Source organism: Cibotium barometz, chromosome 36 (assembly GCF_041138505.1).
Source record: "Cibotium barometz isolate CiBa-2024 chromosome 36, ASM4113850v1, whole genome shotgun sequence".
Lineage (NCBI taxonomy): Eukaryota > Viridiplantae > Streptophyta > Polypodiopsida > Cyatheales > Cibotiaceae > Cibotium > Cibotium barometz.
The window spans coordinates 41,768,176-41,840,264 of record NC_141081.1 but is presented as its reverse complement, the minus strand read 5'-3'; the positions used below and the strand labels follow the sequence as shown (position 1 = coordinate 41,840,264).

At 39.4% G+C, this 72,089-nt stretch overlaps 1 protein-coding gene across 1 annotated transcript; it reads right to left on the bottom strand.

The window, feature by feature from the left end:
* Window positions 1-38,440: 38,440 nt before the first annotated feature.
* LOC147617908 (G-type lectin S-receptor-like serine/threonine-protein kinase At5g24080) lies at window positions 38,441-41,329 on the bottom strand. The gene is made up of 2 exons (XM_086776159.1): window positions 39,960-41,329; window positions 38,441-39,818 (listed from the first exon to the last, which is right to left on the bottom strand). The coding sequence occupies exons 1-2, from the start codon at window positions 41,297-41,299 to the stop codon at window positions 38,747-38,749; spliced, it is 2,412 nt and encodes an 803-aa protein (XP_086632285.1). The 5' UTR covers window positions 41,300-41,329; the 3' UTR covers window positions 38,441-38,746.
* Window positions 41,330-72,089: the final 30,760 nt, after the last annotated feature.

Sequence of the window (72,089 nt, the reverse complement as noted above, 5' to 3'; positions counted from 1 at the left end):
ACCCCAAATCAGCGAATTAGCTTGCGTAACCAAGCTACCTCACATGCTGCCACCACAGATCCTCTGTACTCGACAAGGCAATTGTGGGCTGCTTCATGTCACAGCAACACTCCCCAATGAAAACACAAATCCACTAGTAGATCTCCGGTCCGAGATGCTACCTACCTAATCTGCATGTGTGTACCCATATAGCTCCAATGGTACACCTGCTACATAAAATAATGCATAATCAACAGTGGCCCTCAAATACCGAAGTGTGCGTCGCACACTGTCAAGATGGGATTTGCACGAAACCTATATAAATTGGCTCTCTAAGCCAACAATGTAACACAAATCTGGGCTACTGATCATGACATAGATCAAACTTCCCAAAATCTTCTTGTACATAGTGGGATCCTCCCAACACATAACCTACATCTGCACTAAGCTTGCCAGTTTGATCTAATGACACCGAGATTGACTTACAATCAATCATCCCATATTTAGACATGTCCAATACATACTGTCTCTGTGAGACAGCCAAATACCATCAGGTGTGCGAATGCCCAAAATTCCCAAAAAGTAGTGCAGATCTCCCAAATCCTTCATCTCAAACTTCCTTTTGAGAAGACTTTTCACATGCTCAATCTCATCCAAGTTTTCACCCCTAAAAATAAGATCATCTACATAGATGATGATGATCACAATACCCTTATCACTCTTGCACACATACAGAGAGTGATATGCATCTGCCATCATATGAAAACCAATAGTGACAAGATACTCAGTAATCTTATCATGCTATGCTTGTGGTTTTTTCTTCAGCCCATACAAAGCCTTACGAAGCTTACATACATACTCCAGGTGACCTATATCCTCAAAACCAAATGGCTGATCCATATACATTTCTTCTTGCAAGTCACCATGTAAGAACACATTTTTTACATCCATCCGATGTAAAAAATAGCCTTTAGCTGTAGCCATTGCAATCATACCTCTCACAGTTGCCATCTTTGCAACCGGCGAAAATGTCTCCTCATAATCAATCCCATGTGTTTGCGTATATCCTTTGGCTACCAATCTAGGCCTTGTACCTGCTTATTCTACCATCACTATTGTGTTTCACCTTATACACCCACTTACAGCCAATAGCTTTCTTGCTTTCAAGCAATGGCACCAAATCCCAAGTCTCATTTTGATACAATGCATCTATCTCCTCATTCATAGCTTTCTCCCAACACACATTTCCAATAGCCTCATCAAAATATGTGGGTTCTACAGCCTGCATAACTTTTACCATATAAGCATAGTGATGTGCCACATAACCATCATAAGTCACTACAAGGGATTGGGCTCATACCCGCGTTCTTAGCCGCTAAAAATGACTTGTGAAAAAAAGTAGCGGGCCCGTGTATCAGCGCGTGTATAATCGCGGCCACAGACATGCGTGTAAAACCGCGTGTACAGTACCTCTCAGACGCGCGTATACACGGGTATATAGCCGCGTTTTTTTCCACAGACGCGTTAATGCACGCCCCTATACACGCTTCTTATTATATTAGACGCGCTTATACACGGGTGTATAGCCGCATCCTGCTCAGTTCCCATGTCCCAGACGCTTTTTTACTTGCGCTTATACACGCGTTACTGCCAGTTTATACGCGTTAATACACGCGTAATTTCCAGGGTATCCGCGTAGATACACGCGAGTTTTAGCAGTGTTGACGCGTGTATACACGCGAACAGAGAGCAAAAAAAAAATCCAGAGAGTGCTATTTGGTGCCTGAATACTGTTCCAGCATTCCAGCACCCAATAGCACTCTCTGGTTTAGGGTTTTTGGTGCATTAGACCATCCCATTAGACCATCCACGAAGAACATATGCACGAGGGAGATTAAGACAAGAACGACATGAATGCATACATTGTCATTACACGATTCAAGACAGCCATGAATGTAATACTATCGATCAATCAATTCAATATTACTATCAAAATTTCATACATGTATACAAGGGAGTCCATATCTCGAAGTAGCCCATGGCTTGAGTTTACAAAAAAATATATACAATCACATCCTAAATATGGAATGTGATACTACAAGTCTGAGTACTACTCAGACCCAGATGATGACTCGGTGCTCCCCCCATGCTCAGATGAGCTCGCATCGGTCGGAATGTCCGAGGAGTAGTGCTCACGTCCACCCTCTGCAGCCGGTGGATCATCAGCAGCTTGTGCCTGTTCAAGTAATATATAGTATATAAGTATATATATATGCAATTCAATAAACCAAAACCATTCGTTACGAATTTTCAAGTACCTGTCGACCGTATGGTCTCATGGCCAACTCAAACTGCGCGTCCGTAATACGTCCCTCGGCTCTGAAGATGGCCCACGTGTCACGTCTGCTATGCCGGCGAGCATACATAGTATCGTGGGTTGTGGGCTTCCTCCCCGTAACCCGTCGCTGTATCATAATGCGTCAAATTGGTAAGATTAAAACAATTCATAGAATCAATGAATTAAGTAAACAATCAAATAAAGTGGCAGGATACTTACGAACTCTGCCTCCCATGACTCGACGCCGCCAGATCCGAAATGCGAAGATCCAACGGTCTCCATCTGGATCCGTCGTGCCTCCACATGCTGCCTGCTCTTCACGCCACCCTCTGCTCGTTTCTTTGCCTCCTTCCACTCGCGTTTGTGCGCAGTGGCAGGTTTCTCGGCAGGATAGCCACCCGCAGCTACATTTAGCTGGTCATCATACGCGAGTTTTTTAAGGTGAGATCTTTTATTACTTAAGATCTCCCTTATTCGCGTCCTTCCCCATACATCCGAGAATGTAGCATGTGGGGGATTGGGGTACCGACTATGTACAGCCTCTATCACCTCCCCAACTAATCGGCTATTTTGATCTTTAAATTTAATAAAACAATTTCTATATGAGTTTGATACTACCCCACGCATGTACTCCATTACCTCCCTCCCCCTCGCATCCATCACTATCCCGCCCCTATCCGTCACATCATAGCAAACCACTCTCTCCATCTCTCTCATCTCCTCCTCTTCCGAACTGTCTCCTCTAACTCTTCTCCCTCTATCTCCTCTCTCACCCCGTGCCCTACTACCTCCCCCACCTCCCCCACCTCCCCCACCAAAGCACCCGCCGCATCCTCCACTCCCACTCTTCCTACTGCTGCGGGTGGAGTCACGACTGGGGGATTGTCTACGTGACGGTGGCTGTGAGCCCTGACGTGACGGTGGCTCTGAGGGAGCACGTGATGGTGGCTGTGAGGGTGTACGTGAGTGTGTCTGGGACGAGGTATGTCTCCTCGGTGGACGTGGAAGAGGAGAAGCTGCATGCCATCTCGTCGGACTCGGAGGAATAGACGGCACTGGAGTGCCCTGGATACTCGCGGTAGGGGTATAGACACCAGGCAGGGAAGGAGGGGGATGGGCATACATATACTCTGTAAGCTCAACCGGACCAGGTTGGCGCCCAAAGTGATTCATCATCTCCATCAACCAATTGCTGTACGCAAATGGATCGGATGAAGAACCTGGAATATCCATAAAGAACCTGCAACAAACATCATCATGTACATCATGGGCTGTCTCTTGACTCACACATTGTCATTACACAAGTCAATTGCCTACAAACCATGAAATCTGAAACGCCGCAGTTTTTTGTCTGCAGAAACGCGTGTATACACCCGTCAAAAAACGCGTGTATACACCCGGCCAAAAACGCGTGTATATGCGCGTGAAAAAACTCTGCAGACAGGTTACACGCGCTTCTACACGCGTTTGTACACGCGACCTGCGAAAAAACTTTCTCGAAAAGACCGACCCCCCGACAAAGACAGAATGTCCTGATAAAAGGACCAGCCATTGTCGCCCCTGTCAGGATGCAGCAACCCAATCGTGTGCAAAAAGACAAACCCAAAGAGCAAAGAGCAAAGTAAACAAATCTGACAAAAAGAGACAAGGCACAGGACAAAGTGACTCACCTCTGAAAAAGTGAGTCCTCTCTGCTCCTTCTCTGCTCCCTCCTTCTCCCGTGTGTGTGCTCCTTTCTCTGCTCCCTCCTTGCTGTTGGAAGAGGCGAAAACAGGCGAAAACGCATGTACTGTTGATTTCTAAGTTCAAAATCTATATTTGGAGAAGGCGAGCTATTTTTAGTTTAAATATGCCGCCGCGTTTATGTTCGCGTTTATGAACGCAGGTATATTCGCGTGTATATGCTTTTAGCTGCGTTGATACACGCGTTTTGCAGAAATTAGCTGCGTGAATACACGCGTTTTTTAGGAAGTAGCCGCGTTAATACACGCAAATTTTAGGAGATAGCCGCGTGAATACACGCGATTTTGTGCTTTCATTAAAAATATGTAATGAGTTTGTGTTTTCTGATTTGTACACAGGATGTCATCAACCTCTTCAAGCAGTTCTGGAGAAGATGAGACAATGCGTCATCGTAATCGCGATGTGTGGTTGGGACAACGGATCAAATGTATGTGTAATCGATGTCAAGGATGCATTGTACGAGCACGTCGAATCACATCTCCATGTATGGAGAATGGAATCAAACAGGTTTAGAGGTGAGTAGATGTAAATTGATGGTATTCAAATGACTCATGGTATCCAAATTAAATTAATAGAGTTGTAACATATAATTTGATAAATTGAAGCAGGATGCAGTACCACACCCTAACATGGTACCCTACGCGCGACGGGAGCACGTAAAGCGTCGACGAGATGATGCTGGAGCTTCGGGATCTATTGTCAGAGATGAGTGGGAAAGGGACGACAATAGCCCTGCACCCCACGAAGTTGTGGAAGAGGAGGTGCTTGATGATATGGTACGGAATCTTTTTAAGGATGATCCCAAAGGTATGGACGACGATGATATGGAACAAGAGCATCTTTATAAAGCTTCATCGACACCGGTGTTTGAAGGGTGCACATTCTCAGTTTTACGTGCTTCACTTGAACTACTTAATATACAAACAGTTTATGGATGGAGCAATGCAAGTCTTGACGCATTGTTGAAGTAAGCATTCTAACTTATAAATTTGAATTAGTGGTTTAAGGTTTAGGATTTAAGACTAATTATAATTGATGATATTGGATGCAGGCTATTGTCAAACATGCTTCCAAAGGAAAATAGACTACCCACCTCAAGAGACATAGCGAGGCGCTATGTGACATCTCTTGGAGGACTGGATTATGATAAAATACATGCATGCGTCAATGATTGCATTCTCTTTCGTGGGACGCATAAGGAGGCTCTGACATGTCCCACTTGTGGTGAAGCAAGGTACAGAACAGATATGAAGAGTTTTGATGTACCTCGTAAAGTCTTGCGACACTTTCCTATAGTTCCTCGCATCAAACACATGTTCAAGTGCAAATCCATAGCAGAGCTCATGTCATGGCATTCCTCACATCGATCGGGGATGATGGCATGTGGAGAATTCCCGCAGACACTCCTGCTTCTTGATCCCATGCACATCTTCAAGAATGTGGGATCTGGTATTTGGGAACATATTACTGGTAAACGAGACAATGTTAGCGTACGTGAGGACTTGCGGGTCGCAGGACGTATGCGTCAAGCTTGGCCACGAGAGGTGGGTGGGCACGTTCGTCTTCCGCCTGCACCATGGATGATATCAAAGAAAGAGGAGAAGCAGGTAAAGCAGGCCATCACCACTTTGCGTACTCCCACTGGATGCATGAGATCATTGAAGGGAGCCTTTACAACCACTAAGAAAAGAGGCGTTGAGCAACTATATGGGTTGAAGTCCCACGATTGGCACAAGATGCTTCAAGTAAGTGTTTTCCAAGTCTTGTACGTACGTTGAAATTAAATTTTGTAATGCCATAAACCATAAATGTGCTCTTATGTGCGCAGTTCATACTACCTACTAGCATCGACCATTGTGCGAATAAGAGTTTGAAAAAATGTATTTATAAGATGGGCGAGCTTGTGAGGTATGTAAAACCCATGCTCAGATCACCCTTCATTATACCTTGCAAAATGAACGTGCATGAGGTATAACGTACTATTTATTTATTTTTCAGATATGTTAGTTCCAAAGCAATTGATCCAGCCACGTTGGATGATGCGCGTGTTATGGCAGTGGAGGTGGTTTGTTTGGTAGAGGAGACTTTTCCGCGAACCATTCTCACAAGTCAACTACATCTCATTGTGCATTTAGTGGACGAAATTGCTTTATGTGGTACTGTGCATGCACGTTGGATGTTCTTCCTAGAGCGCTTCATGAAGACCTTAAAAGACTTTGTGAGGCAAAGTGCAAGGCCTGAAGGAAGCATGGCCGAGGGTTGGTTGATACAAGAGTCTCTTGTATATATTTCAGAATTTCTTGGTCAGGTGGACAGCTCTTTGCCACGACTATGGAGCAATGAAGAGGACTTGAGGATGACCTCTATTGTGCCTCAAGGAAAAGGACAGAGTAAAGTAATTGACAGAACATTGATTGATGATCTCAATTTCACTTGTATCCTTAATAGTGATGTGATGAGCAGATGGGTTACAAGATATGAGGATGCAAAGACAAAAAGGCAAGCAGAAAGAGCTCTCTTTCGGAGGCAACATGGCTCTCGGAAGGCGTACCCTAAGCATCTAGCAACACTTCCGAATGATATCCATGTTGATTGGTTGCATGAGGAAATGGAGAGAGCAGAGAGCGACGAGGGGCTGCATATCACGGCGGAAGAATGGGAGTATGCACGAGGATGCATGTCAAAGGTACATAGAACTAATGTTTTGCATTAGTTGTAAGTGATTTGCTTTTAATATTTATTCACATTGCTTACACAAATATTGCTTCTATTTTGGTCCAGTGCACTATGTTCAATGCTATATGGTGTGAAGGCAAGCATTTTCGAACACAAAGAATTGATGAAAAGAGAAATACACAAGATTGCGGTGTCATTAGTAGCTTTGAGGGAGCTAATGGAAAAATGGATGATTATTGTGGCATAATCCAAGACATATTTAGGCTTGACTTTCATCGCTTCTTTGTGTATGTTTTGGATGTCAAATGGCAAATGAACGTGGTGGAAAAAGGGCCTGATGCAACGATAAAACGCCATGCAAGTGGATATGTAACTATTGACTCTACAAAGTTCTGGCAAACAAAGAAAGATAGGCTCGTATTGCCACAACAATGTGAGCAGGTATGCATTTTTTTACTAATGTGTTTCATGTACATATATATCTAAGCTCGCGTACCCCTTGACTTTTGATATGCTAATTAATTACTGTACTGTGTGTATTTGAGTAGGTTATCTATCTACCAATGGTACATGACATCAAATGGTGGTACGTCATCCCTATTGCACCACGTTCCAAAGTGATGTATAATACATTCACTGATATGGAGCATATGGAGGATGTAACAAGCCGCAATGAAGATGATGACGTCGAACAATATGCCATTGAAGATGTTGTGATCGATGATCAAGAAATAAGAGATGATCGTGATAATGAGGATGAGCATGCCATTTCTCATGATCATGAGAATGACCCTACCATTGAGGATGATGGTGATGTTGATGAGGATGATCAGGACATCGATACCATTATCAATGGAGTACGGAATATCGATAGTGGAATAAATTTAATCGTAGCCTTACCAATTGATCAAATGGATATTGATGTTGATCGTTTGACAAGGATGGATCTTATTGAAGATGAGATCGAACCCTGACCAATCCGTCACTGTATGTTCTAAATTGATGACATTTCTATCATCTCATATGCATGATTTATTTTTGAATATATTTCATTGTTGTAAATGCATGTAGTGGGATTGTGTAATGATGTATACTGTAATGTACTATGAGATGGTTTAAGGAAAATAGTTTTTAATTTTGTTAAGGAATTCAGTTTTTTTTCAGTTTTCTCTGCCATGCGTGTATTAATCCGTGTATAGCGGCGTGTATTTATCCGTGTATAATAGCGAGTATCACCCCGTATATGCTATCGTGTATTTATGCGTGTATTACTGCGTGTATATAAACGCATTTATACACGCGTTGATAAATGCAAATATACACGCGAACTTAAATGCAAAAATACACGCGCTCGATTTTATTCAAATACAAGCGCGACCATACACGCGTTCGTAATTTATCGCGTGTATGAAACGCGTGTATGGCAGCATTGTCTTGTAGTGAGTTAACCTTTGCACATGGTTTTTGACTCTTCTAGATCTTTGTAACTTTGCATTCATGTTTCCATAGCCTTCTTCACACCAGGTGTCCTCATTGTCGGAATCCCAAGCTTCTCATCAAAGCTTATCTCCGAAGCCACTAGACTCTCCATCAACAAGAGAATGCCCCATAGAAATATCCGGTATACCAAGGGGCTCAACCACTTTCTCTTTGCCTTTATGTGATGTACCAACTACATTTCCAGGACTAGTATTATGACACAGCCTACCACTCCATGGTCTATCAACAGAACCGTTGGATGAGCTGGTCCACTCAATAATGACTGTGATTGCTAAGTTGCATTCTATGCAACCATGCTTTCACTTACATCATACTAGCTACAATATACTAGCTACTCATCTTTTGTAACAACATACTAGCTACTCATCTTTTTCAACAGCATACTAGCTACTCATCTTTTTCAACAACATACCAGCTACTCATCTCATCAAATACAACATCCCTACTTACCCTCAATTTATGTGTAGCAGGATTATAGCATCTATATCCCTTTTGCTCAAGGGAATGCAAAATAAACACACATTTTTATGCTTTTGGATCTAGCTTAGTACACAACTCATTTAGCACATGCACATATGCAATACATCCAAAAACTTTTAAGTGAGACAAATCAGGTTTCTTGCCAGTAAACTTATCATGTATGGCAGTACTAGGAGTCATGTTCATGATATAAACTGTTGTAGACATAGCCTCAGCCCAATAGCTATGTGGCATATTCTTCTATGCCATCAATGCTCATGTTATCTCTGCAATGTGCCTGGTTTTCTGCTCAGCAACTCCATTTTGTTGTGGAGTGTATCTACATGTAAATTGTCTCCGAATTCCATTCTTTCGTTAATAAGAATTCAGAGAACTCATTGGAGAAGTAATTTTCCCCTCCATTCTGACCTTAGGTACTTCACATGCTTTCCTCTTTGTTTTTCAGCCCCATCACTTTGAAATTCTAAAAATGAGTGAAAACTTCACTCTTCTCCTTCCTTTCGCTACCAATCTAGGCCTTGTACCTGCTTATGCTACCATCACTGTTATGTTTCACCTTATACACCCACTTACAGCCAATAGCTTACTAGCATGCTTTTGTGAGTGTGTGTGTGTGTGTGTGTGTCTCCTTTGCTTTTCTTTTTCCACCCAAGCTTTAGCTTCCCATTGGGCTCATCTCTTCATCTTAGCCTCCTATTTTCTCCTTTCTTCAGCCTTGTGAATGGCTTGAAGTTGTTCATAGTAGGGGACAATGGCCCATAGTGCATTTTAAGTTTACCATTGAGGAATCCCTCCATCCATCAAGGGTCTCCATGTATGTTATCCCTCCTATCGTGAGTTTGTAGATCTTAAAAGTAACCATCTCTCTAAACTTCAAATTTCTTTTGTTTTTCTTGAGGTTATAAAGTAGTCTCTTCATCTTAGCCTCTTGTTTTCTCCTATCTTAAGCCTTGTGAATTACTCAAAGCTTTTCATGGGACAACGGCCGATAGTACTTTCTAAGTTTAGTTCCATTGAGAAATCCCTCCATCTACAAGGCTCTCTAGGCATGCTCCTCCTCCTTTCAAAAGCAATGGCACCAAATCCCAAGTCTCATTTCCATACAATGCATCCATCTCCTCATTCATAGCTTTCTCCCAACACACGTTTCCAATAGCCTCATCAAAACATGTGGGTTCTACAGCCTGCATAACTTTTACCATATAAGCATAGTGATGTGTGCCACATAACCATCATACTCAACCTTTGCACATGGTTTTTGACTCTTCTAGATCTTCATAACTTTGCATTCATGTTTCCATAGCCTTCTTCACACCAGGTGCACTCATTGTTGGAATCCCAAGCTTCTCATCAAAGCTTATCTCTGAGCCACTAGACTCTCCATCAACAAGAGAATGCCCCACAGAAATATCCGGTATACCAAGGGGCTCAACCACTTTCTCTTTGCCTTTATGTGATGTACCAACTACATTTCGAGGACTAGTATTATGATGCAGCCTACCACTAACAGAACCACTGGATGAGGACTCTCCTGGTCCACTCAATGATGACTGTGATTGCTAACTTGCATTCTGTGCAACCATGCTTCCGCTTACATCAGCCCCGACAACATCTTTTTCAACAACATACCAGCTACTCATATCATCAAATACAACATCCCTACTTACCCTCAATTCATGTGTAGCAGGATTATAGCATCTATATCCCTTTTGCTCAAGGGAATGCAAAATAAACACACCTTTTTGTGCTTTTGGATCTAGCTTAGTACACAACTCATTTGGCACATGCACATATGCAATATATCCAAAAACTTTTAAGTGAGACAAATCAAGTTTCTTGCATGTATGGCAGTACTAGGAGTCATGTTCATGATATAAACTATTGTAGACATAGCCTCAGCCCAATAGCTATGTGGCATATTCTTCTATGCCATCAATGCTCATGCTATCTCTGCAATGTGCCTGGTTTTCTGCTCAGCAACTCCATTTTGTTGTGGAGTGTATCTACTTGTAAATTGTCTCTGAATTCCATTCTTTCGTTAATAAGAATTCAGAGAACTCATTGGAGAAGTAATTTTCCCCTCCATTCTGACCTTAGGTACTTCACATGCTTTCCTCTCTGTTTTTCAGCCCCATCACTTTGAAATTCTGAAAATGAGTGAAAACTTCACTCTTCTCCTTCCTTTAGCTACCAATCTAGGCCTTGTACCTGCTTATGCTACCATCACTGTTATGTTTCACCTTATACAACCACTTACAGCCAATAGCTTACTAGCATGCTTTTGTGTGTGTGTGTGTGTGTGTGTGTGTGTGTGTGTGTGTGTCTCCTTTGCTTTTCTTTTTCCACCCAAGCTTTAGCTTCCCATTGGGCTCGTCTCTTCATCTTAGCCTCCTATTTTCTCCTTTCTTCAGCCTTGTGAATGGCTTGAAGTTGTTCATAGTAGGGAACAATGGCCCATAGTGCATTCTAAGTTTACCATTGAGGAATCCCTCCATCCATCAAGGGTCTCCACGTATGTTATCCCTCCTATCGTGAGTTCGTAGATCTTAAAAGTAACCATCCCTCTAAACTTCAATTTTCTTTTGTTTTTCTTGAGGTTATAAAGTAGTCTCTTCATCTTAGCCTCTTGTTTTCTCCTATCTTAATCCTTGTGAATTACTCAAAGCTATTCATGGGACAACAACCCATAGTACTTTCTAAGTTTAGTTCCATTGAGAAATCCCTCCATCTACAAGGCTCTCTAGTGTTGAGATATCGAGCTCGTCTAGTGAGGCGGTGGCCACTGATGACCCGCCTGGGGGATAGGCCCCACACTTACACCACTGGCATGGTTGGTGAGATCCTGGGAGATATGCGGCCAGTGGGATGACAGGCTGTGTGACAGCCATTCTAGAGACTGGCATAGTTATAGCGCCAGCTCATTTAGTCGGGTTCACACTATAGAGAACCCGTGTATGTATTTGGTTGAGTACCTTTCATATTGTGTGTACTCTTATTCTTGTATATGGTGTGTTGAGTGTTGAGTAGAGAAGAAGAAGATTTTCAGCCTCTCACCTTGTGTGTTCTCTATTAGGGTTTGTGAGTGTGTGTGTGTGCTTGCAAGAGCTCAAGCTCTCTTCCCCCTGCATCTTTTCATCTAGGCATGCTCCTCCTCCTTTCAAAAGCAATGGCACCAAATATCAAGTCTCATTTCCATACAATGCATCCATCTCCTCATTCATAGCTTGCTCCCAACACACGTTTCCAATAGCCTCATCAAAAAATGTGGGTTCTATAGCCTGCATAACTTTTACCATATAAGCATAGTGACGTGTGCCACATAATCATCATACGTCAACCTTTGCACATGGTTTTTGACTCTTCTAGATCTTCATAACTTTGCATTCATGTTTCCATAGCCTTCTTCACACCAGGTGCACTCATTGTTGGAATCCCAAGCTTCTCATCAAAGCTTATCTCCGAGCCACTAGACTCTCCATCAACAAGAGAATGCCCCACAGAAATATCCAGTATACCAAGGGGCTCAACCACTTTCTCTTTGCCTTTATGTGATGTACCAACTACATTTCGAGGACTAATATTATGACGTAGCCTACCACTCCATGGTCTATCAACAAAACCGCTGGATGAGGACTCTCCTGGTTCACTCAATGATGACTGTGATTGCTAACTTGCATTCTGTGCAACTATGCTTCCACTTGCATCAGCCCCGACAACATCTTATTCAACAACATACCAACTACTCATCTCATCAAATACAACATCCCTACTTACCCTCAATTCATGTTTAGCAGGATTATAGCATCTATATCCCTTTTGCTCAAGGGAATGCAAAATAAACACACATTTTTGTGCTTTTGGATCTAGCTTAGTACACAACTCATTTGGCACATGCACATATGCAATACATCCAAAAACTTTTAACAGACCGCTGGATGAGGACTCTCCTGGTCCACTCAATGATGACTGTGATTGCGAACTTGCATTCTGTGCAACCATGCTTCCACTTACATCAGCCCCGATAACATCTTTTTCAACAACATACCAGCTACTCATCTCATCAAATACAACATCCCTACTTACCCTCAATTCATGTGTAGCAGGATTATAGCATCTATATCCCTTTTGCTCAAGGGAATGCAAAATCAACACACATTTTTGTGCTTTTGGATCTAGCTTAGTACACAACTCATTTGGCACATGCACATATGCAATACATCCAAAAACTTTTAAGTGAGACAAATCAGGTTTCTTGCCAGTAAACTTATCATGTATGGCAGTAGTAGGAGTCATGTTTATGATATAAACTGCTGTAGTAGACATAGCCTCAGCCCAATAGCTATGTGGCATATTCTTCTATGCCATCAATGCTCATGCTATCTCTGCAATGTGCCTGGTTTTCTGCAGCAACTCCATTTTGTTGTGGAGTGTATCTACATGTAAATTGTCTCTGAATTTCATTCTTTCGCAATCAGAATTCAGAGAACTCATTGGAGAAGTAATTTTTCCCTCCATTCTGACCTTAGGTACTTCACATGCTTTCCTCTCTGTCAACCATCACTTTGAAATTCTGAAAATGAGTGAAAACTTCACTATTCTGCTTCATGAAATACACCCACACTTTCCTCGTGAGGTCATTAATGAATGTTATGTAGTACCTGTAGCCACCCATAGACATAGTCTTTGCAGGACCCCATAAATCTGAATGCATAACATCTAGTACATTCTTGCTCACATTTCTGTCATGTGGAAATAGATGCTTTGTTTGCTTTCCAAATTGACATGCTTCACATAATTTTTGCATACCTTTAACCTTAAACTTAAGCATCCTTGTCACAATTTCTTTAGTCTACATACAAAATTTCTATATCTGCAACAACTCGTGAACCATTTGCAAACATTATAGCACTCACTTCAGACATATTTACATTCAATGTAAACATTCTACCCACTCTGTTACCTTTTGCAACCAATATGAACTTATCTTTAAAGTCTTCTACGTAATAGCCATTAGGGACATACAAACCCTGCTTAATCATTTGGCCAACTAAAACTAGATTCTTTGTGATGTTCGAAACATAAAGTACATCTTCAAGGTACTTCACATTACCATCCTTCATAGAAAATGGCACATCTCCAACATGGACAATCGGATGAGGAGTGTCATCCCCTGTTTCAACAAAACCTGGTCTTTCAAGACTCTTCATTTCCTTGAGCCACTCACCATGACTTGTCATGTCGTTTGAAGCACCTGAAATCAACATACCATACATCATCCTTACATTTTGCTACATCATTTCCAGAAACAACATTAACTACATGTTGCATAACAAATAACCTCTCATTATTTCTACTAGAGGACGCATAGTTATTTTGCTATACTTTTCATTTCGCATGTCATTGTATTTCTTATAGTAATCTTCCTGCACATGTCCAGGCTTACAACAATAAAAATAGCCTCTTGTATCATTATGCTACCTTTGCCAATTAACACAACCTCTTTGACTCCCCCTGCCTCTAAACTGGGCCTCTTCCACTTGTGTGTTGTTTTTGTGAATCGTGGGACTGTTGCTGCTATCTCTACTGACCATAATTTTGATTACTTGTTTGGCCACCCACCACCTTGGCCACATACACGATCTCTACCTCTTCCTCTACCTGCATTTGTGTAGAAGACCTACTCCTTTGAACAGTTTTGTATTGTGAAGACTATTGATCTTCACCCAAATTCTTCTCTTCAATGATCAGCATTGACACCAAATCTGTGAAGTGGGGAATGTTTTCCCGAGTCTGAATAGATGTCTTGAATGCCTTCTTGGATTGTGGCTTGAGACCACGTAGACACACTTCCACCTTATCATCATTATCTCAATAGAAACACCAATTGATGCTGCAAGGAATTCCACAATGCCCTTGATCTTGAAGGCATAATCATTCATAGACATATTTTTCTTCTCCACAGTATGAAGCTCATTCTTGAATTGAATCTTTCGTGCCTTGGTGTTAGTTTCATACATCTTCACCAAGGTGTCCCATGCCTCCTTAGGTGAGTTGGCATCTTGTATATGCCCAATCATGGTTTCCTATATACTAATATAAAGACAATACATGACTTTCCTTACTCCTTGATTCCAATCTTTGAATTCATTTACATCTGCAATAGTTGGATTAATCTCCGGTATCTTTGGTGCCTCCTCATGTTCACCTTCAATGTAGTCCCAGTAACCTTTTCCCATCAGGAAATTTGTCAATCTAAACCTCCAAGCATGGAATTTATTCTTGTCAAGATTCTTTGCAATAATCTAGTTTATTCCATCATTCGACATCTTGTCTATAACACATATTTACCAAAAACAGTACTCTTGTTTGACCTGCACAAACTGCTGTATCGGTACTATATTACACCCAAACTGTCCACAAGCAGTGTGACCTCAATTTGCATATATACACCCAATGGAAACTTTAGGACCTCTTTATAGTACACATAATGTCTACACAACCAATGTCCCTTCCTGTAGTTCCAAAAACAGAGTTCTACAAAGAATCAAAACGTAATTACCCTCGCTGTGCCCGTAAACGCCTACAGACTGAAAAACAGAGTTTCAGACGTGTTCAAAATGCGATTTCGGCCCAAAACATTTATTGAGCGGACATTATAGTTGCCTTGTATCTCTTCTCCCATGAAGAAAGATCCTCAATTGGAGTTCGTTTGCCGGTGCCTCTCGAAGACCTCCCGACAAGGGTGTAGTAGTAGCGAACAAAAAGGGAAAAGAGTAGATGAAGCTCTTACCCTCATATTGCTTCCTATTCTTCTTTTGCTTATTTCTCAGCCCTTAGCATGAACCAGGCTCTGATACCGTATGAAAAGATGTAGGGGAGAAGAGAGATTGAGCTCTTCCAAGCACACACACACTCACACAAACCTTACAAGAGAACACACATAATAGAGTATATATAAGCGGTCCATAATGTGAGCACGCTAAGTGGAGTGGGTAGGTGTGGACTAGTCAGTGTAGTTGAGCTGCTATAGAATCTTTGGAAGATATGTCGGTGCAAGCCTACCAAACCTTCCAGTGGTGTAAATGTCGAACGGTCATGTAGGTGCCTCGTGAGTGTCAGCTCATGTTGAGCTTCACATCTCAATAATTTGGTCACGGAGATCTTTGATTCTCATGATAGAAACACATCTACCATTTCACCTTTATTCAACTTCTCTTATTGAAGTTGATTTTTGAGATTTTGACTGCTTGAGCGATTAGTGGTCTTGTACTAACTCTATAACAAGGTCCATTATTCTACAATAGCTGTTAGTATCCTATCTTCTACACTTATGATGGCATAGAGAGCACATCTGAATCCCTTTCTCTCTAAGCTTGGACAAGGTCAACAACACATCAAGTGGTACAAGGTTTCCCTCTACATCCCTTGTTGGTGGGGCAGGTGAACATAAACACTAATTAGGGTGTCCCAAAGGTCATAGGAGGAAAGAATAGCCTTGACTGTGAACTTCCAGAGAGGATAATTTGTGTTGTTAAGCTTTCTATCAACACCGAAAGGTGGTGGGTGGAGTCTTGTGGAAGATGCCATTTTTATACCAAGCTAGACTAATACCATGTAAGAGAATACAATGAGTGGCGTATATAAGAGAACACTCACAAGAGTTAGGATCTTTTATAGCATAAAGCTTTAAAACTCAAATTGCACAAAATAGAGATATAGAAGAATATTATATTATGGAAGTGATACAATAGATGGAAAATACCCATAGTCATATGCTCCTGTGAAGGGAGCTTCAATGGCTGATTTGGAAGTGCTAAAATGGAGTCTATCCTGCCAATAGAAGCTAAGGAGTAAACTCACAGTGATGACCAATGAATTGTGTGGAGAAGTGGTTGGTTGTGTATCTATGTAAGCCTATATATGGGGGGTGGCCCTAACATGACCGCATAGGTCCACAATCATAATCATTGTATACTCAGCCCATAAAGTTGTACTAGAATCTACATAGCAACTTCCCCACCTCCCATGACCATCCAAACTCATCTTAGATGGCCCCATTCAGGTCCCACAATGCCAAGACATGGTAGATGAGTAAAGTCTACCTACTCCAATCATGTTTGGTGATTGTTTCTTGCTCATATCATCACCCCCTTTTCTCTAATCAATCAAGTGATGAAGTAAATGTTTGTTGCTGAGATTTCTCTTGGTTTTGAAGAGATTCCAACCACATGAGATATTCATAAATCTCATGCTCATCAAGCTTCAACATCAACATCAACTTTCAAGCTTTCAAAGCTTTCAAAGTGTGCTTTTAAGCACTAATTGTGTTGTTTAACACTAATTAATCTATTAATCCAGCAAAGGGAGGTTATTTTAAAGTGTTCTTAAACATAATAGTGTTATTAAACACTACAAAAGTGTTATTTTACACTAAAAATGTACTTTTTAGCACTAATTATATTTTATACACACTAATGATGATATTAATCATCAACCAAAGTGTTGCTTAACACTAAGGTGGTTTTAACCATCAAAGGAGGAGGTCATCTACATTAAGGAGGCTCTTCTTCATCAACATGGAGGCCGGGCACACACCATAAGTGCCACATTCAAGTCTTCATCATTTCGTCAAACCGTTTCCTCCAAAGAGAAATGGTGCAACCATGAACCAATTATCTTCACCTCATTAGTCAAAGAGGTTGAAGAATTCTGGTTTTTTTCATCATCAAACTCAGATTTTTGAGTGGTTTTAAAGTTGAACACATGTACACTAAGTGTTCATCTTCAATGTTTATGTGTTTTACCCTTGAGGCTCTTATTTGTAAAAGACATAGGCAAGTCATAAGCCATATGTTCTCGTTTCCCAAGCCTAAGGCACTTCATTCCGCTGCATATTCTGCATTTTCATCGTATAAGATGAGTTGTAAGGTTGAGCATAGAATCCCTAAATGCTCTATCTTGTTGGTTGTCATGATTTTAAGCATTTTTTGGCATTACTTTTGTAAGAGGCATTGGCAACATTATGAGCCATGTCCTCTCCTTCTTGAGCCAAAGATGATAAACCTTATTTGTTTGAGTATTTACCTCAACCAATTACTCATTAAGCTTGTAACTTCAAACCCTAAAGGGTATCATTTAACCAACATGCATAAAAGCTATTGTAATTGTGGAGTAGACACTGCCCTTGACCAATCCATAAGGCAAGTGGTAAGACCCTCCCTTTCCCTTCCCTATTTAAATCTACCTCATTACTCATGGAGGAGATATATTATTCAAGGAAGCATAAAGCATGTTGGAGGACCATCTAAAAGCAACCATTAAAGCAAGGGTGGCAGCCTGCTTTTGACCATTGTGTGAGAATGGTCAAGGTGGAAAGCATATGGTGGAAGCGATGGCATGTATGTCTCAACCATGTCATCTACAAGAAGTCAAGCAAACACAAAGAGTGGGGTGCACCATCATTGAGGTGTACATTTTCATCGACAACAAATAAAGACTTAGATGGCAACATTGTATTAGCCTCTACTAAGGCTCTAGGAACTCTTTTGTAAATCCTAGATAACCACACCTATATTCAAGCCTTGTACACCTAATGTTATAAAGGCATCCTATGGTCCAATAACACCTATTCCATCCTTCCATAGTTGGTATTGAGGGGGGGTATTAAGGGACTAAGGTTATGTAAAAGGGTGAGAGAAGGCTGTGAGTGTGAATGGACTTGAGGTCCACTTGTTCACCTATTTAAAGGTAAAGCCATGAGGCATTTTGTATGAGAGCAAGGCCTAGTTGTATGTATAAGCAACTTAATAAGCAAGAGTTTATTCTTGTACTTTTTGTATAAGCAACTTAATAAGCAAGAGTTTATGTATAAGCAACTTAATAAGCAAGAGTTTATTCTTGTACTTTTTGAGTCTCTCCTCTCCACACACTTGATCTATCATGAGCACCACATTTTCTCATCAGAAGACACACAAAATGAAAATCAAGCTCAAAGGCTTACGACCCTTCCTAGTCACTGAGATAACCCCACAAGGTGTTATGCGCATAGAGACACTTGACGGTGTCGAAATAGCTAGGTATGGTAGCAAATTAAAATGCTACTACGGACCACTCACCAAAGCCACCCTAAAAGCTATCCATGACAAGAAAAAAAAAACGAACCATGAAGATATGAAACAAACCACCCAACTAGAGGCTAAAGTGAGGCAAGCAAATCTTTGGCAAAAAAAAATCATGGTCAACATGGCCCAAGTGGTTGACCTCACAAAGGAAGAATGGGAGGTGAAGCCTGCTCAGTTGTGGTTTAGGAATGACCACTCCAATGAGCTTCGCTCAAAAATTAGTACTTGTGTAGATACACGGGCTAATTACAATTTTATGTCTCACAAAACATGGTGTTCCCTCGGGAAACCTTCACTGAAAAATACCCCTGCCACAATCACAACAATGGCATCTCAACATGTTCACTGCTTAGGCACAGTCACACTTTTGTTCCACATCAAAAATAATCCCTTGGAAAGGAAGTTTTTGGTGATGCCTGCAGGAACTATACACAAAGAAATTCTACTTGGAAGGAGTTGGATGGGATACAATAGGTGTAACATCGATTGTGATGCAAGGACAGCTACCTTACGGCTTTGGTCTCTGTCCAAGTTACTATCTTCATGACGGATGAAGAGCCTATACCCGTTGATACCCCATGCCAAGAAGTCATCCGTTCAGTACCCATTAATATTCCATCCTCAACTTCCCACAAATCCGTCCCACTCAAAGGCCACTCACCCTTCCAAACACATCATTGCCTCTCACACCCTCCTCACCACCCACCACACTCGAGAACATCCCACTCTCACATCTCAACAATCACACAGGCTACTGACCCACCATAGAAAACTAACCATACTAATACTTCTAACCAAATTAACACACGTACATAGGGTATACCTTCTCCCCATTGGGTGCCTAAGAAGCTCCTAACTGTTAAATTTGCAGCAATGTGATGAGCTATGGTGGATCAAATGCTAGAATCAACATCATTAGAAAAGAGACTAGATAATAATTAAGATGTGATTAGTGAGCAATTAATTGATAGCTTAATGCAAGCATGGATAATCAAAAACCAGCAAATTCTCATTAGGCCAATGCCTCAATTTATAGAGTTTACATCCAAGTATCTAATCCCACTGATCTCTCCTTGATTCACTCCACCTCTTTTGCTTGATTCTCTCCACCTCTTCCTAGAATATCTCCACACATCCTAAATCTTCTCATGCTACCCTTTAATCTCTCCCAGTAGATACTTCTCACCTTTTCACAGCTCCTCTCTCATTTACAGATTCTCTTTTACAGCCTGTTGCTAAGGGCTTGTTCCCGCACACACCCTATTCACTTGTATATTTCAACACCTCCCCTCCTCAAGTGAATAATCCTAGCACACCTGGACCCTATACCAAGTTTCCCTCTTACTTGGTAGTCCGTGACCAGTGCCTCAAGTCCCTAAACTCATAGTCCTTGACACTCTCTCTATAAGATTCCTCCCCAACCCTCAAGATGTCCAGTATCTTCCCCTGTAATCAATCCCCTCATAAAAGATCTTGTTTCTACCTATTTTGGCTTAGAGAGAGAAAATATTCTAGAGAGACGTTATTCAGTGTTTAGATATTTTTGGATGGAAAAATATCTCTTCTTATTGAAATAAATTTCCTTGAAATAGAAGTTTAAAAAGAAATTCAGAAGGTGCATTAGAAATAAATTATAATAAGGCCTTATCCTAAGGGTCCAGATTTTTTAAAAATTTTAGATTAAGGTTCTGACGGGCCAATCGGATTAATCCAAATGTAGAGAGGAGACAAATTGAAGAAATAAAGAACCACCCCCCAAAAATTAGTAAATACTCACATAAGATGAAGAGTGGACTAAGGACCAAAGGAAATACTAAAAAAATGAATTTTTGACACCTCAGAGGGGGGATTCCCCCTCATGAAGGAGGTGCCTATTTCACATGTGTGATGGAGTTTTAAACTCTCAAATATTGAGATACTTCATCGCTCCTCTCTCCTAATTCAAGTCTAGCTCCAAAAAGTAAGCTAAACTGACCCAAAAATGGTCAAAAATTGACCAAACTGATCTCGAAAATTCTAGAATCAGTTTGCTTGGTTAGAGGCTCACTTTTCCTATAAATAGAAGCCTTCTCCTTCGTAGAAGCTTAATAATGTTTTATGCACTGTTACTCTACTCCTCCCCAGAGCCCAAAACATTGAATTCATTAATAATTCACTTGCTTTCCTACAAAGAATTGGTGGCCACTCTTGATCCAAGCAAGAGTAGAACCCTCAATCCCTCAAGCCAAAGGATAGCTCACAAAACTCCATGTAAGTTAGAAATTCTACTTTTTTCTAATTCTATTCTATGGTTTTATGATTTCTTGCTTCTTTTAATTTGAAATTGGATGTTATGCCTTGATGGAAAGGCTTTCCCCTTCGCTTCATTCAATTCAGCCCTTTTTTATCCAAGATGTGTAATCAATTAAATAGAGTTAAACTTTTCGTATTGTTTACTCTTAAAAAAATGAAAATTGATTAGATTAGAGAGTTAAATTTATCTTGGGATAAATTCTAAGTAGATTTAGAATGATTTTTTTTTTGAAAAATGGTCACCCATACAAAGGAGGTTATGGCAAAATTTTCTTAAATTTTATGGAAATAAGTTTTATCTTTATGTTATTTAAAAAAAGAGTAATCCCCTCTGTTTGTGTATTCTTAAAGTGTTATTTTCAGTCTATGCATAGATGTTAACAATCCTAAAATGGGATTGATCATGGTGAAGGACATAGATTAAGCAACATAATTAAGGTGGATTAAACCACACTAAAAACTCCATGAGAGAGAGAGAGAGAGAGATTGCACACTCAACACTTGATCTCTTCTATTCCCTGCATATCACAATGAACCATACAATGATATAGGCTTTCTAGCCTTATCCCACTTTACACATCATCATCCATGTGGCATTCCCTTTTCCACTCTTTTGGTCAACTCTCAAACACCATGCAATATTACATGTGGCATTCTTATCTTGCCACAATATCTTTCACCTCTAGGGTGCTTTCCCACATAATCGAGGTGTTCCACAACTCACCCATCATCCATCACCCATATCAATGTAGCATTGCACAACCGCAATCGCTACCTTTCAACACTCCCCCTCAATGATACATTGGAGTGTCCATCAACCAAAACATGTGTGCGCGTGTCTACCATCTTAGACACCAAGTCCATTTTGAGCCGACTCGCTCACAGCGGAACCACTGAGTCCAATTAGAACATGGAAGTTCGGGTGGGAACCAACCCATGCGCATGCACCTCATACGTGCATCGCTCATGCACACATTACGCAACAACCATTTCGAGCTTCTTGGTGAGCTCGGGCAGGGCGACCCTCATACCAATGGGTGAGAGAAAATACAATCCTTTTTATGCGTGCAAGCAAGGGCAGGGTACCCATAAAATCCAAGTGGTCAAAACAATTTCCACAGTTTTACTTTTTAGAAGTCGATATTTGCCCACTATTTCAGGGGATACATTTTTGTAACCATGAGAAAATTTATCTTGGCCCAAGCAACTAAAAGGATGTTTGTGAACATTATCTAGTTTGGGGTAAGTGTGTGAATACATCGTTATAGCTAGCAAGGATAGACCTTATCTTTACAAAGAAAAAAATAAACAAAAGAAATAAATTCTGCAATCAATTTAAGCTGCACCGAATTTGCATTTTTTTAATTGAGCGCCAAACACTGACGGACCCATTGACACCCCTGGTCATCTTCCTCCTCACAGCTTCTTTCTCTGTGCATGTATGCCATATGTGGAGCTTGCTCTTATGAAATTTCTTTTGTTGTTCGCGCTGCTTCTACATCCTCAATGATTCTGCTGCTTGTGCTAATGCCTATAGCGCTGAGCATCCTTCAAATGTTGCCGTTGATGCCTGCTTTCTTCTTGGAGTGCATTGCATTAATTCTATCACGCTATGCACGACTCCTTGCTCGAGCATCCGTCTCTTGCTACCTCCGAACATTATCGCTTCCTTAGCACAACCTCCAAGTTTCACTCCGCACTTTGACTTTTTCTTGGAGTGGCCTCCTCATTGCCACAGCCAGATCTTGTTGAGAAAACATGGTGCTCATGCTAGATCAAGTGTGTGGAGAGGAGAGACTCACAAAATACAAGAAGAATATCTTGCTTATTAAGTTGTTTATGAATACAACTAGGCCTTGCTCACATACAAAATGCCTCATGGCTTCACCTTTAAATAGGTGAACAAGTGGACCTCAAGTCCATTCACACTCACACCCTTCTCTCACCCTTCTACATAACCTTAGTCCCTTAATATCTTCATGCTGAATAAGAGGACCATGTCGCCCTTGTTCATTTGTTTGTCTTTTAGCTGGTCCTCAAACCATTGTTTGTGCCTTAGCTTTTTGAAAATCATGTTGTATATAGCTAGAAGGCATGTTTCATCAAGCTTTTCAGGCTCAAAAAGGTGATAGCCTAAGACATTTCCCGTGAGCTTCTCTTGTACAATTATATGTAAGTTGGGTACCAAGAACTCCATTGGCATCACCACTTCAGGTACCATAAGTCAAACTGAAGGGGGTGGCATTGGTAGCTGCCTCATAGGACGTTCTATAGACCCAGAGTGTTGCCAAAAATGTTTGTTCCCAATCGTTGTGGCTAGCCTCCAAGGTCTTAGTTAGAATGGCACACAAAACCTTATTCATGCTCTTAACTTGGCCAGTCTCTTGGGGGTGATGTGGAGGACTTTCTATGAGTGACAAGGAACTCTTGTAAGAGAAATTGGAATGCCTCATTAATGAAATGCGTTCCATTTTCACTCACAAGCTCTAGGGGGCAACCAAAGCGTGTGATGATCGATTTATAAAGGAATTTTACAGTCCATCATGCATCAGCATTACAGGTAGCTTGAGCTTCATCTCATGATCTAGTGTCTTATGGCACAATTGACATAGATGGGCTGTAGTGGATCTAGTTGTTGTTTATTGAGTCCTCTGCAAAGGGTCTGCCACTCATTGGATTTACCTTCCACATGCATAGGTAAATGTTTACTATTTGATATTTTCTTCAAATATAAATGTGGTCGATATCCCAATCATGGATCATTTTGGATTCCCTCATGAATGGTCGCCCAAGGATGTCGTCATATGAAATGGGTTGATGTCCAAAGTTCATTATCACAAAGGTGTGGTGATAAGTAGTTCCAAGGATCTTTATTTCCAAATCCTTGAGTAGACCAATAGGTGACGAATGGGTCTAGTTGTGCCTTTGTCAACAAGTTTAACTACTAGCAATGTGGTGTCATCCATGGCAGGTCCCTATTTTTCCTAGCATTGTTTTGTAACAATGCTCACTCCTGCCCCCCCCATCCAGGATTGCTATGACTTGGACGACATTGAAGGTTATCTCAATAATGCCGCATTCAGTTCGTCACCTTCAAAGTACTGTCCCAAGTTATTTACTAGAATAGTGGGGTTGCCTATGATTTTGTGGGGTATAACAACTTCATCTTTCTCAGACTCATCAGAGCTATCTAGCCCATGGATTCTTGCATGCCTGCCCCTAGGCGTCCCTCCATCCAGTCCTTCAGATCTTTCCGTAAGATTGGGTGAAGCAAGGTGCCAGTAGGGATTTGGATTTCAGAAGAGAGAAAGGAAGAGAGACCAGCAATGTCTATATAGGAGCTGAGGTTGTTCCATGAGGAAGGTCGTTTTGGCTTAATCTTAAGCTCTTATGTGTATACAAAATGTGGATGGGGATTTCTATATCCGTTCTCTTAAGATGGTCATCCCCTAGGTCTTTGAGATATTCATCTACCCAGTTTTCGTGGTAGGGGGTAACTACTACAGTGGGTGTTGTTGCTTGTGTTGGCCTTTGTGGGTGTGACTGGCCTGGGAGCTCTCTAGAATATACCTAAACTTCTTGAGTGGGTCTCATGTTGGAGACCGATGGACATGGCTCATGTTAGGTGGTAGGAGGCTCGCCTTCTATTTTTGCTTGGCAATCCCTGACCAATTATTGGATTTCCAAGAGCCTTTATTTCTCTTCTATGGGGTTAGGATATTCGAAAAAAAAATTTGGGAGTTGGTTAGCATCACTTGGTTCCCGGGCTTAAGCGATAGAGCATAGTAGATCTTCCTCTTCTGACAAAGAGGTTGATACATGTGTTTTCGTGCCATCTTCCAAACCACTTTGGATAACTAACTGGCTGTCTCCCTTGCCAATATTCGTGGTTTTCTTTCTTGAGCATCTAATTGCTCGTGCTTTCTCAGGGACATTCTTTACAGAGGAAAGACCTTGGCTTGTCCCTGGTCTCGTGAGAGGTGGATGCCTCTATTGCGCATGAGCTGCAGCTCTTGCCTTTTTTGTTATCGGGTTACGGTGTTAAGAGGGACCGTATGGATGAAGCCATCTCTGACACTCAGCAGGTTAATGCTAGTGCTAGGATTAGCTTGCGGAGCCTTCCCTATTGTTTTAGGTCTCAGTGGGGACAATCTTTATACATATGGTCAATTCCACACCCAATGCATAAAGGGGCTAAGGCAGGAGCACCTAAAGAGGTAATTGCCATCCCTTTCTTGATAGGACACTCAGCCACTCGGTGAGGTCTTGCATAATGATAGCGTTGCAGAGGTGGTCGTTTTGCCATTGTATTCATGTCTCGACCCCGTGGCATTGGGGAGGCTAAGTACAATGGGTTCATTTGGTCACCCTTCATTACATAGTGGTTTAGAATTTGAGAGGGCTGACTTATTGGCTTAATGGTTTTGTAGTTAGGAGCTTTGGGAATGTCCTCCTCTTCCCCTTCTTCAAAGATCTCCGTCAGGGTTAGCTGACAAACTAGTGTGATTCGCAGCGGGGGTTGAGGTGGGAGAACCTAGGGTGGTGGTAAGAGAATTGCAGGTACCCTAAGAATTCCTCTTTGGGCCACTTTTGGCTTGGTTGAGGTGCATTTTGGAGAGAGGGTTCTGGCAAATCCAGCGGTTTTTTTAGGTTTGTAGGAAAGGCTTGAGGTGGGAGAACCAGGTGGTAAGGGAATTTTAGGTACCCTAAGAATTCCTCTTTGGGCCCCTTTTGGGTTGGTTGAGGTGCATTTTGGAGAAGGTGCTCGTGAATCTAGCGGTTGTCTTGGGTTTGCACGCAAGGCTTGAGGTAGAGCACGGGCATGAGCTGCCCTTTGTTGCTGATAGTAGTTTGTAACTTTGTGATTTCCCCATATTTGGCAATATGTGCAATAGAGGGTGGGACGAGGTCATAAATGTGGACACTCTGTGTTGGTATGGCTAGCTCAATAGATCGGGCACCATATAAGCTCCCTCTTTGGATAGAGATGGGGTTGGCCACCCGATATCCCGGTTCTCCAATGTTGGGTCATTTTCTATATTAATGTTGTTGAAAACTTCTCGACTTGCTGCCAGATGTGGACTCTTTGATCTTTCCATGAGATGTAGTGCTGGTGGTCTTGAATGAGGCTTTTAACGTACCCTCATGAAGTCCTTAGGAACATGTTCCCTTGAAATTGTCCTTAAAGTCCATAGCACTCCTACATCATTGCTTAAAGGAGGTATGGTCCAAGGCATACAATGAATTGTGCAAGGGTACATCATCTAGACCTTCCAAAAATCTCCCTATCATCAGAGAACTTGTCTCTGGCACTACATCGGGAGTGGAAATATCTGACTTTATTGATATAGTCTTAGATGGTTTTACCATCCTTTTGTCTGACATTGTGTAGCTGCTCTATTGGACTCCATCTACCTTGGTGTCAATATCCTACCTTGAAGGCCTCTTTCAAGGCTTCAAAGTTGGCCTTGTCCTCAACTTTCAAAGGAACTAAACCATTAGCCTACTTTACTATCTAGGGTGAGGCAAAAGGCACTCACCTTAACTTGATCTTCCACGTGGCCAAAGGATTCACAAATTTGGTTGAACATCTCCAAATGTGGGATGGGGTCTCCAGTCGCATCAAATTTAGTGATCAGCTTTGAGATGCTCATGGGTTTATTATGGTCTAATCTGGATCCTAGTGTAGGTTACACTGGCACTAGGAGCGTGATGCCTGCATCCACCCCCTCCCTATCTCCATGGCCAATCTTAACATTTCTAATGTTAGCCCTGGAGTAGGTGTCGCTTGAGGAATTATTGGAGGAGGAGAGGGGCCAGGAGGTTAAAAATCTTTGGAGGCCCTTTTCTTATAGGTTGGTTAGATTGTGCCCCTTGTGGTCCCATGTGGTACCCATGGTATGCTCCTTATGGTCGGTACTATTGACATACAAGAGAATTGGGCTAGTGAGACTGAGTTGGGTAGACCCTTTCTATCTAGTATAATGTTTTCAGTCCTTGAGAAGATGGACCTAGCCCTAGGTGTTGTACAGGTCTTTGTGACTTGTATGAGTCAGCCACTCATGGCTGTCCAGACTAGTGGTTGGGTCTTGGTTTGATGGCTTTCACTCAGCCCTATTTCTGCTCTAGGATCTAAAGATGGTGTGGGATCACTTTCTTGTGTATGGTCCATACCTCTCGCCTTGGGTTTCAAGTCTTTCGACTATGTGTTTCCCAAGATAAAGTTGCGGAGCCTCTATGAATGTGTGGAAGAGGTAGGATCTTGCTCTTCGATAGATGGTCTGTCCATACACTAAGGTTTGGGCTCTCGAGGTTAGGAGTTTCTTGTCCCGTGTTGGGATGGTCTTCTCTCTCACTAGTGCTGTGAAAGACGAGCACATTTTGGCTCCATGCGGTATTAATCGATGGCTTTGACCTTAGCGAGGGAGTTTCAAGAGAGTTTATATCATCGAAAAGAGGGTTGTTTTGCACCAATTTACCCAAACGTAGGTGCATGGAAGTGTGGAACTACTGCGTAGAATCCCCCTGTGAAGAGTAATTTATTTTTGGGAACTATACAGCCGTAAGCTTTGGGATGGTACGAGCATACGCTTCTAAAGGGAATGGGCGTACACTTATCAAGGAGAAAATGGCACGCGCGTACACTTTCGAAAGGACACAGGCATGGCAGGTGAATGGTACAGGCATGGCAAGTTTGCTAATGGGCGTACACTTTGAGATGGAACAATTGGTATGGGCGTGGCACAAGCGGAACGGTCGTATGCTTTCTAAAGATGGGGTAAAAGAGAATGGCATGGGCGTGGCAAAACTGACACGGACATGGAAAATGAATGCTTTGGAATGTGCGTACACTTTGGGAAGGAATGGCCATGGCAGCGCAGAAGGAACGGCCATGGAAAAAATGGAATGGCCGTGACACTGTCATATTTCAAAGATTGTTTAGATTTTTCAGGGAATTTAAGGCAGCAAGTCTCACTGCCACACCCACTATATTCCTTGATAGTGCAGTTGTACCTACTTGGTTGAACGCAATTTATTCCCACCTAATGTAATTATTCTATTTTTAATGCTAAATACCACATTCAAGGTTGGAGATCTTTCCAGATTTGGCCAGCTAGAGAGAAAAGAACGAGTGTGGTATAAATGCCACGGCCATGGCCTATGAAAGGAATGACTGATTGCTTCTCACAAAAGCTTCCAGATTATAATTTTAACCTTGATTTTCCCTCACACTCTTGAAATTTCAAGTATCTTCCCACTAATGTTTTGGATTTTTGATTTATTAGAGAGCTAGAGCTAGCCTCAAGCTATCTATTGATGTCTACAATGCTTAGAGAAACCTAACTAATGAAGATTAATTTGTTAATTAAGCTACGGTGCAAACTTGATAAAAGAAGAAAAAAAGATAAGACATTTGCATGAATGTCAAGGGCAATGTTTGAACACTTACTTGCTTCTCTTGGACTCGGTGAAGATATCAATGCTCCAATGCTCGATTGACCTCCATTGGTCCATGGAATCACCATCAACAAACAAAAACAAGCTCAAACTCAAGCAAACAGCCGATGGATTTGCACTCCAGTTGGGTCAAATAAGGACTCTAGAAAATCAACAACCGATGGATTTGCACTCCAGCTGGGTCAAATAAGGACTCTAGAAAATCAACAAAGTGGAGGACCCTAAGCTAAATGCAATCTCTAGCAATGGCGCACCAGAGATGTTAATCCGAAAATACTACCTTGCACACAAGAGAGAGGGAGAAAAGAAGAGAAACAACATGCAAGATTCAATTTTAGAGAGGTGCACTTAGCCAACCCTAATGAGGGTTAACACCTCGATGTGAAGAAGTAATGGAAATGTGAGAGAAGAGGGAGGAATTGCAAAGGGACAATAATAATCTAAATGCATGAGATGTAGACCCCCTAACTCCATATATTTTCAGTATGCTTTATTTTGTATATGACCTTTTTGGACTCATACACTTAAGTAATTTCACCAAGTATTGTGATAGAATTATGACATTTTTCAACCATGAATTGTAATTGTCCTCTTTTTCTATATTTGTAAAGTTTTACATTACATGTGTCCATGACGATGAGTAGGACATGAACTTGTGTTAGTTTTACTATATTTGTATTAAAAAAAAAGAACTGGGGGAGACTCGAGAGTCCTATGCAGACTCCCTAGTCTGCCTCAACTTTTTTTTTCACGCAGTTCTATCGATACTCATCAGAAGAGAAATATTGCTACTCAATTTCACTACTGAAATAGAAAATTTCACTGTTATTTTCGCTGCTAAGCAAGGATCCGAGTACAACAATAATAGCAGCTTCTTTGCAAAGCAAAATGGGCCCGACATCTCCCTAACCTTCTAGTTTTATAAAAGGGATGCTATTTTCACTGTAACACCCTCATTCTATTGTAGTGTACATGCTATGAGTGTGTGTGCCTTTATGTGCCAATAGTATGCGCACACGTGTCTATGTGACTGCACCATTAAGTACTAAATCCTTAATGAAGGCACCTCATGCTACCCTCACACTCAAACTTTGTGTGTGTTAGCTATGTGTGTGTCAACTATACATGTGTGATTGTGAGGCAACTCTGTGTACACGTGTATGTGTACACATGTACGGACACTTATGTGTGCATGCATACATGCACATGTGTTTGTGTGTTTGCACGCTCGAGTGTGTGCATCCACGTGCACATGTATGTGTATATCTATGTATGTTTTGTGTATCTGTGCAAGTGTGTGTGTGTGTGTGTGTGTGTGTGTGTGTGTGTGTGTGTGTGCGTGCGTGCGTGCAAGTGCATTTTTGTGTATACACATGGATGTACCTTCCACGTGCATGGGAAAATCTTTACTGTTTGATCTTTTCTTCAAATATAAATGTGGTCAGTGTCCCCTAATGAATGGTCACCTAATGATGCTGTCATATGAAACGCGTTGATGTCCAAAGTTCATCACGCGATAAGTAGTTCCAAGGATCTTTATTTCCAAATCCTTGAGTAGACCAATGGGTCTAGCTGTGCCTCTGTCAGCAAGTTTAACTAGCAATGTGGTGTCATCCATGGCAGGTGCTCCCTATTTTTCCCAGCATTGTTTTGTAACAATGCTCACTCCTGCCCCCCATCCAGGATTGTTGTGACCCGTAGGCCATTAAAGGTTATCGATAATGCCTCATTCAGTTCGTCGCCTTTCAAAATATTGTCCCAACTTATTTACTAGAACAATGGGGTTGCCAATGATTTCCTGGGGTATAACAAGTTTGTCTTCCTCAAACTCGTTTTAGAGCTATCTAGCTCCATGGATTCTTGCATGCCTGCCCCTAGGCATCCCTTCATCCAATCCTTCATATCTTTCCGTAAGATTGGGCTACCTTGAAGCAAGGTGCCAATAGGGATTTGGATCTGAGAAGAGAGAAAGGAAGAGAGACCAGTGCAATGACTCTAGGAGCGGAGGTTGTTCTGTGAGGAAGGTTGCTTTGGTTTAATATTAAGCTCTTATGTGTATACGGAATGTGGATGGGGATTTCTGTATCCATTCTTTTAAGATGGTCATCCCTTAGGTCTTTGAGATATTCAGCTACCTAGTTTCCCTAGTGGGGGGTAACTGCTGCAGTGGGTGCTGTTGCTTCTGTTGGCCTTTGTGGGTTTGACTAGTCTGGAGCTTTCTAGAATATACCTAAGCTTCTTGAGTGGGTCTCATGTTGGAGACCGACGGACATGGCTCAAGGTAAGAAGTAGGAGGCTCGTCTTATATTTTTGTTTGGCAATCCTCCCTGACCAATTATTGGGTTTCCAAGAGCCTTTCTCTTATATGGGGTTAGGATATTCCACAAGCTTTTTTGGGAGCCGGTTTAGTATCACTTGGTTCTCGGGCTCGAACAATAAAGCATAGTAGATCTTCCTCTTCTGACAAAGAGGTTGATGCATGTGTTGTTGTGCCATCTTCCAAACCATTTTGGATAACTACCCGATTGTCTCCCTTGCTACACGCACACACACACACATGCACACACACACACACACACACATACACACACATGCACACACACGTGGATGTGCACACAGACACACGTGCACCTGCATGCACACACACTCACACATAAAAATAAAACATACATTTAAACTCTAAGATTTCCAAAACAAGACATAAAAGTGTCCTAGGATATTTTTATGTCTAAATAACTCATAAACAATTATTGACACATCAAATGTGTGTTCTCGATTTAAACCTTTTTATTCTATGATTACACATTTAGAAAAACGTGATATTTCTTCCAAGGACAATTGAGATATCCATTGTGCCATATTCATTTGGCAAATCAAAATCATAATTTCACCTCACGTTTGATTTGAAAGAGTAATAAAAAGGAAGGTGTAACCATGTTGTATAAGTTTTTGTTTCCATGACAATAAATTTCATGTTATTGCTTAGTCTTTTAGAGTACGCATGATCAAGAAGAGCATCAAAGGAAATTTCAGAGTACGCATGATCAAGAAAAGCATCAAAGGAAATTTTCCTTCACAGAAGGTTTTTTTCTAAGCATTCACTTTTTTCAATCCTTGCTATATCACTTAGCATTGTGTAACCCCATGAGTTTGTAACCATGGTGTATGCTCCATATTTTCCATTCTAAAAAAATTCTACATAATGTAGATTATGCACAAATAACAAAACTATCAAATATTTTATGTATGTAAGATGGTTTATTTTTCTCAAAACTTTGAAAGGACACTTTTTATGTCTTATGGTGTTACCAAAGCAGTGTGAGAAAGTAGATGTAGAGGCTTGTAAAATAAAAAATGGAATTTTGTACACGTGTGTGTGTGTGAGGAGAGAGAGAGAGAGAGAGAGAGAGAGAGAGAGAGAGAGAGAGAGATTTTCATCCATCATGGTGTTGAAATGTTTAACTTAAGCATGACATTGCCTTTAAAGGAATAAAGTTGTACATATCTATCAAGGCTCTAAGATGAGGAGAAAATTACTTTTATATATATATAAATGAGGAGAGTATCTTTCTTACAAGACGAGTATCTTTCCTCCATTGAAGAGTGCTCCTCTATTAAATGCTGATTCGCATTATTACATGTTACAAATGCTAATTGTCAAAGATCCAAGTAGGTAGGAACCTAAAAAGTTTGATTTTACACTCTTCTTTTTGTTTTTTTCAAAGATTTTAAAGCAAGCAATGTTTCCCTTAATGAATCTTATTGACTTCATTAGTCCTGTACACCAAGGCTTGTTACACACTACCCTTGTAGTTTTATTTGTAAAGTTATAACTCCACTTAGCATCCTTTACACATTGTAAATTCTATTATGAATCTTGGATCCTCTTGTCAAAAGTGGAGCTTTGTGTTCTTTGTTTCTTTTTGCCTCTTTTTTGTAAAACTCCAAAAATGAATCTTTGCATGTGAGTGTGTGTATGCATAGTCATGTGCATGTGCCTAATAGGTCCATGCACATGCACATATGTACACTTATGTGCAATCTCATGTACATGTGTGTGGGTGGGGTGTGTGTGTGTGTGTGTGTGTGTGTGTGTGTGTGTGTGTGTGTGTGTGTGTGTGAGAGAGAGAGAGAGAGAGAGAGAGAAAACTTCATCCATCATGATGGTGAAATGTTTAACTTAAGTATGAGATTGCCTTTAAAGAAACCCAGTAACATATTTGTTAAGGCTCTAAGATGAGGAGAAAATTACTTTAAAAAATATATATAAATAAGGAGAGTCTCTTTCTTAGGAGTATCTTTCTTCCATTGAAGAGTTCTCCTCTATTAAATGTTGATTCACATTTTTACATGTTACCAATTCTAATTGTCAAAGATCTAAGTAGAAAGGAACTAAAAAAGTCAAATTTTACACCCTTCTCTTTTTTTTCAAAGATTTGAGAGGGAACATTGTTTACCAAGACGACTCTTATCGACTACATTAGTCTTATATACCAAAGCTTGTTTCACATTGCCCTTGTATTTTTATTTGTAACATTATAACTCAACTAAACATCCTTTACACATTGTAAATTTTATTATGAAAAAAATGGGACACTTGGATCCTCTTATCTAAAGTGGAGCTTTGTGTTCTTTGCTTCTTTTTCCCTCCTTCTTGGAAAACTCTAAATAACTGAAGCTTTGTGTGTGAGTATGTGTATGTGTAGGCATGCACATGCACATGTGCCTATGTTCATTCATATGCACATGCATGCACTTGTGTGATAGCACATGTACACGTGTGTGTGGGTGGGGTGTGCGTGTTTGTGGATGGCATCCTAGTCAACAATCAAAAAGACATTTCACCTTTCTCTACATTAGTAGCATGACCCCAGCACCTAAGTTTATAACTTTGGTTTACAAGATAATTTTCAGAATGCTAAAACTTTCTTATATATCTTGCCCCCAACCATCTCTCTCTCTCTCTCTCTCTCTCTCTCTCTCTCTCTCTCTCTCTCTCTCTCTCTCTTACACATGCACACATGTATGCACACGCACGTGCACGTGGATGTACCTTCCACATGCACACATGCATGCACACGCACGTGGATGTACCTTCCACATGCATGCACACGCACGTGGATGTACCTTCCACATGCATAGGTAAATCTTTACTATTTAATCTTTTCTTCAAATATAAATTTGGTCGGTATCCCAATCGTGGATCATTTTGGATTCTCTCATGAATGGTCACCCAAGGATGCTGTCAGAGCCTTTCTTTCTCTTCTATGGGGTTAGGATATTCGGCAAGCTTTTTTGGGAGCTGTTTAGCGTCACTTGGCTCCCGGGCTTGAGCGATAGAGAATAGTAGATCTTCCTCTTCTGAAAAAGAGACTGATGCATGTGTTGTCGTGCCACCTTCCAAACCACTTTGGATACTCGGGGGGTTCACTTCTAAAAAATCATATGTATCACGTGTGTTCAAGGGGCATTTACAAAACCCCTTGAATTAAAAATTTCCCCCAATAAAACCACCCCTCTCTACTTATGAACTAACGGATTTTTTTTTGAAGTTGAATTAAAATACCCCTCCTGTTCTTGTAATCTCGTTAAAACTTTTCCAAAATTTGAATTAAAATACCCCTCCTTTTGATCGCATGTGGTACACTAAAATTTTTTGAGGTGAACCCCTTGAGTTTGGATAACTACCCGGCTGTGTCCCTTTCCAATCTTCGTGGTTTTGTTTCTTGAGCGTCTAATTGCTCGTGCTTTCTCAAGGGGGACATTCTTTGAGGATAAGACCTTGGCTTGTCCTTGGTCTCGTGAGGTAGATGCCTCTGCTACAACATGAGCTGCGACTCTTTGTCTATTTTGTAATAATCGGGTTACGTTGTTGATGAGAGGGACCGTATGGATGAAGCCATCTCTAACACTTAGCAGGTTAACGCTGGTGCTGGGATTAGCTTGTGGAGCCTTCCCTATTGTTCGAGCTCTCAGTGGGGACAATCTTTATACATATGGTCAATTCCACACCCAATGCATAAGGGGGCTAAGGCAGGAGAACCTAAAGAGATAATCACCATCCCTTTCTTGATAGGACACTTAGCCACTCGGTGAGTTCCTAAATAATGATAGCATTCCATAGGTGGTCGTTTTGCCATTGTACTCATGTTTCGACCCCATGGCATTAGGGGCGGCTAAGTATAATGGGTACATTTGGTCACCCTTCTTCACATAGTGGCTTAGAGTTTGAGAGGGCCAACTCTTTGGCTCAAGGGATTTGTAGTTAGAAGCTTCGAGAATCTCCTCCTCTTCCCCTTCTTCAATGATCTTCGTCAGGGTTAGCTGACAAAATGGTGTGATTCACCAACAATGGGTGTTGAGGTGGGAGAACTGGGGGTGGTAAGAGAATTTTAGGTACCCTAAGAATTCCTCTTTGGGTCACTTTTGGCTTGGTTGAGGTGCATTTTGGAGAGAGTGTGCTAGCAAAGCCAGCGGTTGTCTCTTGGGAGGATCGCAAGAAAGGCTTGGGGTGGGGGAACCAGGGGTAGTAAGGGAATTTTAGGTACCCTAATAATTCCTCTTTAGGCCACTTTTGGCTTGGCTGAGGTGCATTTTGGAGAGAAGGTGTGGCAAAGACAGCGGTTCTCTTGGGTTTGTAGAGGCAAGGCTTGAGGTAGAGCACGGGCTTGAGCAGCCCTTTGCTGAGAGCAGTTCGTAGCTTTGTGATTGCCCCATCTTTGGCAATATGTGCAATAAAGGGTGGGAGGAGGTCATAAATGTGGACACTCTATGCTGGTATGGTTAGCTCAACAGATCGGGCACCATATAAGCTCCCTCTTTGGATAGCGATGGGGTTGGCCGACCGACCTTTCTCGGTTTTCCAATTTTGGGACATTGGATGTATTAATGCTACGGAAACGTCTTGACTTGTTGTCCAGATGTGGACTCTTTACTCTTTCGGTCAGATGTAGTGCTTGTGGTCTTGAATGAGGCTTCTGATGTACCCTCATGAAGTTCTTAGGAACGTGTTCCCTTGAAGTTATCCTCAAAGTCCATAGCACTCCTACATCGTTGCTTGAAGGAGGTATGGGCCAAGGCATACAATGAATTAAAAAAGGGTACATCATCCCAGACCTTATAGAAATCTCCCTATAGAAAAGAAGGGGTGTGGCATAAATGCCACAGTCGTGGCCTATAAAAGGAAAGACCGCTTGCTTCTCAGAAAAGCCTACAAAATGTGATTTTTGCCTTGTTTTTCCCTCAGATTCTTGCAATTTTAGATATCTTCCCACTATTTTTTTGGGATTTTTTATTTAATAGAGAGCTAGAGTTAGTCTCAAGCTATCTATTAATGCCTACAATGCTTAAAGAAACCTAACTAATTAAGATTAATTTGTTAAATAAGCTACGGTGCAAACTTGATGAAAGAAGAACAAAAGATCAGACATTTGCATGAATGTCAATGGCAATGTTTGAACACTTACTTGCTTCTCCCATGCTCAGTGAAGATATCAATGCTCCAATGCTCGATTTACCTCCATTGCTCCATGGAATCACCATAAACAAACAAAAACAAGCTCAAACTCAAGCAAACAACCAATGGATTTGCACTCCAACCGAGTCAAATAAGGACTCTAGCAAATCAACAAAGTGGAGGACCCTAAGCTAAATACAATCCCCGGCAGCAGCACACCAAAGACGTTAATCCTAACATACTACCTGTGAAGAAGTAATGTAAATATGAGAGAAGAGGGTGGAGTTTCAAAGGGACAATAATAATCGAAATGCATGAGATGTAGCCCCCCTAACTCCATAGATTTTCATTATGCTTTATTTTGTATATGAACTTTTTGGATTCATACACTTAAGTAATTTCACCAAGTATTGTGATAGAATTACGATATTTTCCAACCATGAATTGTAATTGTCCTCTTTTTCTATATTTGTAAAGTTTTACATTACATGTGTCCATGACGATGAGTAGGACATGAACTTGTGTTAGTTTTACTGTATTTGTATTAAAAAAAAGAACTGGGGGAGACTTGAGAGTCTTGTGCAGACTCCCCAGTCTGCCTCAACTTTATTTTTCACGCAGTTCTATCATTGCTCAGAAGCAAAATATTGCTACTCAATTTCGCTATACTGAATAGCAAATTTTGCTCTGCTGAGCAACAATCCCATTACAACAAAAATAGTAGCTTCTTTAGTAGCAAAATGGGCCCGACATCTCCCTACCCTTCTAGTTATACAAGGGATGATATTTTTGCTACTACACTCTCATTCTGTTGTAGTGTAAGTGCTATGAGTGTGTGTGCATTTATTTGCAAATAGTATGTGCACACGTGTCTATGTGACTGCACCATCAACTAGTAAAGCCTTGATGAAGGCAGCTCATGCTACCCTCACACTCAAACTATGTGTGTGTTAGCTATGTGTGTGTCAACTATACATGTGTGATTGTGTGTCAACTTTGTGTACACGTGTACCAACACTTATGTGTGCATGCATACATGCATATGTGTTTGTGTTTGCACGCTCGAGTGTGTGCATCCATGTGCACATGTAACTCTGTGTGTACGCACGTGTATGCGAGTGTGTGTGCCTTTATGTGTCAATAGTGTGTGCATGCACATGTTTGTGTGAGTGCACCATCATTTGTTAAATCCTTAATGAAGGTAGCTCATGTTACCCTTAAGCTAAGACTATGTATATCGACTCTCTGTGTGCACGTGTAAGATTGTGTGTGTTGACAATCACATGTGCACATGCACCATGTGTGTTCTTACATGTGCTTGTGCCTATGTATATGCACACTTATGTATCTCTGTGTGCATGTACGCAAGAGAGTGTGTGCACCCATCTATGTGTCTATGTATGTGAATGCACGAATGTATATGTATGCATGCACGTGCACTTGTGTGTCCATGCACGTGCATGCATACATGCATGTGTGTACACACATGTATAGTTGTGTTGTGCGTGTGTATATAGTTGTGTTGTGCGTGTGTATGCAAGTGTGTATGTGCATGCTAGTGAATGTGTGTATGTGTGTTATGTGCATGTGTGTGGATGTGTATGCATGTACGTGCATGTGGACGATTGGATGTGTATCGATTCTATGTGCATGCATGTGAGTGTGTGTGACTTTGTGTGCATGCGTAGTCATGTGTGCGTGTATGTGCATATACAAGTGTACGACCATGTGCATGTGTCTATGCATGTATGTATATGTGAGTGTGCATGAGTGTGTGGACACACTAGAGTGTTCTATTTTGAATATTGGTTACGTTTCATGCGTGCACACACTCGATTGTCCTATTTTCATGATTCAAATTGAGAAAAACCAATTTAACCTTGAATTTAAAGATTCAAAATTTTGAGGATTTAATTATAAAACTGATTATTCTATGCATTTTTTTAACAAAAACTTATTGGACTTAAAGGTTGCCCTTTTAGAAAAAAGTATATTTGGACTTCTCCCTACAGCACTGCTCCCTCTTTACACTATAATTTGAATTTGAATAATATTTGTCTTTCACTCTTTAACTCTCTTTTCTTACACATGGTAAAATGAGATGGCCACAAAGTGACACGTGGGTGAATGTTGTGGCAAGGGCAAAATAGTGAGGGTAATAGTGCAACATGTTACAAAACATAAAAAGAGGCAAGCCAAAAAGGAGGAGGAGGAGGAGGTATACAACGTTAGTTTAAGAGACGACGTGGGCATCTTCTTCCTATAAACAAGGAATGTGAAACAATTCCATTTGAAAATAAAGACAAACAAACAAACCAAGTTTCTTTTGCAATTTTTGACATGATAGGGGTAGAAGAAGAAGAAGATGATGATGGTGGCATATGATACAAAGCTGTATAAGCTTTTAACTCATGGTCTTTATGTGTTACTTTATTTCAAGATTGATCAAACTACACACTGTTTGGATTGGGAAACAAACAACTTTGTGAAAGCTTTCTAGTTATCCTAGGTCTGCTACTCTTCCCATAATAATGGATTCCTACCTGTTGCTTTCCTTGCTGCTACCTAGATGCATATGTTACTTATACATACATGTCAAGAGCCACAACATTATTAATCCAATAAGTGCAAATGTACATAATCATCTTCTGTTCATGTCAAGTATGCATGCATGCATGTACATCAAGAGCCCCTTTCTCAGCATCAGCGCCCCTCGGAGACTTGCTCGGGGTTGATGGTACTTTTACTGAGGCTTGAGCTATGGCTATCACTGCCAAGGTGAAAGGCATAGAGGCCAGTCACTGGCGGCGGATCCACTGGCTTGTGCCCTTTGATCATGAGAAGCAAGTCCTCCATGGAGGGGCGCTGGTCAGGGTTACCCTGCAGGCACCAAAATGCAACCTTAACAAGCCTTTCAGCATCTTCTTTGTTATACACACCTTCTAACCTCTCATCAATCAACCCTCCATAGTTTCCCACTTCCATAAATTCAAGAGCATGCTGAAAATACAACACTCGTATCATCCTCCTCCTAGCTTGGTCTCTACCATCATCATCATCTTCATGATATTGCTGTTTTCTAACCCTCCTTCCACTTACAATTTCAAGCAAGACCACCCCAAAGCTATAAGCATCTGCCTTCTCTGTCACCAGAGCTCCCACCTGCCAACACTCTGGCGCCATGTAGGTAGGAGTTCCTCGAGGATTATAATTTGTGAGATGTGCTCTATCAGGACCCATGATCTGAGATATCCCAAAGTCTGCCACTTTGGCTTTGAATTCCTCATCTATGAGAATGTTGGCAGGCTTGATATCCCTGTGCACTATCTTCTTGGGACAGTGGGTATGTAGATATTCGATACCGGTGGCTGCTCCTACTGTGATCTGAAAGCGCATATCCCAATTGAGTAAGCTTGATTCAGAAAAGAGATGGTTGTTGAGGGAGCCATTTGCTACAAACTCATACACCAGAAGGCGTTCGGGACCCTGGGCACAAAACCCCATCAGGTTCACCACATTGACATGTCTAATGGCTGCAAGGGTCTCAATTTCTGCCATAAAATCACTGTCTTCTTCATCAAGGGCCTTGTCAGAGCGCTGTTTTTGATTGAGCCTTTTGATGGCCACATCCAGCTTTCCATGGGGACTTGTGGGTGTTGTAAACATTCCTCTGTATACTGACCCAAATCCACCAGACCCTAGCCTGTTTTCTTCATGGAATCCCCGAGTCACTATGTATAGATCCTCGAAAGAGAAGCGCCTTGGTCCTCCAAGCCTGTGGGTCATGTCAGGAAGAAGAACTTCTTTGAAAGTGGGAAACCTTGATCTATACTGAAATTTTATGAAGAAACCAGCAAAGAAGAGGAGTGCCAAAGAGCCAGCCACTATAAGGACTATAGCATAAGCAGGAAAGGACCTGTGTCGTGAGCTGGATGCAGCTGAACTATTACTAGCAGTAGTTCTGATGAAAGATGTCTTCGCATACTGCGAATATGTTACGCCATTGAAAAGGCTTCCCTGGTAAAGCCAACAATCTGAGGTAGAATTCTGGTATGTGGCTGCTGTGCAATTACAATCCCCGAGGCACTGGTTAATGCAAGCTTGCTGGCTTAAGGTTTGACTATTTGATGCCGCACCAGGCACTCCAAATTCAGTGTGATCCAAGGTGGTCATATATCGCGAGCAATTTATAGGAGACCGCGGATTACAACTCCCATCAACTCTTGTAAAACCTGATGGGCAAGAACATATTGTATCTGTTGGGGCCTCTGGTACAGGGCATCCACCTCCCCCCACAGTTAAGTTGTTTTGATCTCTATTACATACACCATTATCTCCACAAGTACCAAACACATCACATTGTAGATATAGAGCTCTCCATTCCGTATTCCATTTGTTGGAGCCAGCAGACCAAGTGAGAACCCTAAGGCTGCCATCCACACCCAGCTGGACCTTTGTAATGCTGTTTGAGGCTATTGGGCAGCTGACATTAGACCATATTAATGCACCATCACTGTCACGTAGGCTGATCGTGCCATTGGAATCGAGACTGAATGTTGGATTGACAAAAGGTGTATCAGGAGTTGTCACAGGCTCCGTCCAGTACTCCGAGTTTTGGTACAGAAGGCGGATTTTGCCGGTCGGTCCGCCAGTGAGTCCGAAGACAAAGGTGTAAACAGTTGAAGGAGAGGGGTCAGTGGTGCTAATCCAAGGCACAAGGGAGGGGTTATTAGAGAATGTGAAGTTCTGGTCTGGCAGGAGGGTGTCAGTGGGGTGGTCGAAGCTTTGCCAGATGACAGTAGATGTGACATCTCTTAGCACAAAGTTGCCTGTTTCTAGCAATTCTGCTTGTGCGGCATGATTAACAACATCATTAGATGTGAGATTAGAGGCAGACCATACGACAGAAGAGTTTGAAGTGATGAGCTGAAGCTGGCCAGAGGGTGTGAACTGGAGGCTACTATTGAGGGTAACACTTTGGTTGCGGTTAGCGGTCCAGATGATGCTTTGATTGGTGGGCAGGGAGGAGTACCAGATGCCCACATAGTAGCTATTGGGCTCAAAGGAGAAGAATCCCATGGAGAATGTGCCATTGGCAGAGGTCCAATGGGATGCAGAAGAATCTGGGCTTAATGTAGCGTTGGGATATAACACAGTAGCAAAAGCAATCACAGGAAATGTCAGGATGAAGGAGGAGGAGGATGAGAGGCGATTGAAGAGTGCTGCTCGGCAGCTGCTTCTTCTGCTGCTTGCCATGGCGGCTGCTGCACCTTGTGTGTGGGAGGTTTAAGTAGGTAGGAACTGAAAGCTCCTAGTCACGTCGCCAGAGTCTTCCACGTACGAAGACCGCGTGACTTATCCGCCTTGTAATGGCCCATCCATAGTTACTCAGTGCCGCCCATATGTATTTCATTTTTCCACTCACCTCTAGGCTCTCACGTTTCTCCACGTAAGCAACGACCGAAAAGAGCTCACCTTTCTCCGCGTCCACACCGCCGCCCGCGTTTTCAATTTCTCTCTCTCTCCCACACCCACACACAAAACAAACAAAATAGAAAATTATAATTTATACAAGATATATATTTCTACCCGTTATTAGAGTCGAATAAATATTCAAGTTTAGAAAGTTAAATACACAAATATTAGTTAAGTTAACCAATGCATTTGATATTATAATTTCAATACATCTTATATCATGCTTTAAAGTAATCTCTCGTATTTAAGACCGTTTGGGAAAATCTCATTACTTTGAGATTTTTCTTTTCAATCTACTTTTTGGTGTATCTTGAGTATACCAACTCCAAAGTTATCGGAGAATGTGGATTTAGAGCCTACTCTTCAAGAGCTTTCTAACGATATGTCACATGAGGGGGTTTTGACAAAATCTTTAAGGGGTTTACCATACCCCCCATTTTCTAATCTTACGAAATTAAATTGTAATTCTTTAATGATATAATTTTTATTAGTTATTAGAGTTTAAATTATTACATCTAATCTAATAAATATTCAAATCTAGAATGCTACCTTATCTAATGCATTCAATACAATAATCTAATGCATATTATATTATGCATTAGATGTATGGATTAATGTACACACACACACACACACACACACACACGCACACAAATGTATATACACACACACAAATGTATATACACACACACACATGTGCACACAAAAAAAAAATACATTTAAACTCTAAGATTATCTAAAGGCAAGCATTTTGATTTGTGTAGTAATAGTTTGATAACAAGATATAAAAGTGTCCTAGGATATTTTTTGTCATATCAACTCATCAAAATAGCAAATATGTCTTTTTGAGTTGTATCTTTTGCATTGTATGATTACACATTTACATTTAGAAAAATCTACATTTCTTCCAAGGACAATTGACATCTCTATTGTGCCAAATTCATTGCCAAAGCAAAAATCAAAATTTCACCTTGCCTTTGATGCAAAATAGGAATTAAAAGGAAAGTGAAACCATGATCTATAATTTTTTGTTTCCATGAAAATAAATTTCATATTATCTATTTAATCTCTTAGAGTAAGCATGATCAAGAAAAGCATCAAATTAAATTTTCTTTGAGAGAAGGTTTTTTCTAAGCATTCACTTTTTTCAATCCTTGCTACACCACTTACCATTGTGTATCCATGAGTTTGTAACCATGGTGTGTGCTCCATATTTTCTATGTTACTAAAATTTTACATAATGTAGATTGAGTAGAAATAAGAAAACTATCCAATATTTTTTGTATTTGTCGTATGCTATTACTGCTCCATATTTTCTATGTTACTAAAATTTTACATAATGTAGATTGAGTAGAAATAAGAAAACTATCCAATATTTTTTGTATTTGTCGTATGCTATTACTAAACTAGTGTGAGAAGATAGATGTAGAGGCTTGCAAAATCATAAAATGGAAATTTGTGCATGTGTGTGTGGGGGGGGGGGGGAGAGAGAGAGAGAGGGAGAGAGAGAACTTCATCCATCATTAGGTTGAAATGTTTAAGCATGAGCTTACCTACATATTTGTCAAGGATCTAAGACGAGGAGAAAATTGCATTTTGTAAATCGGTGGGAACTCAAAGCTCCTAGTCAAGTCACCATATTTTCATTAGACAAAAGTTTTCCACATACAAAGCATGTGTGACTTGTTCGTCTTGTAATGAAAAAGGAGTCCATCCATGGTTGCACATTGTTGCCCATTTGTTTGTCATTTGTGAAGTTATGACCACATCAAAGCTTTGAAAAATGCTTTCATGAAAAATTTCTTTGGTGGTCTTGTTTTGACAATCAAAGATTTAGTATTTCATTTTTCCATGCTGTCCTTGATATGGATGGCATCCTAATCAACAACCAAAAAGAGCTCACCTTTCTCCACGTAAGGAGCAACCAAGTTAGAATTTATTTAATAATACAACATATATATTTTTATCGATTATTAGAGTCAAATTGTATGATATATAATCTAATTAATATACAAATATTAATTAAGTTAACCAATGCATTTGATATTATAATTTCAATACATCTTATATCATGCTTTAAAGTAACGTCTCGTATTTGAATATATTTCACAAACGCACAAATGCATACACGTGGGCGCGTGCACACACACATGCACGCACGCTTGCACACACACACACACACACACACACACACACACACACAAACACACACACACACACACATGCATACACACACATACACAGAAATAAAACACACACACACATGCACGCACGCACACACGTGCACGTGCACACATACACACACATACATACACACGTGCACGCGCGTGCACACACACTCACATGTAAAAATAAAAAAATACATTTAAACTCTAAGATTTCCTAAACAAGACATAAAGGTGTCCTAGGATAGTTTTATGTCTAAACAACTCATAAAAAAATATTGACACATCAAATATGTCTTCTGGATTTAAACCTTTTTATTCTATGATCACAAATTTATAAAAACGTGATATTTCTTCCAAGGACAATTGAAATATCCATTGTGCCATGTTCATTTGGCAAATAAAAAATCATAATTTCACCTCACGTTTGATTCAAAAGAGGAATAAAAAGGAAGGTGTAATCATGGTGTTAAGTTTTTATTTTTTATGTCCTATGGTATTACTAAACTAGTGTGAGAAGATAGATGTAGAGGCTTGTAAAATCTTAAAATGGAAATTTGTGCATGTGTTTGTGTGTGTGTGTGTGTGTGTGGGGGGGGGAGAGAGAGAGAGAGAGAGAGAGAGAGAGAGAGAGAGAGAGAGAACGTCATCCGTCATGAGGTTGAAATGTTTAAGCATGAGATTACCTACATATTTGTCAAGGCTCTAAGACAAGGAGGAAATTGCATTTTTTAAATAGGTGGGAACTGAAAGCTCCTCACGTTGCCATCTTTTCATTAGACAAAAGTTTTCCACACATTAAAGCTTTGAAAATTGCTTTCATGAAAATTTTCTTTAGTGGTCCTGTTTTTACAATCAAAGATTTAGTATTTCATTTTTCCATGCTCTCCTCGACATGGATGGCATCCTAATCAACAACCAAAAAGAGCTCACCTTTCTCCACGTAAGGAGCAACCAAGTTAGAGTTTATTTAATAATACAACATATATATTTTTATCGATTATTAGAGTCAAATTGTATGACATGTAGTCTAATTAATATACAAATATTAATTAAGTTAACCAATGCATTTGATATTATAATTTCAATACAACTTATATCATGCTTTAAAGTAACGTCTCGTATTTGAATATATTAGATGAATTCACATAAAAAAAACATTTTAACTTTGAGATTGCCTAAAGTTTTTACTTGTTTGATACTAGTCTGGTAAACATGATATAAGAGTGTCTTAGCATATTTTTATGTTTTATTAACTCATGAAACATTATTGACACATCGCATATGTCTTTGTCTCTTTTGGATTGTATGATTACACATTTGGAAATAGAAAATATTTCTTCTTCTAGGGATGAATTACATCTTGATTGTGTCTAAATCTAAAATCAAAATTTCACCTTAGGTACGGGTACTAAAGAGTAATAAAACAGATTTGGTATCCTATTATCTCTCGGTTATGTAGTTTATGCATGATTAGAAAAAGTATTAACTAAAATTTCCCTTGGGAGAATAACTAGTTTATCTAATCATTGCCTTTTTTCAGTAAAAAATGGTCAGCCATACAAAGGAGGTCATGGCAAAATTTTCTAAAATTATGAAAAAAAAGTTTTACTTTTTTTATTCAAAAAGAGTAATTCCCATCGTATATGTATTCTTAAAGTGTTATTTTCATCCTAGGTATAGAAAAATGCATACTAAAAATATTTTTTAAAAAAATGTTACTTTCTTTAGAATTAGATTCTATGCATAGAAGGGAGCATATTGAAATTTTTATTTTGATTATAAAAGTGTTATTTTCATCATAAATGATTTTTATGCATAAATATATGCATAAACGATATTTTTATTAAAAGAGTGATTCTCATCATAAATAATTTGTATGCATAAACATATGCTTAAAAGATTATTATTTTTATATTAAAAGTGTGATTTTCATCATAAATGATTTTTATGCATAAAAGATATTTTTTTAATTAAAAGAGTGATTCTCATCATAAATGATTTTTATGCATAAATATATACATAAAAGATATTTTTTATTAAAAGAGTGATTTTCATCATAAATGATTTGTATGCATAAAAGATATTTTTTATTAAAAGAGTTATTTTTATCATAAATGATTTGTATGCATAAAAGATATTTTTTATATTAAAAGTGTGATTTTCATCATAAATGATTTTTATGCATAAATGGATGCATAAAAGAAATTCTTTTATATTAAAAGTGTGATTTTTATCTAAATGATTTTTATGCATACATGGATGCATAAAAGAAAATTTTTTATATTAAAAGTGTGATTTTCATCATAAATGATTTTTATGCATAAATGGATGCATAAAAGAAATTCTTTTATATTAAAAGAGTGATTTTCATCATAAATGATTTGTATGCATAAACATATGCATAAGAGATATTTTTTATATATTAAAAGTGTGATTTTTATCATAAATGAATTTTATGCATAAATGGATGCATAAAAGAAATTCTTTTATATTAAAAGAGTGATTTTCATCATAAATGATTTGTATGCATAAACATATGCATAAAAGATATTTTTTTTATATTAAAAGTGTGATTCTCATCATAAATGATTTTTATGTATAAATGGATGCATAAAAGAAATTCTTTTATATCAAAAGAGTGATTTTCATCATAAATGATTGTATGCATAAATAACATAAAAGATATATTTTTTAAATTAAAAGTGTGTTTTTCATCATAAATGATTTGTATGCATAAAAGATATTTTTTCATATTAAAAGTGTGATTTTCATCATAAATGATTTTTATGCATAAATGGATGCATAAAAGAAATTCTTTCATATTAAAAGAGTGATTTTCATCGTAAATGATTTTTATGATGATAAAAGTGTGACTTATGTATAAATAGATGCATATAGAATTTTTATATTTAAATAAGGGTTCTCTTAATCCTCTGTTTAATTTCTGCAAAAATTAAAAAAATGAATAAGTAGATAATCTGTGAGAAGAAATGCTACCGTTTCATATTCACTAAGATGGTAATGAGAAAATTCAATTAAACTATCGAAGTCAGAGATCGAGATAAATGATTATTTTATTCCTCATAAAAAATTCGTGTTTTAGAAATCTGTAAGCAAATATTCGACGAACGAAATTTAGAAAAAGAGAAATTGAAATATTACCTTTCGAGAAAGATAATTTAGGAAGAACCTTTCCAGACCCAAACTCTGATTCATACTTTTGACCAAGACCTAATTCCTTCGTTAGTTTCGATCAATGACGATGTGCCCAGTTCAGGAAAAATACACTCAAATCACCCACCGAACCTAAAACTAAGTTGAGACCTTTGATTTTGATCTGAGGATCAAGATTACAGAATTCAAGGAATTGTGCTTGGGAATCCAGACCTGTGATCTAAAAGTATTGGGATACAGAATTAAGATATAACCATTGTATTCAAAAACAAAATCAAAACTGGAAACCCCAGAAGAACTCCAGCTCAGCCATCTACCTCTGTCCAGAGTAACCTCAGAACTCCCCTTCCTCTAGAACTGGGGAAACCAAAGAGAAAGAGTTCCACCTCAGATTGCAGCAGCCAGAGCAATCACAATTTCAGATGTAGTAGAAGAGGAAAGAGGGCAGATCTTTGCTGCAATTGAAAACCAAGGACCTAACTGTCAGTTCATCCATACTCCAGTAGAATATCAGGGTAAGCCTTGTAAGCTTTTGATTGATTCAGGTAGTTCTCATTCATTCATTTTCCCTGGATGCTTGCGTAAGCTAGTCTTAGAACAAAAATCAGGGAAACCTATGCAAGTTGAATTGGCCAGTGGGAAGACTCTTTTCACTCACCATGAGACAGATCTTATCCAGTTCAATCTAGATGGTAATGTAACCGACTATCAATTCAAAGTCTTACCTCTGGGAGTTTTTGATGGGATCCTTGGAATGGATTGGCTCCACAAAAATCAAGCTGACATACACTATCACAATGGAACCATTTCCTTCCCCATGACCTTCACGGGAATAAAGTTCAAGGAACTAGAGTTTTCGGATCCCCAGACCTTCAGTTTAGTAAAAGCTTCTAGGTTGCGGAAAGGACTTAGAAAGAAGCAGCAAATTTATGTTGTCAAAATGAACCCAGTAGACTCAAAGCTTAAGGCTAAAGAACGAGAATGATTAAATGAATTTGATGATCTATTCCTAGCAGAGCTAACTGAAATGCCTCCAATTCGGGAAGTAGATCATGTGATTGAATTGACCCCCGGAGCTGAGCCCACGTACAAAATGCAAGTTCTTGAAGCCATCAAACTCAAGGAACAGCTTAGATAGCTGTTAGAACAAGGGTTTGTAAGACCCAGTGTTTCACCTTGGGGTGTGCCAGTTCTCTTTCAGAAAAAGAAAGATGGAACGCTTAGACTCTGTGTGGACTACAGAGGTCTAAATCTGCTGACAGTTAAGAATAAGTATCCTATCTTAAGAATTGATGAGCTTCTGGACAGGCTAAATGGAGCCCAGATCTTCACAAAGATAGATCTCAAATCTGGGTATTACCAGATCAGGATCAATGATCATATACCGAAAACAGCCATGAATACTCGCTATTATGGGCATTATGAATTTACTGTCATGCCGTTCGGATTAACTAATTCCCCAGCTACATTCAATCGCCTAATGCAGGACATCCTCAGAGAATACTTGGATGATTTAGTTCTAGTTTTCTTTGATGACATTCTCATTTACTCAAAGAATGCAGCTGACCATGAGACTCATGTCCAAAAAGTTCTTGAGATTCTAAGGAAGCGCCAACTCTTTGCCAACAAGAGCAAATGCACTTTCTCTGCCAATCACGTTGAATACTTGGGCTTTCTGGTATCCAAAGATGGAATTTCTCCAGATTCCACAAGTCCAAGCAGTCCATAGATTGGCCTGAACCAAAGACAGTGAAAGAAGTCAGAGGATTCTTGGGATTGACTGGTTGGTATAGAATTTTTATATCAAAGTATGCTCTCGTAGCTTCCCCCCTGACTAACCTTCTCAAAAATAATACCCCATTTTGGTGGGTTGCCAGGTGCCAGAGTGCTTTTGATAAGCTAAAGACCGCCTTGGTAACTAGTCCCGTTCTGAAGGTGCCAGATTTCTCTCTACCCTTTGAGGTAGTAAACTGATGCAAGTGGTTTTGCCCTGGGAGGTGCACTCATGCAGGAAGGTCATGCAGTGGCCTATGAATCCCGAAAGCTCAGAACGCATGAGAGGAATTATGTTGTTCCACGACCTGGAATTACTTTCAGTAGTCTATGCCTTAAAGTTGTGGAGACATTACCTACTGGGAAAAAGATTCACTTTGATGACAGACCATCAAAGTTTAAAGTGGATCTTCACTCAGAAGAACCTCAACATGTGCCAAAGAAGGTGGATGCAGACCTTACAGGAGTTTGATTTTGAAATCAAGTACTGCCTAGGCAAAGAAAATGTGGTAGCAGATACCCTCAGCAGAAAAGCCTCCTTGCTTGCAATTACTGTAGTATCAAATCCTTTGATTATTAAAGTAAGAGAGAAGATCATGCAGGATAGAGTCTTTGGCCCTATTGCTACCCTACTTATGCAGGAAATCAAAACTCCAGAGGAGTTGAACAAAGTTCAAGGGTACAACCTGGATGATGGCATTATGTATTATAATCGCAGGCTATGCATTCCCAATGATGAGGGAACCAAGGATCAAATTCTGAATGAAGCCCATGACAGCCTTATAGCAAGACATCCAGGTTTCATCAAAACCTACATGTCTGTAAAGAAAAGCTTCTTTTGGCCTGGTCTAAAAAAGGATGTACTGAATCATGTACGTCAATGTCTGACATGCCAGAAAGTCAAAGCTGAAAGAGTAAAAATGCTTGGGAAGTTACATCCATTAGACAGATGAAGTGGGAATGTATCAGTATGGACTTTATTACTGGATTACCTTCAGTGCAATCAGGTTACAACTCCATTTTTGTGGTAGCTGACAGACTAACCAAAGTTGCCCATTTGATCCCAGTAAAAGAAACCTACGCTGCAGTGGATGTGGCCAGATTGTTCCTCAAAGAAATCTTTAATTGCATGGCCTACCCAGGAGAATAGTAAGTGATCGAGATCCCAAGTTTACTTCAAGGTTCTGGACTGCATTTTTCGAAGCAGTGGGAACTTTCTTGGATCTCAGCACAAGTTATCACCCTGAGACCGATGGTCAAACTGAAAGGGTAAACCAAGTAATCAAAGATATACTTCGGTCATGCTGTGGCATGGAACCCAAGAAGTGGCTAAGCTATCTACACCTAGTCGAGTTCGCCTACAATGCTTCTTATCACCGAAGTATCGGGATGAGTCCTTTTAAAGCTCTGTATGGACAAGATTGCTTAACTCCATTAACTTGGTCCGACCCATTGATTAGGATGCTTGACAACATGGAGCAGCAGATGCAGTCAATTCGTAAAGATATTAAAGCTGCCCAGGATCGACAGAAGCAGTATGCAAATAAGAAGAGGACAGACAGAAAGTTTGAAGAAGCAGATATGGTCTTCATTAGAGTACAGCCCAAAAGAAGTTCTCTATCTCTTGGGAAGTACAAGAAGTTATCCCCCAGATATTGTGGGCCATATCTGATTACAAAGAAAGTAGGTGACTTAGCCTACGAGCTTCTTCTGCCTCCTCATCTCAAAGTTCATAATGTATTTCATGTAAGCCTTCTAAAGAAATATGTGCCAAGCCCAAATCATGTACTTGATGATGAAATCCTAACCTCTTCAACCCAAGGGCACATGGAACTCCAACCTGAAGAAATTCTTGATGTTTGAGAAAAGATTCTCAAGAACAGAATTCTAAGAGAATTATTGGTAAAGTGGAAGTTCTATCCTTTTGAAGATGCCACCTGGGAGAATGAAGCCGATCTGTTGCGGGATTTCCTCCCCCAGTTTGCGAGATGAGGGAATCTCGCATTTTTCAAGTGGGAGAGAATGTAAGATTCCTCCCCAGCCTCTCAAGATGTCCAGCATCTTCCCCTGTAATCAAATCCCTCTTCAGATATATAAAAGATCTTGTTTCCACCAGCAGTTTTGGCCTAGAGAGAGAAAATCTTCTAGAGAGTGGTAATTCAGTTTTTAAATATTTTTGGATGGAAAAATATCTCTTCTTATTAAAATAAGTTCCCCCGAAACAAAAGTTCAAAAAGATTTTCAGAAGGTGCATTAGAAATTAAGTACAATCTGTTCAAGAGGCATTATCCTAGGGGTCAAGATTTTTTTGAAATTTTAAATTAAGGTTCCTATGGACCAATAAGATTCATCCAAATGTAGGGAGGAGATAAATAGAAGAATAAAAGGAAAATCCTCCAAAAATGAGTAAATACTCACATAAGATGAAGAGTTGACTAAGGACAAGGTTAATAGTTTAAAAAGAGAGATATTTAGATGAAATGATGCATTTTTGACACCTCAATATGGGGGAATCCCCCTCATGAAGGAGGTGCCTATTTCACATGTGTGGGAGAGTTTTAAACTCCCAAATAATGAGATATTTTTATCTCTCCTCTCTCGTGTTTCAACTAAATCCAAAAAGTGGACTAAACTGACCCAAAAATGGTCAAAAATTGACCAAACTGATCTGGAAAATTCTAGAAATAGTTGGCTTGGTTAGAAGCTCACTTTTTCCTATAAATATAAGCCTTCCCCTTTGTTGAAGCTTAATAGTGTTTTTGCATTGTTACCCTACTTCTCCCAAGAGCCAAAAACTGTGAATTTACTCATAATTCATTAGTTTTTGACCTTCCCTCTTCTAAAGATTGGTGGCCACTCTTGTTTCAAACAAGAGTAGATCCCTCAAACCATCAAGCCAAAGGAAAGCTCTCAAATTCTCCTTGTAAGTTGGAGATTCTTCTCTTTTCTATTTCATTTTATGATTTTTTATGATTTTTGTCTTCTCTAATATGAATATGATGTTATGCCTCATTGAAAAAAGGCATTCCCCTCTTTTCTTTAGTAAATCCAACCATTCTTTATCCTAGATGAATGATTAATGGATAAAATGAAGTTTTTCATAATGTTTCTCTTTGATAAGTAGAAAATGTTTACATTAGAATGATTTAAATACTCTTGGTGAACTTCTAATTAATTTTAGAGAGTTTAAAAATTGAAAAATGGTCAGACATACAAAGAAAGTTATGGAAAAATTTTCTAAAATTGTGAAAAATAAGTTTTACTTTTTTTTATTCAAAAAGAGTAATTCCCATCGTATATGTATTCTTAAAGTGTTATTTTTTATCCTAGGTATAGAAAAATGCATACTAAAAATATTTTATAAAAAACAAATATTACTTTCTTTAGAATTAGATTCCATGCATTGAAGGGAGCATATTGAAATTTTTATTTTCATTATAAAAGTGTTATTTTCATCATAAATGATTTTTATGCATAAAAGATATTTTTTTAATTAAAAGAGTGATTCTCATCATAAATGATTTGTATGCATAAACATATGCATAAAAGGTTTTTTTATATTAAAAGTGTGATTTTTATCATAAATGATTTTTATGCATAAATATATGCATAAAAGATATTTTTTTAATTAAAAGAGTGATTCTCATCATAAATGATTTTTATGCATAAATATATGCATAAAAGATATTTTTTTATTAAAAGAGTGATTCTCATCATAAATGATTTGTATGCATAAATATATGCATAAAGATATTTTTTTATATTAAAAGAGTGATTTTCATCATAAATGATTTGTATGCATAAACATATGCATAAAAGATATTTTTTTAAATAAAAAGTGTGATTTTCATCATAAATGATTTTTATGCATAAATTAACCAATGCATTCGATATTATAATTCAATACATCTTATATCATGCTTTAAAGTAACATCCCATATTTAAATATATTATATGAAAGTTTATAAAAATAAAATAAAAAAATAAAACAGACATTTTAACTTTGAGATTGCCTAAAGTTCTAACTTGTTTGATACTAGTCTGGTAAACATGATATAAGAGTGTCATAGCATATTTTTATGTTTTATTAACTCATGAAACATTATTGACACATCGCATATGTCTTTGTCTCTTTTGAATTGTATGATTACACATAAGCATTGCCTTTTTTCAATCCTTGCTATACCACTCTCTATTCACAAACGCACAAATGCATACACGTGAGCGCATGCATGCTCGCATACACGCACGCATGCACACACACACATGCATACACACATATATAGAAATAAAACACACATGCACACACACACACACATGTGCACATGCACACATACATACACACATGCACGCACGTGCACACCCACTTACACATAAAAATAAAACTCTAAGATTTCCTAAACAAGACATAAAAGTGTCCTAGGATATTTTTATGTCTAAAAACTCATAAAAATTTATTGACACATCAAATATGTCTTCTTGATTTAAACCTTTTTAACCTATAATCAAATATGTCTTCTTGATTTAAACCTTCTTATCCTATAATCAAAGATTTAGAAAAATATGATATTTCTTCCAAGGACAATTGAAATATCCATTTTGCCATATTCATTTGGCAAATCAAAAATCATAATTTCACCTCACGTTTGATTCGAAAGAGGAATAAAAAGGAAGGTGTAACCATGTTGTATAAGTTTTTGTTTCCATGATAATAAATTTCCTGTTATCTCTTACTCTTTTAGATTACGCATGGAACTTGCATAAATGTTTTTCCATATTTCTAACATTTAACTCCTCTCTCTCTCTCTCTCTCTCTCTCTCTCTCTCTCTCTCTCTCTCTTTCACACACACACACACACACACACACACACAAAACAAACATAAAATTAAATTAACCATACATTTTTTGAGTTGTTAGAGTCTAAATGTATTACATAATATTCAAATCTAGAATGTTACCTTATCTAATGCATTCAATATAATAATATAATGCATATTATATTATGTATTAATAAAATATCTTTTATTTGAATATAATTGATATTCACACACATGCACGGATGCACGGATGTAACCATATTATATTATGTATTAATAAAATATCTTTTATTTGAATATAATTGATATTCACACACATGCACGGATGCACGGATGTAACCATAATGCATAATTTTAGGTTTCCATGAAAATAAATTTCATATTATTGCTTAGTCTTTTAGAGTAAGGATGATCAAGAAAAGCATCAAATTAAATTTTCTTTGAGAGAAGGTTTTTCTCTAAGGATTCACGTTTTTCAATCCTTGATATACCACTTAGCATTGTGTAACCATGAGTTTGTAACCATGGTGTATGCTCAATATTTTCCATGTTAAGAAAATTCTACATAATGTAGATTGAGTAGAAGTAAGAAAACTATCAAATATTTTTTGTATTTCTTGAAACTTTTAAAGGACACTTTTTATGTCCTATGATGTTACTAAACTAGTGTGAAAAGATATATGTAGAGGCTTGTAAAATCATAAAATAGAATTTTGTGCATGTGTGTGTGTGTGTGTGTGTGAGAGAGAGAGAGAGAGAGAGCAGAGTCTCTTTCGTAGGAGCATCTTTCTTCCATCGAAGAGTGCTCCTCTATTTAATGTTACTTCCCATTATTACATGTTACAAATGCTAATTGTCAAAGATCTAAGTAGGAAGGAGCCAAAAAAGTATGAGTTTAAACTCTTATTCTCTTTTTTTTCAAAGATTTTGAAGGGAACATTGTTTGCCCAGATGACTCTTATTGACTTCATTGGTCTTGTAAACCACGAATTGTTACACATTGCCCTTGTATTTTCAATTGTAAAGTTATAACTCAACTAGGCATCCTTTACACATTCCAAATTTTATTATGAAAAAAATGGGACACTTGGATCCTCGTGTCAAAAGTTGACCTTTGTGTTCTTTGTTTCTTTTTCGCCTCTTTTTTGCAAAACTCCAAAAAGTGGATCTTTGTTTGTGAGTGTGTGTATTTGTAAGGCATGCACATTTACCTATGTCCATGCACATGCACTTGTGTCCAAGCACATGTACACATGTGTGAGATGATGGTGTGTGTGTGTGTGTGTGTGTGTGTGAGAGAGAGAGAGAGAGAGAGAGAGAGAGAGAGAGAGAGAGAGATTTTGAATTGTGCAAAGTCTATTATTTGCGAAGAAAATAAAATCTATCACAACTACTTTGGGAAAAGGAATTCTAAAAATGAGTGTGCAGACATTTAATGTTACAATAAATCTCATGTTTAGAAAAATTACAACCATATTAGTCAAGTCACTATCATCATAAGTTGTTTTTTAAAAATAACCTTCTCAATCAAGTCACTATCATCATATATAGGGTCTACATTTAATAATGTGAAAAGTCAAAACTAGTGGATTCAATTCTACACCTAATTGAATTGATTATCTTGTTGAAAAGTTTAATGTTTGAATATGTAGAGATAATTATTGGCTGCCTACCTTTAATTGAATAGGTAGGGATCATTATTATTTGCTTACCTTTGAAAAAGTATAGAACAATCATTATTGTTTGCTTACCTTTGAATAGGTAGAGAATAATAGTTGAATATGTACTAATCGCATCATTTCCATCTCATAACTTCTTTCCTCTCAATTATCCTCATCAGATATCATCCACTCGCATTTACCCATATCCACATCTCATCACATCATATTCATTCACATCTCATCCATTCATATTTACCCGATTCACATCACATCACATCACATTCATCAGATCTCGATTCACATGACATCACATCCATTCTCATCCCATATTATTCATTCACATCCCGATTCACATGACATCTCATCCATTCACATCCCATATCATTCATTCACATCTCGATTCACATGACATCACTTCCATTCACATAACGGAAGGAATTACTTTTTTAGAATAACCTAATGATAAACTTTAGTTCCACAAAATTTAAGAAAATTTTGCAATAACCTCCTTTGTATGGCTGACCATTTCACAATTTTAACATTCAATTTATGACTTGAATTAATCCAATTTGAATTCTAATATCTCTAATCTACTCCATTTTCTAAAAATTAAGAGAGTAAACAATGAAAAGAGTTTAATCAATCATTTAATTAAACTTTTTAGGATTAAGAAGGGCTGAATTGTAAAGAAGAGAAGGGGGTGGCCTTTCCATCAAGGCATAGCATCAGATTTTAATTCAAACATTTTCAAAGCATAAAATTTAAGAAAACCATAGATTTAAAATTCACAATAAGTAAGAATTAAGATTACATGGAGTTTGTAAGCTTTCCTTTGGCTTGAGGGATTGAGGGTTCTACTCTTGTTTGCAGCAAGAGTGGCCACCAGTTCTTTTGGAGAGGATTTAGTCAAAAACAATTGAATTATCAAGTGAATTCAATGTATTTGACTCTAGGGAAGGAGTAGAGTAATAGTGCATAAACACTATTAACCTTTTACAAAGGGGGAGGCTTCTATTTAAAGGAAAAAATGAGCCTCTAACCAAGCAAACTGATTCTAGAATTTTCCAGATCAGTTTGGTCAATTTTGACCATTTTTAGGTCAATTTAGCTCATTTTTTGGATCTTGTTGAAACAGGAGAGAGGAGAGATGAAAATATCTCATTATTTGTGATTTTAAAACTCATCCATACACGTGAGATAGGTGCCTCCTTCATGAGGGCAATTCCCCACATTGAGGTGTCAAAAATGCATCATTTCCTCTAAATATCTCTTCTTTTTTAACTAATAAACCTTGTCCTTAGTCAACTCTTCATCTTATGTAAGTATTTACTCATTTTTGGGGAATTTTTCTTTTATTCTTTAATTTATCTCCTCCCTACATTTGGATTAATCTTATTGGTCTCCATAGGAACCTTAATCCAAATTTTTCAGAAAATCTGGACCCTCAGGCTAAGGTCCTTTTTACCTATTTTCAATTTATTCCAATTGCACACTGGAAAGTTCTTTTTGAATTTCTATTTCAAGGGAAATCATTTTAATAAGAAGGGATATTTTTCCATCCAAAGAATTACCTCTCTCTAGAATATTTTCTCTCTCTAGGTCAAAATAGATAGAAACAAGATCTATTATTATTTTAAAAAGGGGATTGAAACTTGACGTCTTGAGGGGCTAGGGGAGGAATCTTACAAGGCATGTAAGGCAGTAGTGGCAGTTTCTTTCACCTCTTGTACATGAAACGAAATGCCCTAGGGCCGTTCTTAGATGCCCCATGGCCATCTCAAATATGACCTTGAGGCCATCGCGTCATGCAAGAATGGCCATGGGGCCATTCAAGGATTCCCCAGGGCCACTCTTACATGTTCTTTGAGTCCTTTAAGGCAAAACAAGGGCTTTATTTGCCATGCAAGGATGGCCTTAGGAGCCATTCTTATATGCCACGAGAATGCAAGAAAGTTGGGTGATCCACTAAGCCCATGCTAGAATGGCCCCAGGGCCATTCTTTCATGCACAAGAGCATCAAGAATGGCCCATTCCTACACTTATTGTGTATGAAAAGAATGGCCCTAGGGCCATTCTTGGATGCCCCATGGCCATTCCAACACAATCTTAAGACCAAAAGAGGATGCAAGAATGGCCTTAGACTTAGAGAATAGCCCTGGGATTATGCCCCACGGGAAATTCTTACATGCCCTAGGGAAACTCAGAGGGTGCTTTTTGAGGCCCTTATATCGAAATAGTGGCCTTTTGCAAGAAAGTTGGGTGGCACCAAGGCTAGAATGGCCCTCGGCCATTCTTGCATGCATATGCACATGCTCATCAAGAATGGTCCTAGGGCCATTCTTGGATGGTCCATGGCCATTTCAATACGATCTTGAGGCTCGAAGAAGCATGCAAGACTGGAATGGTCCTAGGGCCATTCTTGGAAGAATACACTAGAGCATTGTAAGAATGGCCCTAGGGCCGATTTTAAGGTTAATGTGCATAAAAAGAATGGCTCTATGACTATTATTAAATCATTATATTGTGCATACAAGAGACTAGGGCCATTCTATTGTGCATAAAAGAGACAAGAATAACTTCCACAAAATATTTAACTAGACACCTTAAGGTAAACGACAAATTTATATTCAATAAAGAAAAAGACATTTGAAAAATCAATGCCGCTAGCTCATGAGACTCCTTGTAGAAGAAAGCTCTCTTAGCATCTACTGAACAGTTACACAAATTATTTTCTTTTCTCTCTGAGCGTATAAGCTTAGAAACCAAACCTAGAGTAGAAATTTGTCTCACAGGCAAGGGTTGGGCTTCTTCAGCTACTTGTGAAACAGATGCTTGGGAGGTAGAAGACATAGCAGTTGGTTGTGGCTCCTCAGGGATCTTTGCCCACTGTCTAACACTATGATCCAACTTTGCAAATTCCAAGAGATTGGATTGCATGTCATCACGGTCTTGAGCTCTCTCAACTAGACATATTACCTCTCTTTTTTCCTTCAGTGCTTGCTTTGACACAAAGCCATTACTATATACATCAATCATTATAAGATCTTGCATACATAGACTCTTTATGCACTTGTCGATGACCATGGCCTTTTTTAGTTGTAAAATGACTATGGGGTCCATACCCTTTACTTTATCATACTCCAATGGTAACATAGTTGCATCTAAGATGGGACCCTGAGCACCAACATAGTTGTCATAGCCTTCATACGTGTTTTCCTTTCTCAAAAAAAATAAGCACACTAAAGAGCTCAATTGCACCACTGCATGGTGCATCCTCGGTGTATCATGCACAAAATGTAGAGCACCATAGAACATTCTATGGCATCCGGGAACTTTCTGTAGAGCATCTTGCAGACGCACAATATCAACAATCTTTAAAAAAGAAAGGAATGTATATTGTGATTATGAGACTGCCATGATGCCATTCAACAATTGAGAAAATCTCTCAATGCTCCACTGCATATCTCTTGCACTCCCTTATGTGCTATCCAAGACACACAATCCAATCGGCATTTGAATTTGATAAAATCGAGCTAAAAAGTGTTCGCCTTCCATCTCTAAGCTCACAATGGGAATACACCATGGAAGATTAGACACAACCTTCTCTTTCCTATTGATAGTAACAATCCATTATATGTAACCCTTTGCATCTGATGGAAACTCCAAGTTTGTCTTACCAACTTGGAATCTTGCCTTTATCCATGGCTCGCACTTTGGATGAAGCACATGGTAGACACTATCATTAATGATCTTGCTTCTTTATCTTAGAAGGAAGCCCCCAACCAGTCAATTGGTTTAGTATGTTGAGAAGAAATCTCCAAGGATTGTTGAAGAGAGCGAGAAACTCCAATCTCTCCAAAAGTAGAGGATTTTTAAGAGATAATAGAAAATATCATTATTTTAATGTAATACTGGCATGGTATAGCTCAAAGATGAGAATACAAAAAAACGAGAGTCTATTTATAGGTGAGGGAGGCCACTAACTGAGTCAAACTAAGTTCTAGATTTTTCTAGCTTTAGTTTGGCTGAATTTGGACAAGATTTGGACCAGTTTGGCTCCCTTTTTTATTTGGTTTGATCCAGGAGAGACGAGAGATAAAAATATCATAATTTTTTTGAATTAAAAACTCATCCACGTGTGAAATAGGCGCCTACCTCAAAGGTATCCCCCTCCTTACCAAGGTGTCAAAAATTCATCATTTCTCCAAAATATCTCATTTTTTAGTAATATCTCTTAATTTTTAACTAATAAACCTTGTACTCAGTCAACTCTTCATCTTATGTGAGCATTTACTCATTTTTGGGTATTTTCTTTTATTCTCTGGATTCATCTCATCCCAACACTTGGATTAACCCTGTTGGTCCATAGGAACCTTAATTGGACCATAACCCAGAAATTTCTGAAAATCTAGACCCTTAGGCTAGGGTCCCTTATATCTTTCTTAATTGATTCCTAATGCACATTGGAAAGTTTATTTTGAATTTCTATTTCAGGGAAAATCATTTCAGACACTAGGAGGATTTTTATATCCAAAGATATCTCAATTTTAGATTATCTCTCTCTAGACATTTTCTCTCTCTAGGCCAAAACAAGGTAAAACAAGATCTTTCTTCTATTTCAAAGAGGGGAATAATTGCAAGAGTAGAAGGGGAGGTTCTTACACCTTTACACCTCAAAAGTTGGAGGGAGGAATCTTACAGACATGCCGTCGGGGGGAGGGGGGACTTGGAGAAAATGAACTGCGATTAAGATGGTGCTTCGCAGTCATGCGGAGGAAACCTCCTTGAAATTTTTTAGATCATTGGATCTCACTTTGGACCATCCACCCAAGAGATATGGCCGATACTGCCATAGGATGCTAGAAGCCATTTGTGGCCCTATGCAAACCTGTCAAACGATGTCGAATGGGGATAGAGCCCTCCTTACAAGATTGCCTTACACCATTGACTTTGTCCGACCCTTTGATCAGAGTCGAGATGTCTAGACAGATGGACCAACAAATGCAATTAATCCGTAAAGGTATTAAGGCAGCCCAAGATAGGCAAAAGCAATATGAAGATAAAAAGAGATCTGAGAGAATGTTTGAAGAATCAGATGTGGTCTTCATTCAAGTACGACCCAAAAGAAGTTCCTTATTTTTAGGGAAGTACAAGAAGCTCTCTCCCAGATACTGTGGACCGTATGCTGTTATAAAGAAAGTAGGCGATTTAGCTTATAAACTTCTTCTGCCTCCCCATATCATCAAGGTACATAATGTATTCCACGTCAGTTTGCTTAAGAAATATGTACCTAGCCCGAGTCACCTGCTTGATGAGATGAACAATTGATTTCTTCGACTCAAGGAGGCCAGATGGTACTCCAGCCTGAAGAAATCCTTAACGTTCAGGAGAAGGTTTGCAAATCAATGGTGAGTGCAACCACTCAAATTAATCCACGAGGTCACACTTGAGGTATCTAGATATAGTTTCCAAATTACAGTTGTGGTGTTCGAGACAAGGATATCAAAGGCACTTACCCAATGTTGCTTGATAAACCCTGGCTCTGGCAAGCACGGATCAAGAAAGATTGGAACACGGATATGATCACTATCCAACCGTTGGAAAGAAGAAAGTAAAGATCTCTCTCACGAGTACGCGGAAGGTGGAGAAACCATCCTGACCAAAAATAGCCGAAGGAGTCAACATGCTGGAAGGGCTAGACCTCGACAAGGAGGAGGAGGAGTGTCTCCAAAAAAATGCTAATTTGATAAGCTTGTTTGAGGTTAATATAGTCTGGATACTGGCCGTATATCGACTAAGCATTTTGCACAAGGATAAGGTTCCTAAGGATCAGTCCGCTCTGCAGATCAAAGGACAAAGTAGAAGATTTTTATGAGGCTCTGGCCGAGTAGGGCACTACTCTGAGACTACAATAGTTCATTGCAGCAAAAAAGGCTTTTGACAAAGATCTCAAGCACTCCAAGAGGGTCAAAGAGGATGAATTGATGGAGATGAACCTCAGAACTGATGATGACCCCAAGATGATCTGGGTCAATGCCAAGCTAACACTGAGCGAGAGGAAGTTCGGGTGTTGCTAACATCCTTCAAGGATGTGTACATGTTAGATGCATTTAAGGCATATTTGGCAGAAACAAGCATAAAGCATTAGTGTACTTTGACACCAACATGAAAGGGAGCAAGCCATGAGATGTACTCATCTCAGTGGATATAATCAAGTTCAAATGGCCCTGGAAGATCGGTAAAAAACCACTTTTATCACATAATGGCGAGCCTTTGCATCAAACGTCATGACCTTTGGCCTCAAGAATGCTCCCGCTACATTTCAACGCATGGTCCAAGAAATGTATACTGATTTTTTAACCACCTTCATGCAGATATTCATTGATTTTTTAACCACCTTCATGCAGGTATTCATTGATGACTTTAGTGTTTTTGGCAAATCATCTCAACATTTGATGCACCTACAGCTGTGCTGGGCCAAATGTAGACTCTCTATTAGGCCACATCAACTCCAAAGAAGAAATTACAATCGACTAGGTCAAGGTCGAGGTGATATGGAAAGCCCCAACTCCAACTAATGAGAAATATCTCACAAGATTTTTGGGGCAAGTCAAATGGCACAACTGAATGCTCAGATACCTCGCCCATGTAGCAATCCCCTTAAACTAACAGATGGCACAGATCAAAACACCTTTGACCAAGCAGTTGAGGTAGGAAAATTTTAACTGGATAGTGGAATGCGACATCGCCTTCCGATGTCTCAAGCTCATGCTATCGTAAGTGTCTATTACCAAGTCCCAAACTAGGAACTACCCTTTGACGTCTTTGTGGATGCCTCTAATGTGTCAATTGGTAGTGTTCTCATGCAAGAAGCTAAGAAGAAATGGTTCTAGCATGTCAACTACGCCAGTCAAAGGCTATTTGATGCTGAGTGGAACTACGCCAGTCAAAGGCTATTTGATGCTGAGTGGAACTACGCCAGTCAAAGGCTGTTTGATGCTAAGTGGAACTACGCAACCACACACAGAGAAGCCCTTGACATGATCTACTCAATCACCAAGTTTTGTCACACTACTTAACTAGGTAATCATAGTTTTCCTTTCATTTGGATCACTCCACTTTGCTGTATTTGGCAGATAAGCAGAGTTTAGCAGGAAAACTAGCAAGATGGATGTTAATACTCTAAGAATTTAAGTTCACAATAGTGCAAACCCTCGGCGCCAATCATATAGTGGCAAATTATCTATCGCAGGGCTAGATTCTGGAGAAGCCCCAACCAGAGTTGCGGATGACCTACCGGATGCTAAGATGTTGTAAGGTCCCTCCCAAGCCATGTATGTATGTATCTCTTTTAATATAGATTTTAATAAGGAAAGAGAGTGCACTTAGAGAAGAGTGAGACAATAAGGCTAAAAACATTAGGAAAGTGTTAGAATAAAAATATTAGCTCCAAAAATCCTAAAAGAAATAAGAAGACAAGAATAGTTCTATTAAGAGAAGTAGAAATTCAAATTTCGATGATAGGAGGTCGTATTTAGAGTACTTTTACATATTTAGAGTCCATGCATACTAAAAATGTGGAAAAGCAATGCGTTTCTAAAGACGGCGCGTTTGCGGCTATATACACATGTTTGTGCCTATTCTACTCGTGTTGGCTTGTAGACTAGATGCCTTTCGGTTCTTTTGACTGGCTATATGACTATATTCTGAGTTTTTATCAGAGAGATGGCCGAATCAATTTGCTGATTCTATCAGGGTCTCTACACATGGAAAACTGTAAGAAGGCAGCAAGTAGCCTCAAGGTAATCCTAGAGCTTGAGATATATATATCCCTTCATTCTTATCTAATATCTTAGAAAAGAAGGTTAGATCGCTATGGTCTTTCAGAGGAAGAGACTAAAACTCCATAGCTTTTCTTTTAAAGAAAGAATAGTATGCCATAGCCCTGCAAAGAGAAGGCTATTTTGCCATAGACCTTTGAAAGAGAGAAAAGTCATAGTACAAGTAAGAGGAGATAAAGCTTGGGGATGATCGGATGATTTAAATCGTTAGAGAAGGTATTAGAAGACTCTATTCTCATATGTCAAGTTCTAAAGCTCTTGTTATCGAGCAAAGGTAACGATAAACGATAAATTTTTATAAGGTATATTATTACATCTTTTGTTTTTCAATTATATATCATTCTTAGGGGTTGAGGTATGGCCCCATCTTCTCTATTAATTGTTAATAGTGATCTATTTGATTGATTTACTAGTTAAAGTTTGTATTCTTTTAAACAATAGCATATGCCTTAATAAAGAATGTCTTGTCACAATCTCAAGTTGAAATGCAAAAATCTTTGTGAAAAGGATTGTTTTCTTAAGAAGGTAACATGGATTCTAGTCCTATGGTTTAGTTGAGTAAATGGATTGTTATCTTGGTTAAATTAAGGTACAGGTACAACTTCTCCCTGCCTTGACACTGCCCCGTTCTTGTGCTTATGTAGCCGGACGGACGGAGACATTAGTAAGGCCCAAAGTTGGCCCATGATATCCCTCATATCATTGGGAGAATGAGGTTCACTGATTGAGGTGATTGATTGTGATACTGCCTAGTTCTGAGGGCTCATGCTAGTGCGGTGAATTAGCCCACACTAGTGCGTAGACATCCCTCTGAGGGGTGGGAGGATCGAGCGACGGAGCAGCCTGAGAGGGTGACAGGCTGGCTTGAGTCCTTGCCTGCAGAGCCGACGATGAGGTGTATGGTCCCGTAGGGTTTTGCCTAGCATGTAGAGGCTGGAAGGCCGAATTCTAGATTATCGGCAGTATAAAGGAAAAGAATAAGAGAGCCGATTTGGCTTGTATGAAATTGATTCATGTATAAATATTTTTTTTAAAATCTTGTCTTTGGCATTATTGTACTGTGAAAAAAGGCTGTTTTAATAAACTTTGTAAAAAGGGTCTTAATTAAGGGACATGTTTATTTATATCAAATAGTGTGGTAGGATTAATTAGAAAACAAATTGATGCGTGAGTAGGGTGGAAAGTGGGAGGATGGAAATGCCCCGACGGCACCATCCTACGAACGGCTGGACCCGATTAGCCGGGTAGCTTTCTAACATATTAAGTGAAAGCCCTACGTTAGACAAATAGGTTCTCGAGAAATTCTATTCTAGAAGACTAGGCCAAAGGTTGTGCCTTGTAGGGATGAGGAAAAAAGCGTTGTCTCTAGGAATCAAGACTAGTAGTTGCCCAAATTATGATCAATTACCCTATGGCTGATTTGATTTTTAGAAGACCACGCTCCCCCTGCAGGACAAAACTAGGTCTTACCTATGAATCGTATCCTTGAATTTTTGCATGGTCAAGGTGTCGATGAGTAGGACATTTTCTCCAAGATAAGACTTAATGGACTATCTTAAGTGTTTCCCCTATTTTGGAAGGGGAAAACCTTACAAGTGGTATCACAGCCGATCTTAGTTCCTAGGATTTGTTTTTCAAAGGTTAATTGTCGAGGGATTAAAACAAGTGATTGTTATCATATGAGGACGAATCAATCATCTCTATTGGCCATAGAAGTGATTTGAATATCCTCACATATTGAGACAATCATCCTATGAAATTGGGGGTGCACACGCAAGATATTTGTACAATAAATTTGAGAAATAAGATTGGGGAGGAAACCTTTTGAGGAAAAGCATAGGGTGATCAAATTAAGAAACTAGTGAGAGATTGAATGACTAGAAGGATAGACAGAAACTTTGTTTAGAGAAATTTTCAGGATATATCTTATTAACTTGCATATTATAAATTATTAAAATTATAACTCCATTAAGGTTTGAATAGTTGACGTGTGAATGCCATCCACCATTGGATGCTTTATACTAGGACGATCATCCAAGATCTTGAACCCATCTCAGACAAACATGGGTCTAACTTCGGATATGTAATTCCCAGAGGATCATGCTATTAGATGTGTTAATCCCAAGATACTAGATGTGTAATTTTTAAAAAACTAATCATCTCATACTTGTTAATCTTGATAATCTTTGGATGTGTCAATCCCAAGGCACCAGATGTGTAATTCTCAAAAAATGAAGATCTCAAATATATTAATCCAGAGTGCCTTTAGATGTGGCGCTATGATAAGTATTTGATAATTTTAAACTTTTCATGGATACAATGAAAGAAGCAAGTTTACCTTTCTCGTCTAAAAATCGTAAGAAATGCCAAATTAGTTGGAAGCACTGTTGTCACTGGAACCAGAATCAGTTATGGGATGCCATGAAAGTACACCTTCGTGAAAGGTTTTGTCCTCCACAATTTTGAGAGGATAAAATGAATGAATTTTTAGAGCTAACCCAAGAAAGGAAGACCCTAAAAGAATACCACCAAACTTTTGTTAAACTTCTCTAATTTGCTCTAGAGATGGATGAGGTATCTCTTCTCCATCGATTCATTTGGAAGCTTAATCTACCATTGAATAACCTCCTCTCAAGAATGCAAAACCATCCTCTATTTCAGAAGCCATAATTATAGCCAGAGACTATAATAAAGGTTTTTTTTATATAGAAAGTGTCGAGAAGGACATGAGTCCTTCCATGTTAATCAAGAAGAGGTCCCCTAATTCAAGAGGAATAGCAAGCCCACCCCTGGCTATAAGGAATCATGAGCTAGAGCAAAAATTAGGTCAAGAAATAAGGATAGCAGGGTTAAAGATAACCGAATTCAGTAAGTATTTCTATGAGTAAATACAAGAGGATTGGTGCAAGAATCAGGTGAAGTAATGTGCATGATGAATAGAGGTATTCTACAAGACGATACTAAGATTATGAATTTGCTATCATAGGTTAAATTGCGTAAAGGATTGATTCCCTCACGTTTTTCCATGACAATTTGTTAAGTACCATATTATATGGGGGTATAGAATAAGAAATTCGAAGGTTCATAGCATATGAGAGGTATATGGATGCATGAAATTAGGATAATACGACCAATTAACTTTAGAACAATAAAGACCTTTTGGAGGCACAACAAAATAAGCCAAACACATGAAATAAGGGAATCTTTAAGAATAATGTTTAGATAAAAGAAGATTTCTACCTAGTGGAGACACCACTTTGGATGAGACAGGAGAGTTTACTTAGATACTACCCCAACTCGCGAGATGAGGACATCTTGAATCTTTTAAGTAGGGGAGATTATAACGTCCCTCCCAAGCCATGTATGTATCTGTCTCTTTTAATATAGATTTCAATAAGGAAAGAGAGTGCACTTAGAGAAGAGTGAGACAATAAGGCTAGAAACATTAGGAAAGTGTTAGAATAAAAATATTAGCTCCAAAAATCCTAAAAGAAATAAGAAGACAAGAATAGTTCTATTCAGAGACAAGTATCTCCAAAAATAGAAATTTGAATTTAGGTGATAGGAGGTCGTATCTAGAGTACTTTTACATATTTAGAGTCCATGCATACTAAAAATGTGGAAAAGCAATGCGTTTCTAAAGATGGCACGTTTGCAGCTATATACACATGTTTGTGCCTATTCTACTCATGTTAGATTGTAAACTAGATGCCTTTCGGTTCTTTTGACTGGTTATATGACTATATTCTGAGTTTTTATCAGAGAGTTATGGCCGAATCAATTTGCTGATTCTGTCAGGGTATCTACATAGGGAAAACTGTAAGAAGGCAGCAAGTAGCCTCAAGGTAATCCTAGAGCTTGAGATGTATATATCCCTTCATTCTTATCTAATACCTTGAGGCAGCAAGTAGCCTCAAGGTAATCCTAGAGCTTGAGATGTATATATCCCTTCATTCTTATCTAATATCTTAGAAAAGAAGGTTAGATTGCTACGGTCTTTCGGAGGAAGAGACTAAAACTCCATAGCTTTTCTTTTAAAGAAAGAATAGTATGCCGTAGCCCTGCAAAGAGATCAAGGCTATTTTGCCATAGACCTTCAAAAGAGAGAAATGTCACAGTACGAGTAAGAGGAGATAAAGCTTGGGGATGATTGGATGATTTCAATCGTAAGAGAAGGTATTAGAAGACTCTATTCTCATATGTCAAGTTCTAAAGCTCTTGTTATCGATCAAAGGTAATGATAAACGATAAATTTCTATAAGGTATATACATATTTTTTTTCAATTATATATCATTCTTAGGGGTTGAGGTATGGCCTCGGCTTCTCTATTAATTGTTAATGGTGATCTATTTGATTGATTTACTAGTTAAAGTTTGTATTCTTTTAAACAATAGCATATGCCTTAATAAAGAATGTCTTATCGCAATCTCAAATCTTTTGTGAAAAGGATTGTTTTCTTAAGAAGATAACATGGATTCTAGTCCTATGACTTAGTTAAGTAAATGGATTGTTATCTTGGTTAAATTAAGGTACAGGTACAACTTCTCCCTACCTTGACGCTGCCCCGTTCTTGTGCTTGTGTAGCTAGACGTGACGGAGACATTAGAAAGGCCCAGAGTTGGCCCATGGTATCCCTCATACTATTGAGAGAATGAGGTTCTCCGATTGAGGTGAGTGATTGTGATGCTGCCTAGTTCTGAGGGCCCAGGCTAGTGTGGTGAATTAGCCCACCCTAGTGCATAGGCATCCCTCTGAGAGGGCGCGAGGATCGAGTAACGGAGCCTGAGAGGGTGACAGGCCTCCTTGAGTCCTCGCGAGCGGCGGCTGCTGACGATGAGGTATATGGTCCCGTAGGGTTTTGCCCAGCATGTAGAGGCTGGAAGGCCGAAGTATAAAGGAAAAGAATAAGAGAGCCGGTTTGGCTTGTATGAAATTGATTCATGTATAAGTGTTTTTTTATAAATCTTGTCTTTGACATTATTGTACTGAGAAAAAAGGCTGTTTTAACAAACCTTATGAAAAGGGCCTTAATTAAGGAACATGTTTATTTATGTCAAACAATGTGGTAGGATTAATTAGAAAACAAATTGACGCATGAGTAGGGTAGAAAGTGGGAGGATGGAATGCCTTGACAACACCATCCTACGGATGGGTGGACCGAATTAGTCGGGTAGCTTTGCAACATATTAAGTGAAAGCCCTACGTTAGATAAATAGGTTCTTGGGTAATTCTATTCTAGAAGACTAGGCCAGCGGCTATGCCTTGCATGGATGTGGAAAAAAGCATTGTCTCTAGGAATCAAGACTAGTAGTTGCCCAAATTATGATCAATTACCCTATGGGTGTTTTGATTTTTAGAAGACCACGCTCTCCCTACAGGATAGAACTAGGTCTTACCTATGAATCGTATCCTTGAATCTCGGCATGGTCAAGGTGTCGATGAGTAGGAAATTTTTTCCAAGACTAAGTGGACTATCTTAAGTGTTTCCCCTATTTTGGAAGGGGGGAACCTTACAGATGTTCACAACTGACGCACTCATCCCCATTCCCTAGACATGGTATGATGAAATGCTAACATTTTTTGTCATAGGTATGATGGAGGACAATCTTTCAAGAGATTAGTGTGGAAGCAAATTGCAGTCACCCTGGCATTTCCAAGTCATAGCCAACCAGTTATACCAGAAGGGGATTGACCAAATCCTTCGAAGGCATATCCCACCACATGATTAGGAAGCTATCCTCAAAGAGGATCATCAAGGAAGTAGTGAAGGAAACTTTGTCAAAGAAGTCATGGTGGGAAGGAAAATCCTCCAAGAAGGACTCTAGTGGTGGCCGATAGTTCTTGGTGATGCCTAAAGATGGGCCAAGGAGTGTGATGCCTAAAGATGGGCCAAGCAGTGTGACGTATTCCAACGTCTCAGCCAACCAATAGCTAGAGACAGGATGCCGCACAACCAAATCCTTCCCGTGGAACCATTCCAAAAATGGGCCTCAACTTTGCTGGCCCATTTAAGCTGACATTCCATTTCACCAATCACAACATAGCAAAGTGAACTGCCAAGTTCCTCTATGAGATGATAATCACTTGTTTTGGATGCCCGATCAAGCTCATTAGTGACCAAGGCAAGCCCTTTGTCAATGATGTCATCAAAGAATTGGTCACCCAACATCTCATCAAAGAATTGGTCACCCAACATCTCATCATCCATAAGCGCTCCACAATGTACTATCCGCAAGCCAACGGTCAATCCCAGTTGACCAACAAAATCCTCAAGTAGATCCTCACAAAGTTGGTCAATCAAAATTGCAATGACTGGGATGAAAAGCTGTATTCAGCTTTATGGGCATTCTGCACAACCTTCAAGATCTCGACCAGAATGACCCCATTCAAACTAGTATATGGCATAGAGGCAGTCGTACCAATGGAATTCCTAGTACCAGGTCTCCGCATTGCCATTGCAGAAAAGTTAAGCCCGGAAGAGTCCTTGTAGCATCGCCTGGACCAACTCCTTGCACTGGATGAAGCACGCTTCAAGAGTTTCTTTGTCACCATAATCATCTAGAAAATAAGGAAAAAGTGGGTTGATTGCCACTCCAAGTTTTTCATGTTCAAGGAAGAAGATCCAATACTGTTATTTCAATTTCAAATGGGTTCGCATCTCAAAAACTGAAGCTCCGGTGGATAGGACCTAGATAGTGGAAAAATTATATGAAGACACCTTCTTACTCAGCACGATCAGTGAGACGAACGGCTCCAGCAATCGGTCAACAGCTATTGCCTCTAACACCCTACCACATGCCCCGATGCCACCAAATCCCTTCATCAAGGCAATAGCCCCACTAATCCACTACTTGAGCATCCATCACCACATGATGATATCAACCCTCTACACGGTAACTCTTTTTAAATCACCACAAGATCTAATTAATCCTTGTGTATCTATCTGTTTACATGTAGCACCCCTTCTTGCTCTGCGATCTAACCCTTCACCTGCAATGACCTTCTACATTCTCTCTTGTCCACCACCTACTCTACACCTAGCCATGAAAAATACCATATATATGTCGAAGGGCCAGCTGCTTACCCTAGAAAACCCAGCCACAATAGCCAAAATCGAAGAACCACCCATGTGTACACCCACACTCCAAAAATTCAATAGGCTAGTCCCTTCTTCTCATTCTGGGTATGCAAGCCAAGGTTACCATTACCCTAAAAGGAAAGGTAGCACCTACGATGGCCTTCTAGGCCCTCGCACGAGTTTCTACAGTGAAGGCCAATCATGTGGGGACGGCAGTAAAGATCCTTACAATAAAGGGATAGGCCAAGGATAGCCAGAAAGAGCACCACCTTCTTCGCAGGACTGGAGATCAGAGGAGGGTGGGATCCAAAGGCCCCCTTCTGGCTATGGGAATCTATCGCAAGGCAATCATCACTATGGTGGCCGCCAAGGTGGAGATGGTTTTCATAGCAATGAAGCGTGGGGCAGCCATGGCTCCGGTGGTAGGAGAGGTTAATCTGAGGAGAGGGCAAAGAAGGCACCAACATCTTGGAAGCTGGAGGGCTCATATTTAAGGATCATGTGGGTAGCTCCTCCGCCTCCCATGTTGGTATTGCTACCAGGTATAGCTGGGATATCACTAGAAGACATAGAGCCATCCTCACCTCATCCAAAGAGAGCATTCCTTTGCACTCTGAAGACCCGATAGAACCAAATCTGGAGACACCTATCGACATGGAAAAGCTACAACTGTTGGAATTGCTAAATGATTATGCCATGGCTCTCCAAAAGAACTATGGCCAGCTGCATAATCGGCTAATCACCATGATGATGTCCTACAAAGAGCACACCAAACCAACAACCACAACAGCAACAAGATTCTCGCCCACAATAAGGAACTCAAGGCAAGCACACTAGGAAGAAGCCGGTACTAATGTGGAATTTTTCTTCCAGAAGTCAATCCCTGGAATACATCTCGTGAAAGGCATTCTTCATCTTCCGCCTTCTGGACCCTTCCTTCCACATCAAAGGCCAAGATGTGCGTGCCAAACCAGGATTCAAGATCTAGCAACTAAAAGTGCCGAATCAGAGATCATCAGTTATGCCTCTACTAGCTGTAATTAGAACTCACCAAGAGGCTAAAAGGCATCTAACATTCCAGAAGACTGCAACTTTTTGGGTTCGAGTGGTTGGATTGGGAATTTGACCCACTAGGCATGCCAAGTGTTAGCCGTAGGCTAGCCTATGCCACAAGTCAATGTCGTAGAGTCGGACAGTTGCATGTCAGTACCGCCAAGTGTTGGGGCTAGCCGAATGGTAGCTAGAGTACTTTATTACAAGAATGGTGCCTCCTTAACACCCAGCCGAAACATCTTATCACCTAGGGAATCATAGCACTGATGGATACTGCAAGAAGCAGGCAGTATAAAAAGATGGATACTGCAAGCAAGCAGTATAAAAAGATGGATACTGCAAGCAAGCAGTATAAAAAGATGGATCTGGAGCTTTATAAAGGCTGGCTACCAATTGTATCATATTTCTTTTGATTGAAATAAGCAAGACCATTCTTTTGTTCTCTCTTCTGTACATGTGTCTTACTGATGTGTCTTTGTTTATTTCATTTCCGTTTCATATGTTATGGTTGGTAGAGTTATCTCTTAATTCATCATGTTCTTGCACTGTTCATTAGGCGACCAGTCCATTAGTTTTCACTGGATAGCAAACTAAGGACACAAATATTCTTGGTCTGTTCTCGGGTGTTACGTTTGAGGGTTCAGACGGCCTCAAATGGCCGTGGGAGCTACATATTAACCCTAGGGGCCTTTGTTGTAGTCTACTATGGTCCTAGTTAGATTATGTGGTCGGTTGGTCATTTTGGACCAAGTCATGGGTTGGTCGATGTGGCTGACATACATTCCTACCGACCCTAGGTACTATATATAGACTAGTTTGGTTATCGTTGAGTTCATTGTGTTCAAGAACTCTTCTAAGTAAGACATCCTCCATCCAGAGTCTATCTAGATCGCTATCAAAGCTCTATACCTAGAGCACACAAGGGGGTAGATGCCATCAGCTTTGCAATCAAAGCTCTGTACCTAGAGCACACAAGGGGGCAGATGCCATCACCTTTGCAATCA

What these genes read in the sequence shown, in the direction of transcription:
- LOC147617908 (XM_086776159.1), bottom strand. Translation starts at nt 41,299, where the DNA reads ATGGCAAGCAGCAGAAGAAGCAGCTGCCGAGCAGCACTCTTCAATCGC. An exon ending in GCATCCAGCTCACGACACAG is followed by an intron (nt 39,819 to 39,959) that starts GTCCTTTCCTGC and finishes CATGACCCACAG; the next exon opens with GCTTGGAGGACCAAGGCGCT.